We start from the raw sequence: 72089 nt of genomic DNA, 5'->3' as shown, positions 1-72089 counted from the left end.
GCTCTTGCATCCATTACATACCTTCTCATTTTGATATCCACATACTGTACACATTAATCATTTCCTTCCATTCATTCATTTCACCACCCACTCTTCTCATCACTCACCACGTATACCTGTGGATCATTTTGGGCCTGATGAGGGTACTGGCTATCACCAACCCCCTCCCTGCACAAATGTGCACTAGAACACTGATATTCTCTTCCACTTTCGCAGGCACACTCCATTCAGCAACTACTCCATCCACCTTCACATTTCCTACAGAACTTTTCCATTCGTATCCCCAGACCAAAACACTCTCTCATTCCTTTCAAATTTTTCCATGCACGCTTCCACATTTGCCCCAAAGTCTTCTTTCACTCTGCTTGCACGATTCCTACCTTCAGTCTTACCCACACAATCCTTGAACCAATTCATCCATACTCTCTTATATTCTCCATACATCTCCTGCAAACAAACATACCCCCTTTTTTGCCCTTTCATTCTCACGTATTCCCGCGCATATACTCCATCCATTACTCCCACTCTCACCTCTCCATTTAGTCTCGGTTAATCCATACGAGTCCACTTTTGCACCCTAAAGCACCTGGACAATCTCTCACTTCATCATTCGCACCCCTTACATTCCATGTTGTAATCCGTACCATGTCCTTTCTCTGGTCCTTGGTCGTCACCTTTTTATCTATCCTGGTCCGAGGCTTCTTGTTTGTATTTTTAGTTACCGGTAGCTGTTTTCCGGGGAAGGGCACTAACCCTCTAACAACCCACTTGTTGACGCGTAGGAAACATGAGTTGGTTAGTTATAAGGCCGCCACCATGCATATTAAATGATTTCCAGATTTACAGGAAATCATTTGGCTTGTCACTCAATGTACAGCTACCCTGAAATAAAGTACCACTACACTGAGTGAGTGGATGATGGGCGCCCCCACCGAATTAAGAAAATCTGCTACAACGAAATTCCTGCCAGCAACGATAAATTATAGAATAACGAAAAAATATACGTGTATTATGAAAAACTTGCAGTCAAACCTAACACATTCAAGACACTTTAGTTCTAAAGACAGACTTTCTTTGAGGCTAGCCTTAACTTTATCTGATATTAAAGTACGAGAAGGTTCATGAATGTATACATTTATAGTGGTTTTCACTCTTACGTATTGATTTCCTTCCAGAAGAATCAAGGATATTGTAAAAGCCGCAATGTTGAATATTTAGAACCAGCACAGAGGTTGTAATGGTTTCGTGACGTCACACCAACTCTATACCTTTGCAAGCCAAGGCAGCAGTTCTTTCTGACCTATTAGTCAAAATACTATCCTGGTAATGCAGTAGCTGTATACTCAAGATATTAAAATTACCAGCAGTTCTTCAAGGTACCGGTACCATACGGCACATTATAACATGGTCAAGGTCAGAATGAGAACTGCTGGTCACGTACGCTGCGAGAGGTGCCAGTAGGCATAAGGATGATGTTTAGTATGGTCACTTCTGTCGAAGTGTTTCCCTAATAACTGTTAAAGTTTTTACAGCACGACCATCACTGGTTGGTAAAAGAGCAAACCACTGCACTGGAAGCACACATCCTTCTCACAAAACGAAATGGAAAGTGAAAGTAACAACTTGGTTACCAACTGTCCATTCACTACTTTTCGGCACAACCTAAAGATTATGGAAAATAGAATACGTATTCATAAATTTGCATTCCCACTTAAACTGATCAAGAACTCGAGAGCGTTCTGGATAAATCTTAATACATCCAGGAATTCCAATGCTGTTCTTTCTTCTTGCTTTTGCCTCGCCTACTGACCGCTGCCACACGTCCAGTTGATACAGTTCCATCAAAGATAACTTTCTGACACTAATTAACTATCTAAACTTACCGAAACCTTCCTTCCATTCCACATACCAAGCAAGGACAAAAAACTCACGACCACCGTGATTTAGCGCTGCAAGCACGTCCATGGTCAAGAACCTTTGCGTTTATGCCTGCTGCATTGACTTGTAGATTTTCACATTTTAAGTAATAGGAACGGTTTATGTTAATGTCAAAATAAGAGCACCAACCTGTAAAAACGGGGCAGAGACTTCCAAATCAAACTCATGGTGGGGAGAACGGTGTGTTGGGGTTCGACGAACAGCCAGCGGTGAGGATGAGGAGATTTCGGGACAGATGTGGTGACCCGAAGTTGCCGGATACTTTTATTCAACGCTATGTATACTAAAACGGGTATAACGGATCACCATTTTAAGTAAACTTGCAACCTTTGCATGAATTATTTAAGTTGCCGAAATATCGAGCATGATCAGATGTATTGCATTAACTGTACAGCTCAGCAAAGAAAATGTTAATAATTGTACATCAACAAACCTATGAACACCTGCCACCCCTTGACTACTAGCTGCACTAAGAACAGTTGTTTTTATGTACAGTCACATGTAACGAGCACTCATGGAAGACGACTACTATATGCTGTTGCATGTTCGGTTTTCACGAATAAGTTTTATTCGAAAACACAATATAATATATTAAACACGATGTAGTATATATGGCCTACGAACGTTAAGAAACAAAGTGCCTAAAGCTTATTTAAAAAATAAAAAAGTAAAATAGAAAATGGAAAGTCCCGTAGACGAAATGTATTTTGCAGAGCATAGTTCAAGTTGAACTTTACATAAATCGTCCCAGTTCATCCAGTTAAAAAGAGATGTAATTAATAATCCGAGTAATCAGATCCACTTATTTGACGATGAAAAATGAGATTTTATATAGTCTTAAATGTTATGTAGTATTTATAGAATTTGAAGAATGTATTTGCGGGATTAGGGCGTCGGGCTATAGATTATAGAAGTTACTGAAAATCATGAGTACGTGATCTGCATTTTGCCAATGGCTTCTAACATTACCACAGTACCTGTATCCTTGTAGTTGTGGTGGCTTTTGTATTTGTATATACAATATGTGGCTTTAAAGATATATGAATAAATATCTGGTGCGGCAAAGCATATCACTGGATATTCTTGAATGAACTGTATATTGTGGAAACTTATTTACCACAGCTCGTTATAATTTAATAACCACAATATATATAATACAATGTGAATGAAGGAATATTGAAATCAGGATACAGCATGGTGTAGCCAACAGGAAATATTGTTCTCTATGGGACCGAGATTTCCCTCAGCTGAACAGAATTGTTTGGAGGCAGTAAGAGTAAAATGCCAAAATGAAGCCTCAACCCACTTAAAGGCTGAGTACTGGAGAGGCTGCACTGCCCAGCCTAATATTGTCACAATATCACCCAATATGCATAGCTGCTGTATGAGAAAATTTAGTATTTTGAAACCTCTTTAGCTTATAATGACTGCCTGAAACAGGGTATTCCAAATTACTGTACCTGGCATACAAAAATGAACAGAAACATACCTCGAAGATCTAAATTTTAGAAACTAATTGCTAAATGCTACTTCCTTTGCTGAAAATATTGGGATATGTAGCACACAGCGTGAGTACAGCCTATCTGGAAAAAAAAACAAAAAAAAATTGTGGATGTTGTACAAGGCATCTACAGTAAATGCAGTCTACATTAAACCTTGAGAGATGTGCTAGCATTTCCACATCGCTGGTCCCATAAAATGGGTGAAACTGGCAATCAGATTAGTAAGTAACAATGAAATAGGCTTAATGCTCTCAGGCACAAATAACTTATAGCTGAATAAAACTATTTAACATAAACTGGAAGAGAATAGGAGTAGTTTCAAGCATGAGAAGGTTAGTTGTGATGGTACTAAGCCTCTAATGTTTGGGACAACTAGTTCTGTTCCCATTATTGTTAAATGATTTTATTCTACTAAGTCATACTAATCCTGGAAGTGTTAACTGCAAAAATAACTTAATATTAAGAATGTCATCCACATATTTGGCTGAGAAAAAAAAAAAAAAAAAAAAAAAATGCTACTTTCAGTAAGAACTCACTGTTAATGTGATAGGAGTGGGATGGAAACCCATCTGCCCTCTTGGTATTGCCATAAAGATGCTGCAACCTAACTATCTCTGTCTCTATTGTCAGACGCCTTAATCCCGTAAGGGTAGCTCTACACTGACTGGTAAGCCAAATGAGTTCCTGTAAACCAGGAAAGCATTTACAACGCTGGGTGGTAACCTTATAACCAACCAATATGTGTTCCCCATGTGACAACAAGTGGGTTGGCGGAGGGTTAGTGACCCTCCCCGGAAAACATCTGACTAGAAATATGAACAAGCAGCTCGGCAACCTAACTGACCTTTCGTTATTTTACAACATCCTCATCTTTCCTACAGAAGAGTAAGGTGGGGAGAAACTGTGAACGAGGATCAATGTTTAATATTTAATCACCTCGATGTTCTCTTTTCTACTTCCTAATACAGTACTTCTAAGCTAAGAGAAGCTGGCGATGTTTCTCTGCCCAAAGATGATTTCTGTATCTTTGATATGATACAATGCATCAGGAATGAAGTGAAGGACAAGGTCTGAGTATGAAACAGATGCAGTGAAAGAGTAGGTGAACATTTAACCCAGGCTGCACCTTCTTTCTCCTGTGATTCATGTCCCTCCAGAGACCTTAATAAGCTCTGCTCTTGATTCCCCTCTCCACTCAATGTGAATATAATACATGGGGTATAAACAGTGGTAATGTTCTAACTTTGATTAATTCAAGTACAGTGATAAAGTTCTTAAATGCTGACTTTGTGAACTACATCAACATACTACTGCCCTTAGCAACATACAGTATCACAAGAAAAGAACTACAAACCCGCTGAACTGATAAATGTGTAAATATACCCCTCTAAATGTTAAACTATACATTTCCCATGACATGCTACTAATACATCAGTGATAAAGATTATTTAGGATTCAGACAACCCCCATCTTTGGCACAATGGCACAATACTGGCATACATCACATAATGCTCAATATCCAACATTGGTGGTAGGTGATGGTAACCATCATCCACTCACTTGATGTAGTGCTGCCTACTTCTTCCTTCACCTTGTCATACTTTTTCTGTTTGCCCTCCTCTCTTCGTACTTCTCCCATCTTTCCTGTCACTTTTTATTACTCTTCTCTTGCTCATCATCCACTCACTCAATGTCAGGATGCCTTGTCTTTACACAGAGTGACAAGTCAAATGGTTTTCTGTACTGAGAAAACCATTTACTATGCTGGGTGGTAACCATACAACCGGGCTTTTTGACTGGGTTAAGTGTCCCCCAGACTCCTCTATCTAAAATCACTTAATCATGAATCATGGCAAATGTTTCGGAGAGCCTCGGAGGGCCCAATACCTGCCCAGGGCCCCAACCAAATGGGCGGCTTGAATAGTGAATGAATGGAAGTGTGGCCCATTGGATTGGGCAAATCTGGGCAGTATGGATGTTGCAACTCCTCACCCTGCCCTGGGGTGGGAAAGGAGGCCCAGATGACAATGATGATGATGATGACTTTCATTTTCAAGTGGCTTTACACTGAGTGACATGCCTAATGGTCTTCTATAAGCTAGGAAATGATTTACAGCACTGGGTGGGAACCATATTAACCAGCTCATATGTGTTCCCTCTGTGTCAACAAGTGGGTTGGTGAAGGGTTAGTGCCCCTCCCTGTAGAATAACTCGAGGACAAACGGCCACCTTTCATGAGATCATGGCGTCTGGCTATAGATAAATAGACAGGCAAGAAAACTGTCCATCTATCTATTGCCAGACGCCTTAATCCCGTAATGGGTGGCCACAAACAAATCGCCTCCATGTTGCCCTGTTCTTCGCCATTTCATTGACCTGCTCCCAGCTCACACACACCCCTCTCTCATATACCTCTCCACTCCAACCCTCCATCTCATTCTTGGCCTCCCCCTCCCTCTTCCCCCCTCCACCTCACTCACATACACTCTCCTCATTAGTTTCTCACTCTCCATCCTCTCCATATGGCCAAACCACCTCAATGTGTTTCTCCTAACACTTCCTATCACAACCGCGTCCACACCATAATGATCCTTCACCTCCTTATTTGTCAGTCTGTCTCTCCATGTGGCTCCACATGCTCCTCTCAAATAACTCATTTCCACTGCTCTCTCTCTTGACTTCTGTCCCTCCAACAAGGTCCAAGCTTCACTTCCATACTTGGTTTCACAATACTATCATGCAGTAACTTTTTCACTAAAGATCTAAGAATGAATATCTCATCTACACAACCTCTTCCTTTCCTAAAACCTCTCAGTTCCTCTCCAATTAATTCTTCGGTCATTTCCCTAACTCTGTCAATAAGTATCCTACCATATACTTTTCCTATAACACTAAGACAAATGTCCCCCTGATTACCACACACTTTTTTCCCTTTTTACTTTATCTGTCTATCTATCTATAGCCCGACGCCCTAATCCCGCAAAGGGTGGCCGCAGACATAACGCCTCAAGTCGCTCTGTCACCCACCATTTGACTACCCTCCCCCCAACTCACCCCCCCTCCCTCATATACCTCTCAACTCCATCACTCCACCTCATCCTCGGTCTACTTTGTACAGGGGAATAATTATACCTGACTTCCAGTCTTCCGGGATGCTACCTTCCTCCCAGGCCAATCTACACATCTTCCACATCCACTCTACTACTATCTCTCCCCCATGCTTCAGCATTTCGCCACACACTCCATCAATTCCTGGGGCTTTCCCCATTTTAACTTTCTTCATTGCTTCCACAACTTCCGTCCTACTGATTTCTTCCTCTCTTCTCACATCCCACCTTCTCCCAGAAATTCCCCAGCCACTTATACTTGCATTACTTTCATTCTCTATGTTCAACAATTCCCGAAAGTGTTCTCTCCATCCGCTCACTTTTTCTCCCTTCGTCACTAGTAATCTACCATTTTTATCTTTCACTCCTCAGCTAACTTCTTTGGCACCCTGTCTAACTCTCTTTACCTCATTCTAGAACATTTTCTTACATTGCCTCCACTTTACCCTCAAGTTCCTTCCAAATTCCTCATCCACTCTCTTCTTACACTCTCTTACTAATCTTTTCACCTCTCTCTTCTTTTCTACATACAACTCTCTCTTCCGTCTCTCAACTTCTTCCTTGCCCCTGTTTCTCATCCACTCACTATATGCTTTCCTCTTTTGTGCCACAGCCTCTCTCACCTCTTCATTCCACCATGCTGTTCCCTACACCCCTTTTCGTCTTCTCTTCACCCCACACCACCTCACATGCTGCACAGATTTCTTCTGTGAATATCTTGCACACACCTTCCACGTCCCCCGTCTGCTCCAATCCATATTTACCCAATCACTCCTCCACTTCTCTCTTATATTCTGCCTTTTTCCCATCCTCTTGTAACTTTTCCACCCTCCTTGTATGAACTACTTCCTCTTGTCCTTCCCTTCTTCTATTTCTCCATTTCATTTGGACTATCAGAAAGTCCATTTCCCCAACCTCTATATACTCTTGCATCCATTTTACACATCTTCGCATCCTTTCATCCACACACACATAATCAATCATTGCCTTCCTTTCATTCAGTTCACCACCCACCCTTCTCATCACTCGCCATGTATACCTGTGGATCATTTTGTGCCTGAAGAGGGTATTGGCTATCACCAACCCCCTCCCTGCACAAATGTCCACTAATGCACTGCCATTCTCATCTATCTCAGCAGGCACACCCCACTCACCAACTATTCCATCCACCTTCATATTCCCTACTTTACCATTCAAATCACTGATCAAAAACACTCTATCTGTCCTTTCAAACTTTTCCATGCACGCTTCCATACTTGTCCAGAACTCTTCTCTCACTCTGCTTGCACGATCTTGTGTTGGCGCATACACGCACACAATCTCCCACATTTATAGTCCCACTTTCAATCTTACCCACATAATCCCTGAGCCAACTGACATACTCTCTTATATTCTCCTTCCATCTGTTATTGTACTCTCTTATATTCTCCTTCCATCTGTTACTCACAATAACAAACACTCCTTCTTTTTCCCTCTCATTCTCATCTACTCCCGTGCATATACTCAATCTATACTCCCATTCTCTCACACTCTCACCTCTCCATTTAGTTTCAGTTAATCCACATACATCCACTTTCACACCCTCATGCACCTGGACACTCTCTCTCTCTTGCACCTCATCATTTGCACCCCTTACATTCCATGTAGCTATCCATGCCATGTCCTTCATTCAGTCCTTAGTCGTCACCTTGTGGTCGGTCCTGAAAGAAAACTTAAGTGGGAAAAAAGGTTAGGATGATGTGTTTTATGATGATGATGATGATGACAGTAAAAAAAACTTACATGTTTATCTCGGCCACTACCTCACACAGTCTTGAAACTTATCAACATTGTGATAGTATCAAACCACTCATGCTAAAAATTTTAACTTTTAGGTACTAGACTATGGTACGTTTTTTCTGAGTTTACTGATACAGCATTACAAAGTACAGTACAATAATACCTCACTGATGTATGCCAGAGTAGTGAAGTGAAAACTGACTTCAGCAGATGCAAAAATGTGATATAAACAGTGTGATAAAATACAGACTGCTGCAACCTTGTGAGTTTGAGAAACTCAGAAGTAATGCATACCAGTATAGGTATGACAGGTAGCAGTATAATAATATAGTAGATAATACAGAAAGAAATGTGGGTACATGCTCATGGAGTTTAATATACTTACAAAGCCAAAAACAGCATAGCAAAGATTAACAATGCAGCATCCTAGAGATTTACTAGGAGTGTATGCAAGTGAAATAGAGGGAGAGACTGAGGATGGGATGGAGGGATTGGAGGGGGATGAGACATCATGAGACAGGGTGGTGTGAGCTGGGGGAAGGGCAGCCAAAAGGCACAGGACTGGGTGACATGGAGGTAATTTGCTTCTGACGTACCCTTACGAGATTACGGTGTCTGGCTATAGACAAATTACAAGAACAATGGTCATTGTGGACTTTCAGTAATTAATGGTTACAAAGAACTACCTATAATTATACATGTCAGTATAACAGACAGAAGAAAACCAGGTAGATTTAATGTGCAATAAAGGCAAAAGTCCAATATAGTGAATATTAGATTATAAATAATAATATTCCTATTTCCAGATTTAAAATACTAATCTCTCCTCTCATGTTTTTCTTTTTAATTGTACAGAAAGTAATCATATCACTATAAGGCAGTTATCATATAATATATGGGATGTAAAGGAAGCCAGGACAAATAACATAACATTACTGTATATGGCAATACATAGACAGGTGACAGTGTTGATTGCTGCCATTAATGTTGGTATGAAAACATACACTAGTATACAATGTACAGGGCCACCAGTTGAGACCTGGAGGCTCATCCTGACTGGCAACATTCACTGGGGGGGGTTGGCAGAGGCTATCCAGTTCTTGTTGGTATGTAATGATGGATGCTTTTTCTAGAACTGGACTTAATGATGGTTGTCCCATTTGATGAATGTTCAGCGGTGACTGCTTCCTCAAGGAAGGTTGACTTGGATACTTATTTAACTTCTAAAGCAACATAGATGACTTCTCCAGAAAGGAACTTTCATACAGAGACTGCAAGTATTACAGATCACAGAGTGGCCTCAAAGGAACTTTTAATGTTGTTGAGTAACTCTGCTCTGTCTGGCCAAGTACACCCATCAACTGCAGGTAAGGGGGAAGAAGGGGGCTGAGTCAGTAGAAAGGTGGCCTGCAGTCCTAATGGACCCAGGTTCAAATCCTGGCTGGGGCAGGGAACAGTTGAAGGATTTGAAATTCATAAAAGCATACTTTATTGATCTACCAGAAGTCCCACTGACATGTCGTACAAATACCCTCGCTAATACCAAAACACCTGTCCTGTATGAGATAGCCCTAGCATGTATTCAATATGGTTGGTGGACGTTAGTGCCGAAGTTGTGAAAAGTAGAGGTGTATGGTATGTATGAGGACTACTGGGCCCTGGAAGCAGGCTGTGAAGCCTATGTCCAGAATCGGACACATTTAGGTGGGGATGCTCACCATCCACTCACTCAATGTAGCGCTGCTTTGGGTGTCTGCCTTTTCCTCTCTTCCTTCCTTCCTCTTCTCTCTCTCTTTCCTTCATTCTTTCCTCTTCCTTCTGCCTATGGGTGACTGTACACTGAGTGACACACCACATGGTTTCCCGTACACCATTTACTACGCTGGATGGTAACCACATAAACAAATTATGGTGCCTGGTGGTTTAGTGGGTAATTAAGGCGCTCCAGTCAGATTGAGCCACTGTAGGCTTATATCCAAGAGGTGGTTGGGGTTTATTGCTCACGTAAGGCCACTCAGGGATGCATGAGGCTGGTCACTCTCATCTTAAATGTCAGGATCAACATGCTTAGCCCCAGGCTCCTATGCTCCTCATGGGGCAACATAGGTTTGGATGATGGATGGATATACTGTATATACTGACTTATCGGATACGTTTATGTGAAGCTAAAGAATGTGGTGAATGTTTTTGGCGTATTAGATAGAACCAGGATTCCGGGGGGTTTGAATGATGAGTGATAGGCTGTCTGGACGTGCTACTCCTCACCCTGCCCTAGGGAGGGAATGGAGGTCTGGATGATTTATATATATATATATATATATAGGTTAGTACTTGGATGGGTGACCGCCTGGGAACACCAGATGCTGTTGGCATCCCTACATGTCAAGTGGGATTGGTGGAGGATTAGTGCCCCTCCCTATAAAACAATTAACTCTAAGCCATTGGCCACCCCGTCTGGGATACATGGCGTCTGGCAATGAATGAATGAAAAAAAAATATATATATATAAAACTTGTCCCTGCAGAGCCGTCCCATGCAGTGCACCAGCGTTTCCTAGAGGAAAACAGCGCCTTATATAGTGAGGTGCAGGGAATGGTGTGGAGGCTTGGTTCTTGAGTGGTCGTTGCATATGTCTCTCCATCCACAAAATAGGGGTACCATAGTAGGCTCTACATTACCCATTATTAGATTATACAGTTGACACCCAGTATTATAAATGGTTCCCTTAGTTAAAAGAAACCATTGGCTTGTCACTCAGTGCAGAGCCTATTTAAGTGGAAAGAAGAGTAAAAAAAATATAGATGACAGGAAGGATGGGAGAAATAAGAGGAGAGGGCAGACACAAAAAGAATGTTGAAGATGATGGTAGTAGGAGACAGCACTAAAACAAGTGAGAAGATGATGGTTGCCACCATCTACCGTCTTTCAAAGAAGCAAAAAGGACAACAAACAACAACAGATCTAATAGTCTTTTGGGGGCTCTTTGTAACAGAGAAGACTATGATTATGATATCTAATTCTGGGAACTGAAGACAAGGATAACAGAGCAAGAAGGCTCCTACCTACCCACAAAACCCACCACTCAAAACTGGCAGGAAAATATGAGAAGAACCACCATGCAGCATAGAGAAACTACCATGAAAATTTCATTGGAAATATTGAATATATATATATATATATATATATATATATATATATATATATCTATTGCCAGAAGCCTCAATCCCGTTTGGGGGGGCCACAAACAAATTGCCTCCACGTCGCCCTGTCCCCCGCCATTCACTGCCCCGCTCCCAACTCACATCCCCCTCTCTCATATACCTCTCCACCCCATCCCTCCATCTCATCCTCGGCCTCCCCCTCCCTCTTCCCCCCCTCCACCTCACTCACATACACTCTCTTCGTCAGTCTCTCACCCTCCATCCTCTCCACGTGGCCAAACCACCTCAGTGTGTTCCTCATAACGCTTCCTATCACATCCACATCCACACCACAACGCTCCTTTATATTCTCATTCGTCAGCCTGTCTCTCCATGTGACTCCACAGGCTCCTCTTAAATAACTCATTTCCACTGCTCTCACTCTTGACTTGTGTCCTTCCAACAACGTCCAAGCTTCACTTCCATACGTTAGAGTTGGTATCACAATACTGTCATGTAGTAATTTTTTCACCTCCATGCTCACTTCTCTGTTTCTTATCACTGCTTTCAAAGAGCCAGCAACCTTTCCTCCCTACTGTATATATATATATATATTTTTTCATGCATCCGACTCTGGGCAAAGACTTCATGGCCTATATCTCAGAGGCAGTAGCCTATGCCAAGGCCCAGTAGTCCTCCTACACCTCCACATGTCACCACTTCAGCGCTAACACCCAATGTCCATATTGAATACACGTTAGGGCTGTCTCATACAGGACTGGTGTACTGGTATTTGCGGGGGTATTTTTACGACATGTCGGCGGGTCATCTTGTTGATCAGGAACGTCTGCTTTTTGTGATATTCAAATTCTTAAACTGTTCCCTGCCCCAGCCGGGATTCGAACCTGGGTCCATTAGGACTGCAGGCCGCCTCTCTACCGATTCAGCCACCGCCTCCCCCTACATACACACTGTACTGAATTGTTTTTACTTCTCTCATCACTCCATCCATATATATACAGTAACCCCTCCAATATCCGGATCAATAGAGCCATCAGTAGGTTCAGATATTGGTTTCGTCCGGATATTGGGCCCCAGCTTATGGACTTGTACTTATGGACCCTAACTCAGAGAAACACCTATACAACTCCCTCTGGACATGCATAGCACCTATTTAACACCCAAATCACACCAATAAGGCACATAAATGACTGAAATAAATGCAAAAGAAACATAAAATGAGGGTTTAGAAGTATGTTCATACATTAATAAACATTCTGGTACTTATGGACCCCAACCGAACCTAACTCTGAAAAACACATTCCTACTGCACATGCATGAGGTAAGTATAGTATGGAAAAAAGTACAGTATGACACATTCTGGTAAGTATAGTATGGAAAAAAGTACAATATGAAACATTCTGGCTACTTACAGCAAGTCCCTGGCCACCTCGATGAATAACCGCCTCCTCTCGGACTCTGACAGTAAGAACGATTTCCTGAAGCACTTGCAGTACACTCTTCCTGAAGTCTTGCACTGAACTTAGTCAATAACACACAGAAGTCCGTTCTCTTCACAGTGTTCACTTTAGTCCAAATAATGTTCCAGTTAACTTTCGTGTTGCACATAAACTTTTCCCAATCTTTTCAATTTCTAAAGCCAAAACAAAGAAGGTTAGTTACGTTAAATTTTGTTTCCACTGAGTCTTTTCTCTCATTTCGAAAACCTTAACACAACACACCGTTTTTTTCACTGCACAACACTCAAAATTCCCGTGTGGTCTAGTGGATAAGTTCTTGCTGTTTATTCACTGTCAGAGTCCGAGAGTATCACTGGCAGGCGACCAAGGGGTGCATCGGTGGGTCGTGGTGATGGCGTACCGACTACAGAAGACTCTGAAGATAGCCGCAAACTCACATCGAGCGGTGACTCCACTGTAGCTGATGTGCTGGGCTGTGGCTCGGAGCATGAGGGCCTGTCTTGGGGAGGCAACGGAGTGGAACCAGGGCTTGGCACAGCAGGGGTCACGGGCCTGAAAAAACTGTCAATCGTTGACTGACGCAAGGACCGACGATTCTGGTGATTGATGATGCGCTGCCGGAAAGCACGCACTTCCTTCACGAGTCCCAAGGGCCCCATCTCCCTATCGCAGTCCGGGTGTTCCAGGTAGTCTAGGACGAACTCTAGATGTTCCCGGAGTGCGCTCAGCTTGGGGATGGCTGGAATAGTGTCCTGCTGAGAGGAGTCCGCATCATCATCGCCTTCGTCGTCAGAATCTTCAAGTTCGGGACTGACACCAGCAACCGAAGACGCGATCTCGATATCAGACAACGTCTGATACCCAGGATCACCCTCGTCGTCGTCCAACCACTCACGAACATCGTCCACATCAACATCGTCGCCATGTGTACGTAGCCATGCATGGAAGTCATCCACGTCAAACCCTAGAAAATCGTACTCCACATCTGTTCCGAGAATCAGACGAGACCAACCATTTTCAAGAGTTTTCACAGGGACTTCCTTCCATGCACTAGCCCAGTTGTACAGCGCAGACTTGATGTTGTAGCGGCGAAGGTTTTCCAAAGTCCGCTTGCCTCGAGTGTCACGTCCTTCCCTGCGCTCGTCCTCGTCCTCGAGAACAACCATCACCTCGTCCAGGAACTTCCGACGGTACAGGCGCTTTGTTGCCATGATCACTCCTTGGTCCATGGGTTGAATGACAGCAGTCGTATTAGGTGGCAGAAACATGCACCTAATACGGCCATTCTCAGCAACCAAGTCCTTGTCGCATGGGTGGGCAGGTGCATTGCCGAGGAGAAGGAGAGCCTTTACCTGGTCGCGAGGAATTCCCAGTGTCTTCGTCTGGTACTGGATGACCTCCTTGACGAAGTGACGGTGAAACCAGTCTTTGAAAATCACAGCTGTGAACCATGCTTTCAAAGAATGGTACCATACGACAGGAAGGACATCCATCACCCCACAAAGGCACCGAGGCTGCTTTGCACGGCCAGCAATAACGGGCTTAAGCCGGTGCATGCCGTTAGCACTGGCACAACACAAAGCAGATATCCGTTCCTTAGAAAGCTTGCGGCCAGGTACACGCTTCTCCGTCTCATCGGCTAGTGTTCGTTGGCACCGAGCGATAGAATAGGCCAGTTTTGTCTGCGTTATAGACTTGACCGAGAGTGAGGTCCTCCCTGTCGATCAAGCCTTTCACCTTGTGCCGAAACTCATCAACTCCATCCTCGTTAGCGTCCAATGCTTCGTCATGTGCTTTACGGTTAGTAAGGCCATGTCGCAACTTGAACGCGAAGAGCCAACCCTCGGATGCCTTGAAGTCTAGGGCGTCGTGAAGCCTTGCAAACTTCTCAGCAGCAGCCTTCAGCTCCGTTCCACGTACCATCACACCAGCTGCACGTTGCTGTCGGTACCAAATCGACGTGGATCGGTCGATTTCTGCAAACTTGGGGGTAAACATAACCTTCCTTTCCACGTTGCGTTTGCTTCTCGACGAGAAGTCAGCCATGTACTGCATGAGCTTGTCTCGGGAACGCTTGATATCGAACAAAGTCGACCGGGCCAGGTTAAACTCGCGGAGAATGCGTGAAGAAGACCAACCAGCATCAACTTTCTCCAATATCTCCCGTTTCTTCTCCAGAGTCAACACCACTCTCTTCCTTTTCTCAGGAGGCGGGCCCATCATCACACACACTAAGAGGAGGGCAGAGAGCAGCAGGAGGCCTTGCAGCAAGTACGGCACCACCACAAAAGCGAGCACGTGGGCAGCCATGGCGAAGAGCGTAGGTCCAGTCGCGGTGAGAGACAGGCGGGAAGTGGGGAGGATGCAGCGGCGCTCTATTGGACATCGGAGGAATGACGAACCAAAACAATGCTCTCACGCGGCGCGCGCGGCAAGTTCAAATTACGGACGGCAAAAAAAAAAAAAAAAAAAAAAAAAAAAAAAAAAAAAAATTTTTTTTTTTTTTTTTTTTTTTTTTTTTTTTTCCGGACCATTTTGGGAATGTTTGATCCCAGGATGATAAGGTTCGGTTAGTGGGGATGTTCGGTTATTGGGCGTCCGGATATTAGAGTGATTACTGTATTGAACAACCACGGGGTCATCACACACCCTTGTCGCACGGCCAGACCGATTGTGAACCATTCACTTAGATGCCCATTTAACCTTACATATACTTCACTACCATCATAAAAACTCTTGACGACATTTAGCAGCTTACTATCTACACTGTCCATGCACAAAACCTTCCACAATCCTTCGCTGTCTACTTTGACGTATGCTTTTTCCATATCCATGAATTCCATAAACACCTTATTCTCTCTCCCACAAGCATTCTCCACTGTCTGTCTTACAGCAAATATTTGATCTACATATCCTCTGCCACTTCGAAAGCCACCCTGTTCATCACTCACTAGGACTTCTTATATCCCTCTTACTTTCTCCATAATAATTCTTCCATATATAAGGCACTACCCAAAAGTTCCAGTAATTTGAACAGAGGGAGCCAACTGTTTGCAATTTTGCCTTTTGCTGCTAGGAGGAGTCAGCAGCACCCCTTGTGTGTCAGTGTGGCCTCAGCCATGTCTGTGAGCATACATGTTGTTGAGCTATGCTTACTATTGTAACGTGGTGTGTAGGTGGTTTGGCGGTTTTGCAATGGCGGACCTCACGGAACAAAGAACCCGCATCAAGTTCTGCTTCAAGATCAACAAAACGGCTGCAGAAACTCACCAGTTGCTTCAGCAAGCCTTTGGTGACAATGCCACGTCCCAAAGCAGAACATTTTTCTGGTGCAAGCGGTTCAAGGAAGGACGAATGTCTGTCGAAGACGATGACCATTCTGGACGACCGTCAACAGCAACAACACCAGAAAATGTCGGAAATGTTTGTCAGGCTATCCTTGCAGATCACAGATGAACTATCCATGATGTTTGTGACATCGTTGGACTGTCGTACGGGAGCGTGCAATGCATTTTGTCGGTTGTGTTGGGCATGAGACGCATCGCTGCAAAATTTGTGCCAAGACTGCTGAGTGATAAGCAGAAGGTAAATCACATTGCAATTTGCAGGGAGCTCCTCTCAAATAACTCATTTCCACTGCTCTCACTCTTGACTTCTGTCCCTCTAACATGGTCCAAGCTTCACTTCCATACATTAGAGTTGGTATCACAATACTGTCATGTAGTAGCTTTATCATTTCCATGCTCACTTCCCTGTTTCTTATCACTGCTTTCAAGGAACCAGCAACCTTTCTTCCATGTTGTACCCTTTCAAGCACTTCACCCTCTAAACTTCCATCCTTACTCATCGCACTACCCAAGTATAATAATAATCTCTCCCTTGGTGACTCTACACTGAGAGACAAGCCAAATGGTTTCTTGTGGCTCAGGAATCCATTTACTTGGTTGGGCAGTAACCATATAACCAAATGACACCTGGTGGTTTAGTAAGCTAAGGTGCTCCAACCAGGTGCAGCCTTGTTATGAGTCCTATCTGAGGGGTGGCTGGGGTTTATTGCTTGCATATTGTCACTAAGGCAAGTGAGGTGGGACAACATTGCCTTAAATCTCAGGAATCAGTAGCCTAGCCCCGGGTCCTATGCTCCTGTTGTTATGGGGGAAAATGGGACTGATGATGATGATGACAATAATAATAACAGTAATAGTAATAATAAGAATAATTATTTCAAAAATAATGATCATCATTATCATTCAATCCTAGCTTGCTCCTCATAAACAGGAGCATACAGGCTCAAGATAGGCTACTCAGTCCCAGTATTTAAGGCAAGGGTGACCAGCCTCACTCACTAAGTGGCTTTATGTTAACAAGAAACCTCAACCATCTCTGAGATGGACACCCCTACAGGTTCTATTCAGTTGGAATGCTTTAACTCACTAGATCAACAGGCATCATTCAGTTATATGGTTACCGCCCAGCATGATACATGGCCTCCGATGTTAAAGGAAACCATATAGCTCGTCACTCAGTGCGGTCACCCAGAAAGGGAGAGAATGAGAATGGGGGGCGGGGGGCAGCATACCACTAAGTGAGTGGATGATGGGCATTACCACCTACCACAAAATAACAACGATGATGATGATGATGATGATGATGATGATAATAATAATAATAATATTAATAATCATCATCATCATCTAACCCAGTGTTGTCCCATGAGAAGCGTAGGAGCCTGGGGCTAGGCAAGTTGGTCCTGACATTTAAGATGAGAGTGACCAGCCTCACACATCCCTGAGTGGCATTACACGGGCAATAAACCCAACCACCTCTTGGATATAAACTTGCACAGGTTCAATCCAGCTGGGGTGCCTTAATTTCCCACTAAACCACCAGGTGCCATAATCTGGTTATATGAATACCAACCAGCGCAATAAATGGTATCCTGGTGTACAGGAAACCATTTGGCTTATCACTCACTGTAGAGGCACCCATAGGTAGAAGGATGAGGAAAGAATGAAGGAAAGAAAGACAGAAGAGGAAGTGTAAAGTCACCCATAGGCAGAAGGAAGGGAAAAGAATGAAGGAAAGAAAGACAGAAGAGAAAGGATGGAAGAGAGAAAAGGGCAGACCCCTCAAGCAGCACTACATCGAGTGAGTGGATGGTGGGCACCCCCAGCTACCACATAGTGCCCTGGCAAAGTATTTGGCCAAAATTCTCGGCAAACTTTTTTATCACAGGGTTTTCAACCAAATAGCTGTTTCTCAATTAGTTTATGAGATATTTCAATTTCAAATATGCAATTTTTGCACCAAAATGAGTATATGACTTTCAAATTTATATTTATATTTGGCACAAGTACATGGGTTACCCTAGGGTACCTTCTGTATGATATTAAGATCCATTTTTAAAATGTGCAAAGAAAAATAATAATACTGTACTTACGAAAACAACAAACCGCCATTTGTGGTGAAGCTTAATAATAATAATAATAATAATATAGTAAAGATCTGTGGTAGATGAGGGCACCCATCATCTTCTCACTTAATGCAGGGAAGTCTTATGGTCTCTACACTGAGCGACAAGCCAAATGGTTTCCTTCACATATACCCCCCTGCTTTTTTTTTTTTTTTTTTTTTTACCAACTCTGGGCAAAGGCTAAGTCCCAGTAGTCTTCCTACACCTCCACATGCTTTTATGAAATTCAAATCCATAAACTGTTCCCTGCACCAGCTGGGATTCGAACCTGGGTCCATTAGGACTGCAGGCCACCTCTCTACCAATTCAGCCACCACCTCCCCCACCTGTCTGATAGTCAATCCAAATGCTGTCACATTAAAAAGGGGTGCCAAATCCCTGGTCATGTGCTTCTCGACACAAAATTCATCCATTCAGCTCAGTTTCCTGTCAGTCCCTTAGCCTCACCAACTTCCATACCTCTCTTCCTCACACACTCGTCCACCATATCCTCCACTTTCTCCTTGGCCTACCTCGCCTCCTCCCTCCTCTAAATTCGCTCTGATATACCTTTTACACTACTCAATAGTCATCCATTCTCTCCACACAACCAAACCATCTCAGTACACTCTCTTCAATTCTGATGTCCACAGACTTCCTCACTCCGCATCTTTCACGAATCATGCATTGTTCCGTATCCTATCCACTTTTCGTACTCCTGCAGTCAAGACTAAGAGCAGTGGAGATGGGACTGCAATGACAGATTAATGAGAATTTACTGTAGTAATAAAATTGGTCTTTTTCTCAAAAGCATCTGTTCTTGCAGAGGAATTCATTAGTGCTGTCTGCCACAGGGGAACATCGGTTCACTGCGTGAGATGGCTGTTGCGTGCCTGCAGTGGATGGATATGCATGACCAGACAGACTGAGGTTATGCAACAACAACAACAACAATAACTAGTGGCAGTCAGAAATGAGGTAATAATGGTTATAAGAGGGAGACCAAAGATAAGCCTTGCTGCCCTTTGTAATACACTGAACCTTCTTTGACAGATTATTTGATACAAATCCATAACACATTGCTGTTATCAGCATGAGATGAAATCACTGCATGAACCAATATTAACCCCTAAAAGATGGGTGTCTGCATTTGCTGTCCAAGGGTACTAGGGTCAAAAAGATCAGAGTCTGCATATGCAGTCATGTCCCCCCAACCCCCCTATCCCCCTACTGCCACACCCACACACTACCCCCCACCCTCCCTGCCCCCCCACAGCCCCCACACCCACACCCCCAAACCTCCATAGCTCCCAAACTCCCTCCAGAGCCCCCTAACCCCCACATCACCCCCTACCACCCCTAACCCCGACCCTCCGCACACCCAACTCCCCATTCCCCCCACCACCCACCCCCCATTACTACCCATCCCCCAACAACCCTCCACTCCATCACAATCCCCCCCCTACTGCTACCCTCTACCCCCCCACCCCCAATCCCCCATCATCAACCCCCACCACCCCAACCCCTACCCTTTACTTCTCACCCCCACCCCCCAATCCATCCCATCCCTACAACCCCCACTGCCACCCCCACCCCCTATCCACCCCCACACCCCTCTACCCACAACATCATACCTCCACTCATCACCCCCATCCTATCCCCCCACCTCCTCCAACCACACCACTCCACAACCTCCCCACCACCCCTCCCATGCCCCACCATATTGCACCCGCCAATTATGCTTGTCCTGGGCATGTGTCAAAACATTCCAATGCCCATCTTTTAGGGTTAATAAGAGGTGGTGTCTATTCAGAAACTTTTTCATTGAGAAGAGGTTTTTGATGTGCATGGTAGAGCTACATACAACCTAATTACTGTGTTCCTTGGAATTTAATGTTAAAATATACACCCAAGTTTCTAACAAACCTCACTGGACAAAACTAACTAGTCAGTAACAAGACTCATAATATTCTCAGTGTCATCACCCACATCTTTCTTGCTTGTCAGTCTTCATTGTACTGTACTGGCTGATCATTCCTGTCCTGATAACACTGCAGATAGTAATGTTACTGTGGTACTTAGTACGAGACAGGACTGGAGGGTAGGAGAGATACCTTGTGACGTGATCATGGAGTACCGAGGATCACCTCACTGATATCTGGTACACAGAAAGCACAAACAACAGGAGACCTATTGGTCCATAATAAGGCTGTCTGTTACTGAGGGGAGGGAGCTAATTGTACTAATATCTAACTAATGTGTATGACAAAAGGCTAGATGAGGAAGGTTCTCCCCCACCCACCACAACATCCAGCAGAAACTGTCAAGAAAAGAAAGAAAAACACAATTCCTGTAAAAAGAACAAGCATGAGAAATTTATCTTACCTGGTGGAAGCAGTGTTGTCTCTTCATAGGGGAGGATGAAGTGACTGAATCTGTGTGGTGGTGAGGTGTTACTTCTTGGTTTTGGTGAGCTAGCAGCTCTGCTTCAGCACCCAAGATAGATAGCTGGTTCATAAGGATGAATCTGAAGGTATTCACCAGTGTTAAAGTTTGATGTACATCATGGTAGATTGGGCATTAGCAATTTGTGAGAAGAGGGTAGAAGGGACAAAGTCCCTTGTAATAACGAGTTTTTTCACTGTTTTATAATGTTATGCATTTTAAACAGTGGGGTATATATGGCCATAAGAATTAGGTACAGTAATTTATTACTGAAAAAATATTAGTACAACTGACGAAGCACACTCACTGGTTACAAAATGGCGTAGAAGCCTTTCCACTTCTTCTTGAGGCATTACATATCAATATGAATGATTTCTCTCCTCTTACACAGTATTTACTGAGTCAAGACCCAACATTAAAAAAAAAAAAAAAAAAAAAAAAAAAAAAAATTGCATTCTGGGTAACAAAAGTTCATGATATGTGTATCACAAATGTAAGTGATGTTAATAAAAAATCTAGTAAATATAGTACATCTACTTGCAAAATAAAGAGCAATAATTTTGGTCAAATGAGACCAACTTGCATGTACATTATTAGATTAATTACTCATTCTTCACAAAGTATAGTAGAGTAACTCCTCCCTTTACATGGTTAACACAGCCAGACCATGTTCTGCATATCAGGAGACTGTGTATATAACCGGTACCATAAGAACCAATGTCTTACAGCTTATGTGCTCCCCAAATTCTGAGGCTGACCCCACCCCCCTATACAGCACAAACCCCCTCCCCCTCAAGAACAGTTATGTTGCATAAAAACGTACAACATAATAAACATACTGGTAATAAAATTTCATCAGCCACTGTCAATCATCTGGTCCATGATTACTCTGCACTCTTACACATGCCAATTTCTGCAAATATAGGTTCACTACTACCACTTTTTGCACAGTCCTATCCCACAATGACAAGCAGATGACAACAGAACATTTCTGGATTACAGGAAGTGATAAAAAAAAAAAAAAAAAAAAAAAAAAGGGGGGGGGGGAGCACTACATGTACTGGTACAGCACCGTACTGTAATTAACAGGGAACCACATAACATCTCTGTGCGGGTTGTGTGAGATGTTGCTCTCGGGCTCGATTTCCTTGTTATCAATATATCAATTCATGCAAACTGCATGTTTTCCATATATGCCACGGGCAGGTCACAGATGAAGTTGCTGCATAAAGTACTGTATAGTCATGCAAAATACGAATGCACAAAGTGAGGAGTTAGTGTACTGAAAAAGGAATTACTAACCATTAACAATCTGTGCTAACTTAGCAAGACTAATAATTAGAGAGAGCAAAATAAGCTTTCTAAAAGCAAAATTCTGCTTACGAGATCATTATAGATTCAAGCACAAGACTATCCCTCAAGTCCCAGTTTGTTTTGCCTCCAAGCATAATTCTACTATCACTTTTGTTCCTTCAAAACAGCAGCAGCTCAATGCTATAACACTCAGTATAAAAAAATACTGTATATGCAATATACCATACTTCTCTTACCTTCCCATTTATAGCAAAAACTCCTTTACTGAATTTCTTTCACCACTGAACTGGCTCTAATCGGAATGCTGCAAAGCCCTTACTCTATTTCTTTCCATTTTCATTCTAACTCACATATTTGTAACGAGTTTCATCTTTGTGTAATTTTCCATTTCTCACAGACATATTACACTTTCACACTTCTCTCCCCCCTTGAAGTACCACTGTTTGCTATACATCCTCTTTCCAAATAACTCCCTTTTCTCTAGTTCTCTGCACTGTTTAATAATTTCAGCCTTGTCTTTCTCCCATTCTCAGATTTGTAGTAGCTGACTATCCTGCCTTTGGTCATCCTTTTCTGACACTGTATGTATAATATAAGGCTTTTTTTTTTTCTCTCTCTCTCTCTCTCTATCTTTTAACATTTCAGATGATTCGTGCATTCTCAACTTTCTTATCTTCTCTTCAACTTGGTTGTAGATTATATCCTCCTCTCTTCAAGCCTTCATCTAACCACAATACCTCATCAGTTTTCCTATTCCTTCTCACATTTCTGCATCATCAAACTGTCCTGTTTCCATTGCTTCTTCCTCTTCTTCCTCATCTCCTCCAGTTGAATCTTGGTTTGCAGGTCCTCGAACCCCAACTCGGGCATCCTCCATATCCTCTGTCAGGTAAAAAGGGGTATATACAGTATTTCTGAAGCACTACAACTCAAAACTATTGTCATTACACTAAGTTTGTGGAGATCTGTATATGCAAGTGAAAATAATGCATTTCCAGTCCCTTCTTAAAAGTTCACAGTAGGCCGTATGAGTGGTGTGAAATGGCATCTCAGTCTAAAACATTTTCAAAAGACTACTTTATGATTTGATACACAGCTATACACAGCCAGCACCACCAAATTACATGGTCTGAAACTGGAAATACTCTACCGGAAGCTGGAAAATATATATATATATATATATATATATATATATATCATCATCATCCAGACCTCCTTTCCCACCCTAGGGCAGGGTGAGGAGTAGCTATGTCCAGACAGCCCCAATTTGCTCACTCAAATGGGCCACACTTCCATTCACTCATCATTCAAGCCCCCGGAATCCTGGCTCTATCTGACATGCTAGTAACATTCACGATATCTGTAGCTTCACATAAAGGTATCTGATAGTCGATCCGGACGCTGTCACATTAAAAAGGGGTGCCAAACCCCTGATCATGCGCTTCTCCTCACAATATTCATCCAGCCAGCTTGATCTCTTGTCAGTCCCCTAGCCTCACCGACTTCCAAACCTCCCTTCCTCATACACTCATCCACCATATCCCTCCACCTTCTCCTTGGCCTATCTCACCTTCTCCCTCCTTCAAACTCACAAACATATACCTTTTTCACCACTCTACTGTTATCCATTCTCTCCTCATGACCAAACCATCTCTGTACATTCTCTTCGATTCTGGAGTCCACAGACTTCCTCACTCCACATCTTTCAAGAATCACATTATTTTGTATCTTATACACTCTCTGTATTCCACATATATGCCTCAGCAGTCCCATCTCCACTTCTCTCACTCTTGACTTCTCATTTTCATGCCACACCAGTCTCACATGCACATTACAGCTATATTAGTACTATTTTGTATTGTAAGGCACTAATTAAAATACTGTATATGTTATTTCCACCTTCAAACCATTTTATTCTGTGAAGATGGCAGAAATATGCAAACATTACATACTGTGCATGACAGCCAGGGTATCCCTGATTGGGAATAAAGAATAAACCTACATATGCCGAGCATGAGAGCCAGGGTATCCCTGACTGGGAATAAAGAATAAACCTACATATGCTGTGCATGTTAAAAAAGGCAACTATGTTAAGACAGCAGGGGTTGTAGGACATGGAATTCCTCTGTCCCACATGGTCTACTAAGACAGGTACAGAAGTACAGTGCAGACTAACAGAAGTAGGACCATCAAGGCCCTAATATGAGGCTTTGCTAAAATCTATGGGTGTGAAGCATCATAAGCCTGAGAACCTTAATTAGGGAGTGACTGACAAACAGCACCACTCTTACAGATGCCCCACATTTAAAAAGAATAAAAGAATCTCTAAACTGAGTCCTACACCTGCCTTGGGCAGGTTTCAATTGTTGTGTTAAATGAGATGTTCTGATGAAAAAAATTAATATCGATAAGAGCACTGAATGTATTTATGGAAGGAAGGTGGTGGCGACCATCATGCCCTCACTTAATGGCAGGTAATGCTGCCTACTTCTTCCTTCACCTTTATCATTCTTCTTCTGTGTCTGCCCTCCTCTCTTCCTGTTTTTCCCAACTTACCTGTCACTTTTTATTACACTTCTTTCCTGTAAGCCAGGACAACATTTATAACACTGGGTGGTAACCATATAACCAAATCATATATGTCCCCTATGTGTTAACAAGTGGGTTGGCGGAAGGTTAGTGCCCTCCCCATAACACGACTTATTCAGTGACAAATGACCACCTCTTATGGGATTATGGCATCTGGCTACAGACACACAGATAGATAGAAGATAAACGATGGTATTCCAAGAAACGTGAAAGAAAGGGAGTGAAGTGGATGACTAAAAAAGTGTGAGATATTAATTGGGAGCAGGACTTTTGGATAATAAAATGAGTACTGTACAAGCATTAGCAAACTATGCTGATTAGCTTGAATTTCATGCATGCAAATTGTGTTTCATATGACGATAGCTCGAATAACGGTCCATGTGTCTTGTTATGAAATAAATATGGAAGAGACAGGATGGTTTGGAAATCAACAAGGTAGAGTGAAAGAAGACGTGCCAAAAAGTTACTGTCTTCAGGCCGGGTTTACTGAAAAGATGGATCTGTATGGATCTTGTGAAATGTGAACCGGAGAATTCTGATATGCCTAAGGCCAATGAACTCAAACACACCATGAAAGATGTCAAAAAAAAAAATAATAATAATAATAAATAAATAGTCCATCCATCCATAATCCAATCCTACACTGCTCCAAGAGAAGCGTAGGAGCCTGGGCCTAGGTAGTTGGTCCCGACATTTAAGACGAGAGTGACCAGCCTCACTCATCCCTGAGTGGCATTACATGAGCAATCAACCCCAACCACCCTTTGGATATAAACCTTCACCGGCTCAATCCGATTGGAGCGCAATAATTACCCACTAAACCACCAGGCGCCAAAATTTGGTTATATGGTTACCACCCAGCGTAGTACAGTAAATGGTTTCCTGGTGCACAAGAAACCACTTGGCTTGTCACTCAGTGTAGTCACCCACAGGCTGAAGGAAGTGGAAAGAATGAAGGAAAGAAAGACAGAAGAGAGAGTGTAAAGTCACCCATTGGCAGATGGACAAGGAAAGAATGAAGGAAAGAAAGACAGAAGAGAATGGAAGGAAAGAAAGATGGAGAGGAAAGGGCAGACACCCGAGAGCAGCACTACATCAAGTGAGTGGATGGTGAGTGCCCCCACCTACCACAAATAAATAAATAAATAAATAAATAATAAAAAAATAAAAAAATAAATCATAAGGTATTTTAAATAAAAATAAATGGATGAAAGTCTTGTATGGATATATATACCAATACAGATGCAGTGGTCCAATACACATGCAATGGGGAAAAAATACCACACACATGCACATATACATACATACACTCAAGCATGCATGCACCCACACATGCACACACCAAGATGGTCCCCAGTTTGGAAGATCTATCATACAGAGAGAGGCTGAGAGAGACTGGAAAAGTTGGATTTGCCTTCCTTAGAGGAAAGGAGAAAGAGGGGAGACATGATTGCAGTGTTCAAGACCATGGTGGGAGTAGATAAAATTGACCGAGAAGATCTGTTTTCATGGGATAAGAGAGCAACAAGAGGACACGGAATGAAATTGAAAAAGTCAAGCTGCTTGAAGGATATCAAGAAATATAGCTTTCCTTACAGAAGTATAGACTTATGAAACTGCTTGGACAAAGAGATCATCCAGTCTAAAAACTTAAACGAGTTCAAAGCTAAATTTGCCTTACTGAGAAACAGCGACGAGAACCCACGAGCATAGCACATTTCGTGTATATCACAATTAGGTATATTAGGTAAATACATAAGTATTTGGAACGACTTAGACGAAAAGGTGGTGCAGGAGAAAAACATTCATGTGTGTAAAGGTAGACTAGATAAATGTGGATATGGAGACAGGACAACACGAGCATTGCTCAATTCCTGTATACTACAAATAGGTAAATTCAAATAGGTTAATACACACACACACACACACACACACACACACAAAAGTGCTAAGCCTACAGTATAACAGTTGGATATTTTGACTTTGCCCTGTGACCTTGATATTCTACTGGTTAAAAAAAAAATGAATTACCTGTACTTTATTGCTTTCTGACTCAATACCCTTCCACTAAGTTTGGTCCAAATCAGATCAAAACTGTTAGATTTGACTTTGCTCTGTGACCTACTGTTCTCAAAACTGAATCCCTTCATCACTGGCTGACAATAAATCCGTCAACCCTGTTTGGTCCAAAATGAGTAAACTCTCCAGTCACATGGCTGCACATTTGACCTTTACCTTTGATGGACTGTTCTCAATAATTAAATGCCTTCATCCTTGATTGACCTTGAAACCATCTTGGTATAAACTAGATGAAATTGTTGAAGCTGACATTGATTTCTGATCTTTCTTCTAAAAAAGAATAGGTCAACCTCTCGGCTGACTCTCAACCTTGTCACCTATTATGGTTAAAATAAGATCAAAACTGTTTCAGTTATTCTGTTAACACACGGATATACACAGGTCAAACACTGACCTTGCCCTGTGACACTCACTGTTGTATGGGCATTCTTAAAACTGCATGTCTTCTTTATCTTACCTTCAAACCCTCCACTAAATTTAATCTAAACTGGAAAAAAACAGTAATAATAATAATAATAATAATAATAATAATTCAAGCATACCCCAGTTTAACAATGTAATTGGTCAGGTAAAACCCCATTGTTAGGTGGGGTATCGAATATCAGGGAACGTTTAACATGTAAAGCAATGTGGAACGTTTACCAGCTTTGGATTTCCATCCAAACCAGGCCCAAAACCCACCCAAATGAACCCAAAAACAAGTTTAAGGCCAATCTAAATGGCCTAAAAGCTGTCAAGGAAGCTAATCTAAGCCTAACACCTGTAAAGAACTCACTAAAACCAACAAATAAAATCTGAAAATCGTCATTTATAAGTCTGGAAAAAATCAAGCTTAGTAAACCGTACCCACAAATGACAATGTTTACCCCATCTATGGCTAAAATACAGTAAGTCTAAAAACAGTTTATAAATCAACCTAAACATTCAATTTTAGACTAAAATATCATCAAAACTAGTCAAAAAAATCAAATCTCATTGTTACACCTGGGTTTGGCCATCGTTAGGTAGGGTATGGTGGTATTTCTACCCCCACTGTTAAGCCAGTGTATCGCATCTAGGAGTATCATATATCGAGGTATTGCTGTAATAATAATAATAATAATAATAATAATAATGCAGTAATAGTAAGCTCTCAATTATCTGTCATCACAGGATCTGGAACAACTATCTTAACGGATGTATGATATGTTAGGCCGCTTGGTGGCAGTATGGGAAAGCGGGGCCCTACTCGCTCCTGCCAGAAAGTATCGAGAGACGAGTAAAGGAAGGCTGGGCATCAGGTGTTTCCCTGAACCCCCTCTTACATGGTGCAGTGATTGGTCCAATCTGTATGTCTGCCATTGTTACCCGGCGCTCAAGCCTGCCCACTTCCACTCCCAGGTCCAGCTGTCAACCTGTGGTGCCTCTCAGGTTGTTATATCAGGCCCAAGCGGCCATCTCCACATTGCAGCAGAGCTTGGCGCCACTAATGTCCTGGCAGCAACCTCCACCTAGGATTCCTGCACCTGATGCCCTGGACAAGGGTGAGGCGGAGATGTCGACAGCAGCCTTTAGTTTGTGGAGATGATCCATCGGGTGCTGGTTGAAACTCAATGGTTGGCCACTGTCAGACGCGGTCCTGCACGTACGTCTGTGTTGCACGCCAGCCCTCCAGTGCTCCCTAGACGCCGTGATCTCCCTAGTGCAGTGGAGATCCTTATTGTCGTTGGAGGCGGATGCCATCAAAAGGATTATGCTCCATGCAATGAACCAGGCAGTTAATTGGTGCAATTTTTTTAGTGGAAATCAGTTACCCAGTGAATCTATCAGTAGTTATCTTGTGAGATCCACCCAGAGTGCTACTAAGTTTCAGTGCCCCCACTGCAACGGTGATCTATCGGAGTACATGCTTTTGCAAAAGTTGATTGTGGGGTTGCATAATTCAGTGCTTAAAAGAGAGGTGTTTCAGTTGTGAGAAAACTTCTGTGATGAGGATACTTTGTGTAAATATTGCTCTATATTTGAGGCAGCCCACAAGGACGCCAGTGTTGGTAGGCTTTTTGGGCAAGAAAGTGTGGCGGCAGGTGCTGCGCCTCTTGCCAGACGCACTCCAGAGAGACCAGACTCTAAGCATGACAGGAACTAGCAAGCCAGCTCCTGTGCCTGCTCCGTCCTCAAGTCCCAGGGCCCACCAGTCCCAACTGCGGCACTCCCACCCACCAAGGTCGTCATGCCCTGTGGGGTCCCTAGCATGCCACCAGTGTGGTAAAACTGGCCACTTCAAGAAGTTGTGTAGATGCAATGGTAGGCCGCCAGGTGCCAGACCACAGGCATTAGCCGGCAATAACCAGGAGGTTTCCTGGGGTTGTGGTGGTCGCTGGCACCAACTAATCGGTCCAGCCTATGCTTTGGGTAACCGTTAGCCACTGGTGTGGCAAGAAGTCCTGCCAAGTCCAAGCTGTTGCTGAAACCAGGGCACATGTGTGTGTGGCTGGCTTGGCATTCCTAGAGTCGCTGTTGCAGCATCAGGATGGCTTAAGGGATGTGGCAAACATGCTTCTCAAGCCAATGGGATCTACCATGTGTGACATACATTACGCCAGTTGCCCGACTACCCAGGAGGTCTACTTTGTCGAGTCAGCTTGACAGTGCTGCCTCTAGTTGCCAGGGAATTGAGTCTGGTACACCCGACTTCCCGCACCAGTTCCCACTGGTTGCATCAACTGCCATAGGTGGCGGAAGCTTCCCAGACCCAGCAGACAACCTGCCGCAGAAGCCTGACACCATGCCCCCGCTGCCGTTGAAGGAAAGCGTCCCACAGTTGGAAGCGTGAGTCCTCCGGCACTTTCGGCATCCAACTTCAATACTGACAGGTGCCCCCTCCCAGTCATGTCAGATGAGCCACACAGGATACACCTGCTTCCTGATGTACGCCTGCCACACTCCCGCACCTGTGCCACGACACTGAGTCAAGAACCAGCTGGACAAGTACGTACGAAAGGACATGATTGAGCCGGTGTCAACAGGGGAGGCAACTGAGTGATGCGCATGGATGGTGGTAGTGGCCAAAAAGTCGGGCGACCCAACGCCCACTGTCGAATTCCAGAAACACAATGCTGACTGCCATAGAAAGACACACCACACCCCTATGCCCTTCGATATGGTTTCCAGCATCCCTTGCCACACCTACAAGATGACCGCTGACGGAGAGTGGGGTTTCCAACAGGTGGTGCTTGAGGAGTTGAGCAAGAAGCTCACGATATTTATCATCCCTTGGGGTTGCTACAGGTACCGCAGGACCCCCGTGGGACATTGTGAATACACCAAGAGGTACGACGACGCCATCATGGACGTGTCACGAAAACTCAAATGCATCGATGACACACTACCGTACGACGCCTGAATTGGGGATGCATTTTGGCACACCTACAACTTCTTAGAGACGTGCAACAATGATGGCACAACCCTCAAGCCTGGGAAATTCAAATTTGGTAGAAGGAAAGTAGAGTTTGTCGGCTTCCACATAGGCTGGGACTTGTACAAGCCCACAAAAGAGAGGCTGGCTGCCATCAGGAACTTCAGCATGCCAGCCAAACCCTCCTTAACAGACATCCAGTCCTGGCATGGATTTGTTAACCACTTGGCACCATTTTTGCCAAAGTCCCCAACATGAAGCTCTTTAGGCTGCTGCTGCGCAAACACCGGGGTAGGCATGTGTACTGGCATGATGGCTTTCAGGAAAAGCAGGCCTCACTTTTTATGACAAAGACAGACCCACAATTACCATGATTGACTGGAACAAGGAAGGCATAGGATTTGTGGTTCTTCAGTAGTACTGCACTTGCCTGTCGACAGAGGCTCCCTTTTGCTGCAAGAGCAGGTGGCGTCTTGCGCTCTGTGGCAGTCGACACAAGACGCCAGCCAAAGAGGGTTATGGACCTGTGGAGGGTGAGGCATCAGCGGTCATCTGGTGCCTCTGCAAAGCCCGCCTCTTTCTACTTGGATGCCCCAACTTAGTCCTAGTCACTGATCATCGCCCCTTTGTCAAGCTCTTAGGAGACAAAGCATTGAAGGACATTGTCAACCCAAGGTTGTTCACCTTGAAGGAAAAAACGTTGTAGTACAGGTTCCAAGTGAAATATCTTCCAGGAAAACGGAACTGTGCAGCCAACCTCCTGTCCCACTACCCTGCCCTCCGGGAGCAACCAGACACCACAGACGACGATTTGGCTGATGTCCTGGACATGGCCATGGCTCAGCCCACCGTTGCTGCATTCAGCCAGGACAAGCGTATCACCCTGGATGAAGAGGCGGTCCTCCACGCCGCGGGCCAATGATCCCGTTTACCAATTACTCCTGGCCAAAGTGTTGGCAGGTGACTGGCACGCGCAGAAATCACAGGAGACTCCTGCGTCAGTTCTACGGTGTCAGGAACAGGCTGGCAGTGTCGCATGGACTCATGACACACATTTGACCACAGGTCCGTCTGCCTGGTTATTCCTGAGGCCCTTCATCACCAGCTGACGCCCAGACCTCCACGCTGGCCACCAAGGGCTCGACACCATGCTAAGAAGAGCAAGGCAGACAGTGTATTGGCCAGGTATGAAGGGTGGCCTTCAGTACTACAGAGATTCGTGTGCCGCCTGCAACCCCCATGCCCCGTCCCGGGCAGCTGAACCACTTATCCTTACACCAGCACTGGAATAACCCTTCCAACACACAGTGGCGAATCTGCCACAGCCTGATGATCGAGTGTACCTGGCATACACCAACAGATTCAGGGGTGGCTGGAGATTGCCCATTTCCCAAGCGGCACCACCTCCAACAAGCTCATGGCCCAGCTTTGAAAGTACTTCACATGGTGGGGAGCACCCAAGAGGATCTCCACTGATGGCGGGACCAACCTTGTTGGTGATGACGTGCGCCTTCTTCAGAAGGTGTGGGATGGAGAGACATACCTCCTCTGCCCACTATCCACAGTCCAATGGCAGAGCAGAGGCTGCCATAAAGTCTGCCAAGAGGCAGTTACGGATAAACACAGGCGACGGGGGCAGTCTCGACAACGACAAAATGTCAGCGGCTCTCCTGCCACACCTGGCTCACCACACCCGGTGGATGATATGTTCACACCTGGATCGTCATGTCCTACACGTTGGCCTTTGCCATCTACCCAATGTCCTAAAAGAGTGTGTATGCAGCCTAGGTGGCTCTCTGACTATGTGTAACATTTACCACTCACTGTTCTTATTTTTTTGGTAAAGTTATGTTGATGTACCAGTGAAGAGTCCCACATTTTTTTTCTTGATATGAATGCTGTTACCAACATTGCCAACATAGCCTGTACTTATGCCATTTCTGTAATTTCATATGTATTTACCCAATTCTTATTCAGTGTAAGATATACAACTATTGTGTGTGTGTGGCGGGGGGGGAATGCAAGGGCTGTATGTTGGGCCACTCGGCAGCAGTATGGGAAAACGGGACCCTACCCACTCCCGCCAGAATGTATCAAGAGACGAGTAAAGGAATGTTGGGCATAGGTGTTTCCCTGAACCCCCTCTTACACCATTAAAGCAGTATCAGGCAAAATTATGCAACATCTGGTACTGTAAAGGAATGTAACCACCAGTCCAATGCAATATCTGGCATTGAGGCATCTCAACCAGACCAGTGCTAGGGTAAATCCTGGAACTTACGAGCCAATGAAAATTCCTGCTACGTGCCAGCCACTTAGAATCTGTCATGGGCGCGGCTAACCTGACGCACCAAGAATACCGCTACACCCTCATTCTTGCCTGTGGATGTCACAGAGTGAAGACGTGCCTGTGCGCTCCAATCTTCTGACCATGCAGTCACAAAACCCTGGTGCTGTAACTAACTCTGTGGCGTACTATGGTCCTATGTTCATTGTTAGGGCAAAGCTAATGGTCTGTCGGTGCTTATGACCTAATGCTCTACTGTAATTGCGAAAAATGTATTGTGTACTGTACTGCTCATGAGTACAAACCTCCCAGTGCTGTTTCCCCTTCCCACATGCCTTTGTGCTTGCTACTGTATTCGACGCTAGTTGTGCGTGATGGCTGAGTTTGTTGCTTTTGTGGTGATGCCCTCCTGCTGGCCTTGTGTATTGTCCTGGTCATTGACTCCACAGTGCCTTCACCACCTGCTAAGAGGCACTGTATAATTTTCTCCATGGAGAAGATGGGGATAATCGAGAAGATGGAGCTAGGCTAGACCATCATAAGGCTAATGGAGTATTGCGACATTCTCCAGATTATGTTGCATGATTTGCAGAACAAGCATTCTATTAAGAAGTTCTTCCAAGGTCAACATGGTGTGACTGCAATGTCATAAAAGATTGAAAGTAAGTTGATGGTCATGCCATGCTTTGGTGAATTCAACCACGCCTGTCTGAAGTGGTTTCAACAAGTGTGGCAGTGGTGTGATTATGTGTCCCATTGAGCTGAGGGCTGCAGCCATCAAGTATGCTGAGCATCTGGAGACTGCGGATTTCAAGATGTCGGAAGGTTGGCTGACTCGGTTTCAACCTCGACATGGGCTGTCCAACAAGATAAATATGGTGAAGTGTTGGATGCAGACACGGAAGGAGTTGACGAGTTTTGCACCAAGCTTAAAAACCTGATTGATGAAGAAGGGTTATGCTTCAATGCTGATGAAACTGTTCTTCAGGTCAGTCCCAACTAATACCTTGGCTGAAGAGAAGTCATTACCTGGTCATAAGGTGAGCAAACAGTGAGTCTCTGTTTTGTTTTGTCAATGCAACAGGCTCCCATCATCTGAAACTTGTTGTAGTGGGGTGTGCCAAACAGCCACACTGTCTCTGGGGGGTTAGTGGACAGTCTCCCAGTGATTTATTTCCACTCTCTGAAGACTTGGTTTACAGCCAAGATTTTCAGGCTGGTTCTAAAATCATGCTGTGAAGGAGATTATCCGTTATCAAACAGAGAATCTTGGCCTTGCCCACGACCAAGTGAAGACTCTGCTGTTCCTCAACAACGCTCCAGCTAATCCTTCTGAGATGGAGTTGGTTGGAGATGGAGGTTGTATTTGGGTCATGTTCTTGCCCCCCTAGTTTGACCTCATTCTTAAAATCCATGGACCAGGGTATTATTGTGGCAACAAAGCAGCTGTAACAGAAAAGGTTTATGGAAGACATGATGGTTGTGATCGAGGACGAGGAGGAGGCAGCCCAAGGCATGGTCAGTAGGGGGGAGAAGACCTTGGCCAACCTCACATCCTTAACTGGATGCATGCTCATGCGTGAGCATGGTTGGAATAAGCTTCTGAAGGGTGAGGAAACCATTGCTGACTTTACCGGCTTTCACTGAAGCTCAGGACTTCATCCAGCATATGGAGGCAGCAGGAGAACAGGTAACTGAGAATACGATCTACGATTGGCTAGAAGTGGATGAGTAAGACCTCGGGCACCAGACTCTGTCCAAGGAGAAATTATGGAGTCCGTGACTTCAGGGGTCACTAAGGATGAAGGGGAAGGGGAAGAGGAAGACAATGATGATGATTAAGTGGCAGAAATCCCAAGGCTCTAGCAGGTTCATGATGCAATGGATGTCTTTCTTGACTACTGCAAGCATCCTAATCCGCAGCCCATCTTTATTGATGCCATGGCCATTTACCTGCCATGAGAAAGTGATAAAGCTGCTGTTAAGAAAGATCCCCAGGCAGTCCTCCATCACACCCTTTTTCCATCCCGTGACACCTTCCACTCCATCGCGACAGCACTCGACCTCCTCACATCGTCCTCTGTTGCCCCAGCCTTTGACCTCCTTGGACTGGCCTCTATCACCCGAGCCCTCTACTTCCTCACACTGACACTGTTTACCCCAGCGAGGCACCACCACAGCAACTTCTTCTTCACTTCAGCCAGGCACCCTGGACATGACACCACCATAAGCCCCACCGACTATGGTGTCTCCACCTGATACCCTCTGCCAGTCCATCCCCACAACCTACTTCTGTACCCTTGGCTGAGATCAAAGCCACATGTGGTGGAACTGGAGTAATCACTGGGGGTGCTGTCTGCCACTAAACCACATGAGATTATGTGTACCGTACAGGACAGTGTGGTACTGTATTGCATGGTGTACAACTCTACCCTCCATTGTTGCCAACACTTGATGAGTACATACAATAGTACACTACCTACTGTATTACTACACTGTATCATTACTGTATTGTTTTTATGTGCTTAGTTTTCATCTTTTACTCGTGGTAAAGTTTTTCAGATACGAGGCTCGAGACAGACAGAATCAAAACATCTCGCTAAGAGCCGATGCTGAGCTGAATATGTAATATCTGGCATTTCACTTTATTCAGCTTAGAGCTTAGCTGAATTAAAACGGATAATTGAGAGTTTACTGTACTGTACTACAGTAATAATAGTAATAATAAATATTAATAATAATTATCATCATCATCTAATCCTGCGCTGTCCCATGAGGAGCGTAGGAGTCCTGGGCTAGGCAAGTTGGTCCTGACATTTAAGATGAAAGTGACCAGCCTCACTCATCCCTGAGTGACATTGTGTGAGCAATAAACCCCAATCACCCCTTGGAGATAAACCTGCACAGGCCCAATTTGACTGGAGTGCCTTAATTACCCACTAAACCACCAGGTGCCATAATTTGGTTATACGGTTACCACCCAGCGTAGTAAATGGTTTCCTGGTGTACAAGAAATCATTTGGCTTGTTACTCAGTGTAGAGTCACCCATAGATAGAAGGAAGAGGGAAGAATGAATGAAAAAAAAGAAAAGAGAGGGAGTGTTGAGTTGCATAATAATAATAAAAATAATAAATAATTCCTTTCAGACCCTGGACACCCCAAGTCCCTGACATTTTGGGCCTGGGTCCACTAGTCCAAGTCTAGGATTATTCCCTAAGATATCCGGACATCTGGGAGAAAAAAACAAAAAGAAGAAGAAGAAGAAGAAGAACAAGTACAAGAAGAAGCCTGTATGTGTTCATCCCTACTCAAAATTTGCCGCGCAGTGATGAACAGCTGTGTTTTGATGCGCAGTTCCGGCAACATCTGCTGGAGCGTCCCTGCATCCTCCCCATTTCCCGCCTACCTACCATTGTGACTGCACGCTCATTGCCATGGCTGCCCATGTGCTCGCTTTTGTGGTGGTGCCCTACTTGCTGCAGGCTCTGACAGTGAATAAACTGCAATACCTTGCCACTAGACCACATGGGAATTTACAGTGTTGTGCATTGTTAAGAAACTGGAATTCAGAGTGTAAAGGACTAAGTGCAGAGTGCAACACTAGCTTGTTGCAACTGGTGTGGTGCAAGTAAGAACAGAATGTGCAGTGTTATGCAATTATAATTCACAGTGCAAAAGAATTAAGTGCAGCGCACACTGGATTACTGTACATGCTTCAAGTGCACCTTCACCACTGTTAGAGCCACTGAGGAGACAGGTTAACCCGTGGATTGCAAGCCACAGCTCAGGCTTGGTAGCGTCGAGCTACAAGCCACAGCTCAGGCTTGGTAGCGTCGAGCTACAAGCCACAGCTCAGGCTGTGCTGGCCATGCATCACCGCTGATTACTCCACCCCTAGGCAAACTTACACATGGAGCTACACAAAGATGGAGAGAGTTTTTCTTTTCACCAGATGATGTCTGGATGTTTATCTTCAAGTTTACACACACACACACACACACACACACACACACACAAAATTTCTTCATTTTTTGCACACCACGGGGTGGCATAAAAAAAAAAAAAAAAAAGTAATTGCACAATTCACAGGTTAATCTTTGCGATGGTCACAGACGTGTCTTAAGTACCCTGTACACTGGTAAATATTTTCCTTACTCACTTCTGATTTCTCATTCTCTGGTTCCTTTTCATTTATTTCATGGTTTTTGTCCCTCATTTGTGTGAACAGGGTCTTAATTAGGTGATGTGCATGTCCAGTACGGTGTTATTCACGTGGCTTTCAAAGTTATGTTGCGTTGGGGTCTATAAGTGCCTGTTCAGGGGCATTTTTCCCAAGTCCCAGACAAGACCAAGTCCCAGGCGTTGCTTGGGCTCTATTACATCGGATCTTGGAGGGATTACGGTAATAATAAAAATAATAATAATGATACCGGTAATTATAAAATATTCAAAATAACAATAAGAAGAGGTATGGCACCCGCTGAATGCTTGCACGAAGGAGGTTTAGTGCGTACTCTAACATACGGGTATGAAACTGTGGTGTGACACAGGAACGAATGGTTGACAGTGCAAGCACTGGAGATGGGACTGCGGGGTGCTAGGAGTGGACAGGATAAGGAAGAATGTGATTCACGAGGGATGCAGAGTGGGGAAGGCACCGAGCTGAAGGCCACTCCTGAGAAGTAGAGATGTACCGATACCAAAATTTTGACTGATACCAATACCACAAAATTGGACCAATACCGATACTACTACCAATACCGATACCAATACCAGTGAGGGAGGGTGGTGCCTGCCGTCTGAGGGCTGTGGCAGGACCCTGAGCCGCTGATGCGAGGCTATCAACCTGTCTCATACATGTCCATGGCGGCAGATGTGTCTCATTACCAATGAATGTACTGTATTACTACCATACACGCCATGTACTCAAAGAACAGTAATATGATACTAAGTAATTGGATATTACCAGGATTCCGGTGGCTTGAATGATGAGTGAACGGAAGCGTGGCCCATTGGATTGGGCAAGTTTGGGCTGTCTAGACATTGCTACTCCTCACCCTGCCCTAGGGTGGGAAAGGAGGTCCGGATGATGATGATGATGATGATGACCAATAATTTCTTTTTCATCCCTATAAAATATCCAAATTCCATTTAACAATAACTTCCAGCGATTAATATGCTATGCACAAAATTCCTTCTAGGTATTGGTAGTATCAGCAGAAAATCAGCTGATACTGATTCCGATACTCTAAAAATGGGCCAATAGCACTGATACCGATAAATCAGTACATCTCTACTAAGAAGTTTGCCCGCCTTCACAATGTCCCTGATTTCATGGCATTTGAAGGTTGGTTGTTCAGGTTCAAGCTTCAACGTGGCCTTATAAATTGTAAGACCCATGGCGGAGCTCTGGATGCTAATGAGGAGGGAGTGGAAGAATTTCATCAGAAATTGTTAGGCCTGACTGAGAAGGAGGGCCTCACTCTCAGTCAAGTCTATAATGCTGACAAAACTGGCCTCTTCAACCGCTCAGTGCTCACAAACACCGTGGCAGATGAGAAGTGTGTGCCAGGCCACAAATTACCTAGGCAATGGGGATCTGCTTTGTGCTGTGCCAATGCTAATGAGTCGCACTGACTGAAGCCCGTTATTGTTGGTTGGGCAAAGTAGCCCCATTGCCTTCGTGAACTAATGGATGTCCTTCCTGTTGTGTGGGTCCATTCTGTGAAGGCTAGGTTTACTTTCAAGATCCTCTCAGCTTGGTTCCACTGAAATTTTGTCAAGAAGGCCATCCATTATCAAATGGAGGAACTTAGAATCTCTAGTGACCAGGTAAAGGCTCTTCTCCTGGACAATGTCCTTGTGCATCCATCCGAGAAGGAATTGGTTACAGATAAAGGTCACTTTAGGTGCTTGCTTTTGCCACCTAATACCACTGCTCTGATTCAACCAATGGACTAGGGTGTTATTGTAGCCAAGAAAAGACTATACTGACAGAAGTTCCTGGATGAAGTGATGGCTGTTCTCGTGGATGAGGGCAAGCAGAGTCAGCGGCTGGACACACGAGGGCAGAGAACACTGGAAAACCTGCGATGCTACAACCTTAAGTCTGCAGTGTACAACTAGGCGAGTGCATGGAAGGAAGTCTCTGCGAAAACCCTCGAAAGTAGTTGGTCTCGTCTCCTTCAGGGACACAAGCGCAGACACGACTTTCTGGGCTTTGACGTGGAAGGCTTCCACACTCGCCTTCATAACGCAGGCAAGGCTGTGGATGTCGATGACGTGTGGGAGTGGTTAGATGACGATGGGGGCGATCCAGCTTTCAGGTTAAGTTTGACGTCAACATTGCCGCTTTTGCTGCTGATGCCTGGCCAGAAGAGAGAAACAAGGATGACACAGACGACCCGGAGAACTGCAGGACTCCAGCCATCCCCTGCCTGAGTACATTCTGGACAAATCTCGAGCAGGTGCTTGAGTATGCCAAACACCCAGATTGTGACAAAGAGATGGTGCCTCTTCATCTCGTGGAGGATCTGCATTCTGTGTGGCAAAGTGTCATCCAACACCTGAATCGTCGCTCCTATTGCCAGTCCAAGATACAGTAGACTCCTTTTTCAGGCCTCTGACCCCCGCCGAGCCCACCTCTTCTCGGCCATCATCACAGCGTCAAACTATGCCTTCAATGACAGAACCACAAACTAGCATGTCGTCAGCCATTGTGCGTCCCCTGGAGGTGAGTTTGTGGCTGAGTCACCTCAAGTGGGCAGTCCACCTCCAAGTTCCACAGCCGCTCCCCTGGGCCGACTGACAGACTTCCTCCTTGACTCTGACTCCAACTAAGCTCATCAGGGTATGCCACTAGACCATACGGAATGTACTGTGCAGCGCAACAGCTTCGCCAGCTGCAGTGCAACAGTCAAGGAGCTAGCAGATTATTCAGCACAATGCCCTGCAAGGAACTGTGAGTGTTCATCTTAATTTTATTTTAGTTTACTGTACTGTACCATGATTTTATTATATTTTACCATGATTTGTAAGAAGAAGTGCAAGCTCAGGGATTTGGGACCCCCTTTTAATATGACAGCATCTGGATTGACTCTATTGAATACGTTTATGTGATGCTACAGAATGTGGTGCATGTTTTTTGGCATATCAGATATAGCCAGGATTCCAGGGGTTTGAGTAATGAGTGGATGGAAGCGAGCCCCACTGCAATGGTCAAACTTGAGCTGACTGGATGTTGCTACTCCTCACCCTGCCCTAGGGTGGGAAAGGAAGTCCAGATGATGATGATGACCATGACTTTATTCCATTTTACCATTATGTTTTGTGTTTCCACTGCATTTCTCTTGCATAGCCATTTTTTTCATGTTTTTTCATGTCTGCTTGTCTGTGGTTGATGGGTCTGCTTGACCATGGTAATTGCTTGGCTGTGGTTTATAGGTCTGCTTGACCAGACAATATACTGTTAAAAAAAAAAAAACAGGATCATGTGTTGTACGAATTACTGTAGTAGCCTTTTACAAAGGCTATCAAAGTTAGGTTACGTATGAAGGGGAGCCAGGGGAGAAGTCCATAATCAGGACGGATCCATTTTCCGGACATGCCTTTGGCTTTACAGTAATTCCTCGATTATCCAGACGTCCATTATCCAGTCAATCCATTGTCCAGACACTGTGATCTGGCTGTTTGAAGCCATTGTTCATACATTTTTCCATTTTATCTGGACAAAATGCTTGCATCCGGGTGGAAATTTTGGCTGTGCAAACATTTTCGTCCAGCAAGGCTATTTTTTTTTTTTCTGTCACTACAGGTATGGTCCTGCAGTGGTGACTGATTGTCTGTGGTTCATGGGTCTGCCTGACCAAGGTAACTGCTCGGCTGTTGTTTAGTGACTGATTGCCTGACCATGGTAACTGCTTGGTTGTTGTTTATAGGTCTACTTGACCAGAAAAAGTACTGTAAAACACCAGGAATAAGTGTCGTATGGTGTACTGTAGTGGCCTTTTACAATGGTCAGGGTATGTACAAAGGGAGGCCTTGTGAGAAGTCCATTATCCAGACAGATCCACTATCCAGACATGCCTTTGGCTCTATTACGTTGGATAATCGAGGGATTACTGTATTATGTTGGATAAATTGAGAATCGCTGTATTTTTTTTTTCCAGTTTGCCCTTTTTTTTTTAACATGTAATGAACAGTTCTCTGGGCAGTCTGAATCACTAAGATACATACTGGAACATACAAAACAGTGCCACATCAATTTGGTGGTAGGTGATGGTGACCTTCATCCACTCACGATGTAGTGCTGCCTACTTTTTCCTTCACCTTTATCATTCACTTCCAGTGTCTGCCCTCCTCTCTTCCTATTTCTCCCATCCTTCCCGTCACTTTTTATTACCCTTCTTTCCTTTTCAGGTGGCTTTGCATTGAGTGACAATCCACATGGTTTCCTGTAAGCCAGGAAACCATTTACAATGCTGGGTGGTAACCATATAACCAACCCATGTGTTCCGTATGTCAACAAATGGGTTGGCGGAAGATTAGTGCCCCTCCCTGTAAAAACAAATAACTCAAAGACAAACAGCCACCCCTTACAGGATTATTGCATCTGACTTTAGACGGACAGATATAGATAGCCACACTGATTGTAGTAAGAGTACTGCAGTAATAAATATCTATCTATCTATCTATATACCTAGGCTGCTTCCCCCAAGGAAAGGGAGGTAGCCGAGACAGGACGACTCACTCTCCATTTACTCATCCATTCAAACACATTTATTCGCATCTTAGCCCCAAAGGGGAGAACGGACAGATCCTCACTGCATCACACCGCACAAGGGTCAACTGCGCAATGCAATCAGTGACATCCACAGCAGGGCCCGACAGCAGAACTGGTTTACCCCTGCCACATCATAACAGACCCATCCCCTTACCCGCACCTGACCTGACTAGCTGATCAGACCAAAAGCGGGAGAATATCCCCTCAGGGCTGCGTCATCACTTATTCATTCACAATTTCTCTCCATTTATTTCTGTCACGCACAGCCACTCTTCCTTGCTCAACAGACATCCCTCTCGCATCCAGCGCTCTCTTCACACTGTCCATCCATCCTATTCGTGGTCTTCCTCTCAGTCTTACACCTCTCACATCAGATCTAGTTATCTTTTTCACCAATCGCTCATTATCCATTCTCTCCATATGCCCAAACCATTGCAACACCCTCTGCTCAACTCTACCAGCCATCTCCCGAACAACTCCAGTTCTCCTTCGCACTTCATCATTTCGCACTCGATCCATACGCGTCACTCCACACATACTCCTCAGACATCTCATCTCCATTACATTCAAACTTTTCCTCTCTGCTACACCCATATTCCATGTTTCAGCCCCATATAATGCAGTCGGTACCACAACACCCTCATACAGCCTTCTCTTTACATCCATTCTAAGCGAACGACATTTAAACACTTTTTTCATTCCTCCCAGCACCTTTCCTACTTCATTTATTCTAAACTTCACTTCTGCATCTATATAAATATACTGTCTTTTAAACAGAAATTAACATTACTACAATATTTGATGATGATGGTACCTTACTTAGAATTATTTATCAAAAACAATAATATGGGGTTTCTCCTTACCGTCCATGCTGTCATGAGTATCGGGGAGGTGGTGTCCATTTTGGCTCACCGCATACTGACCCTCATCATCATCATCTGTAAGTAGTTTTCCTCGTTAATATTACCGAATACTGGTGACAGAAGAAGAGGACCAAAGGCCAATGGAAGTATGAGAAATAAAACAAGAAAAAAAATCATTATTACCATCATAAACCTACTCCCCACTACTACACAGGTTGAGAGAGATCCAGAATAAAGACAGGAAAAAATAAAAGCAAATCACCAACGGAGCACCTAGACCAAACATCCAACTCCCTCATTATTGAATCTTTATGTAGTTTCAGCTTCGCCATTTAAAATATATATATATATATATATATATATATATATATATATAATAGTGCATGTGGAATAGAGACCAAAACACAAAAAACTCATTTGCTTTTTCAACCAACCATTCATGAACTTCCATGTCTTGCTTATTCACACATTCACTTACCATACCAATCTACTTTCTTCCTGTCTTCAGCAAATCCTAACGTTTTACCACTCTATTAACCCTTTGGCCGCATTAGGCAACTGTGGTCCCCCTACTAGTTACCGGTACTTACTTCATACACGGGTTTTATTTGCCTCTGTGTAGGGTCCAACTCACATTTGTGGGGAAGTTCCCCACACAAAGCTCTTCTTAACAAGGTGGAGTCAAAAGCTTTTTGTCTCAATAACTCTCCTTCTCTTACTGGTTCCCTTCAAGCTCTGTCTCTTCACTGCACTGTTGCATCTTTATCTCATTTCTCTTGCCATTTCAATGGTCACTGCTCCTCTAAACTGTCTGCTTGCATCCCTCCACCACTGCAAGAGGCACGAAGCACCCGTCTACCAGCAAACTCGTCCCTTTTCAGTCCAACTCTCTAATGCAAGATTTAGCTGTTACTCCCAGTCCTTCATGTATGCAACAGGTTGACTCTGGAACTGTCTTCCTCAGTCTGTATTTTCTACTGCCCATTACCTCCAGTTATGCAATGTGTCCAGGAATCTCCAAATGAATGGATTTTGAATTTGGCTTTCTACTATCTTACTTTTTCTTTGAGAGAACAGTCTTTGCAGGCTTGTAGCCTTTGGTCCCTTCCTGACCTTACTTGCATAAAACAAAAAAGTTATGTTTATGCAGCACTTCAGGCTGTGTGCATCTAGCGTAGAACAGTGTTGTAGGTGCAGCGATTATGTGCAGGAGCTGAGTTGTGGCGGCAGTGGTAGTGTTAGCATGGGGAGTTGGTGGATGGGGTAAGGGGAATTATATTTGAGTGCACCTGTCACATACCCATATGCTGTGGTGTTGTCTGGTATTGTACTGCATGTGGTCTGGATCCATTCTTTGCAAGAATTACATCATCCACACATTCATCTGGTGTCTGCAATAGGTAAAGAGCAAACTGGGCAAATGTATCGTGTTTGAGGACCAAGCTTGCTCTCATTGTCTCTGGCAAGTGTTGGGTGAGAGGAAATGACCAGTCATTTTCTTCCGTGCACAAAAAATATAATTAGGGGTAGCTGTCCTCACACAGGAGATTTGGAGAGTGAAATGGTTAAATTTTCCACCTGTTCCAGAAAAAACTTTCAATATTTATCACATAATGAAGAAAATACACACAGTATAAATTGAATATCAAGTAAGGTATTACAAAAAGCAAACAAGACAGCGCCAGATGTCAGAGGCTAATATGTAATAGGAGAGGTGGAGGTACAATTTGAATGGATGTGTGCTGTAGGAAGAAAACAATGTCAATCTACTGGTAGTTCCCTAGTTGCATTAACCTTCGTAACCTGGAAATCAAGTTAAGAACATGAATTGGATGGGATATTTTGGCAAGCCAGGTAACATAATGAATCCATCCATCCATGCATCATCCAATCCTATGTTGCCCCATGAGGAGCATAGGAGCTTGGGGCTAGGCAAGTTGGTCCTGACATTTAAGATGAGAGTGACCAACCTCACTCAACTGTGAATGACATTATGTGAGCAATAAACCCCTACCACTCCTTGGACATAAACCTATACAGGCTCAATCCGATTGAAAGCACCTTAATTACCCACTAAACCACCAGATGCCATAATTTGGTTATATGGTTACCACCCAGCGTAGTAAATGGTTTCCTGGTGTACAGGAAACCATTTGGCTTGTCACTCAGTGTAGAGTACTACCTTTAAAATCATAATGTACAAGTGTGTGTGTTTCTCTTATATACCAGAAACAGAGAATCAAAGTCCTGGGAATAGAAGTCCAGGAGTGGAATGAGAGAATTAGGAAGGATCTCTTATGTATTTCTTTCCTTCTTTCTTTCCTCTTCCTTCTGCCTACGGGTGACTACACTGAATAACAAGCCAAATGGTTTTCTGTACACCAGGAAAAAAACATTTACTATGCTGGGTGGTAACCACATAACCAAACTATGGCACCTGGTGGTTTAGTGGATAATTAAGGCATTCCAACTAGATTAAGCCTGTGCTGGTTTATATCCATGGGATGGTTGGGGTTTATTGCTCACATAACACCACTCAGGGATGAGTGAGGCTGGTCACTCTCATCATAAATGTTAAGACCAACTTGCCTAGCCCTGGGTGCCTATGCTCTTGATGGGGCAAAACAGGATTAGATGATATATATATGTCCATATGTAATACTACTGTTCAAAAAGGGACATGTGCAGGTCAAGGACTGGGAGGAAGAGGCACATAATGAAATGAAAGGAGGAGTGATGAAATTCTCATATGTCAGCCTTGGATGGAAATGACTATTAACTGTCAGAGATGATAAGGATGAGGAAAGCTTCCAACCTGCACACGACTACTTCAGGCTGATAATGATGATGACTCATGGCCCAGCCCGCCACTTACCTGCAGGCCAATCTTCATCAGAGGGCTGGTCTTCTGGGTCTGGGTGGAGAGCTTGGCAGTCATTGAGTGCCTTGTACATAGGCTCCAGTGACAAGGCATCTGCTGGAACAAACCTCACTTCTGTCATACCCTCTTCATCATCATCATCAGAGTCCGAATCAGAATCATCATCGCCATTCATAGTGTCCACTGGTGAGATGAAAGGTAAATTAATACTTGCTTTAGTAATTCCACTCTAAAAATACACTACTGTACAATACTCTTTCTTGGCTTACTAGTCTGGTGTGAATCACAGAGAATGAAAGGGTAGCAGAGGAAATATTCTGGATATGGAGAGACAGAATGGGGTACTGGGGTTTGAGAGCAAATGTCGATAAAACATGTGATAATATCCAGGAGAAGTGGCAGTAATTATAGCAGAATGAATATGGCTACACTCAGATTGCCACAAGGGTGTGGGAAATAATTTCATTTTGTGCAGTGTCTGTGATAACTGGATGCATAAAATGTAATGGTATCAGAGGTAGGCTGCAGAAAAATGTTGATTTTGTGTGTGCTGAATGTACACGAGACCATACAGAAGCAGAAGGGTGGAAAAAGGATAAATCTTGCTGGAGAGTCTTTTGAGTCTGTGGATGAGTTTTGTTATTTGGGGTACATGATAAGTTCACTCTCATCTTAAATGTCAGGACCAACTGCCTAGCCCCGGGCTCCTACGCTCCTCATGGGGCAATGTAGGACTGGATGATGGATGGATAAGTTCTGGAAGTGGGACCTGAACTACCTTGGTAGTGGGGGACAAGTAGTGGTTGGAAGAAGTTCGGGAAGTTGTTGTCCCTTCTAACATTGAGAAGTCTATCCCTTCAGGCTAAGGGGTCCTTGTATGCAGCATGTGTTAGGAGTGGTTAGGAGTGTAATGCTGTACCGTTGCAAGAGGTATTAAAAAAAAGAGGGGGCAGGGGGGGTCCCTTTAATGACAGGCCATGGGGGTTAGGATTGCATTTGAAGAGTTGAGAAGAAAGATGGGACTTGAATGTATTAGTGATGACAACTGGGTGCGAGGGGTGAGGCGTGAACATTGGAGGTAGAGTTGCATGGGGAAAAAAAAAAAAAAAAAAAAAAAAAAAAAAAAAAAAAAATGGAGTGTGACCTCTGGGAAAAGGGCTTGAAGAGAGAGGCTGCTAGAGATAGAGGGCCACCAATGGGTGACCAAGGCCAATGCAAGCAAGCATGGTGGAGCCTTTATAAATGAAAATGAAAACTATGTCATTTTCATACTGATAAATTTACTTTCTTCCATACAAATTTCACACACTGCCTTGTATATGATGGCAAGGTCAATGGTTAATAAGCAGGAATATAAATGTATATGCACTCATTAATTTACACATGATAATATCTGCTGAATAACATACAATGCCTTGACTTGATGCAATTAAGATCTGTAGGGAAACAAAAGCACATGCCCTTGTTGTTAAGCTACCTACTGAAAGAGCTATGGTAAGACAGATGCCAGTGCAGCAATGAGGTCATGTTTTGGTTCTGATGCTATATACAACATATCTGAATTAAAAAAAACAAATGCTGTCAAAGTTGACAATGACTGGCCTCTCACTCTGATATAATTCTATTCATTCTGAATAAGAACAACAAACTTACAATGCTCATCGATACTGATTGCACTCACAACCTTCTCTTCCCAAGAACAAAGAATGATACTAAAATTGCTGTCTTAAAGATCTCTCCTGATGCATACTCCTCCACTCTAGAACAGGGCAATTACATCTATGTAGGCCTTAAACACGCTGCATCACTGACAGATTCTGGATTACTCAGCATCATCACTGTTTGAGGTTTGGTCATGCATCTGAGAAGTGTAATGTACTAGAGAATGATGAACCCAAATGTATTTTTTGTGCCAAAGATCATACATCCAAAGATTGTAGTAGTAATGACTCTTGCGAATGCATAAACTGCTCTTCCGTACGGCACTGAAAAAATTATTTCGATTTTCAGCTGGTGACTCATTCTGTGTAGTTGAGATTGTCCACGTATGATTTCCCATATGAATAGATCAACTGAAAACAGCAACGTCTATCTGAAATGAGGTAGACTATATTAGCTACATTAAATCAGCATAAGCTTAAAATTTTGTGTGACTGAAGCTTGGTTGTATGAATTTGATATCGTTTGCAGAACTGTACTTGAGACACATTCTAATATAAGTATTCCCAAATCTGCTCCAAACCATCCAGGAGGTGTAGCTTTCACCTATTCCAAAGCACTCGTAAATGCTTCTTAAATTCTGACTTTGTTTTGTCTTTCAATTTATGGAAGTACAGGTATTAATAAACTTCCATCAGTAAACTACTGAAGCTCCAACTGCTTATTGACCCAGACCATCCAGGCAATGATTGAAATTTTATGGAGGATCTTGGTTAATTTCTTAAAGCATTTTATCTTAAATCTGGTGGACTGCTTGCTTGCGGTGAATTCTATTAACCAAAATTCACCGAACTGATTGACTTGAATAATTTTTTAAATCACACATGTCACTCAACTCGCATCTCAAGGCCATGTCCTTGATTTCATCTTATCCCTTGCTGGCTGCAGTCGCATATTGGCTGTGGAGTTTGATTTAATTGACCCCATCATCTGTCACCATGTTTTGATCATTTTTGGTTTTGAAATCCCCAAATCCCCTACTTACAAAAACTTTATCAGGTTTTATTGAATGTGGTAGGGATGGTATATGGAAGAATTATTATACAGAAAGCAAGAGAGATATCAGAAGTCCCAGTGAATGACAAAAAGGGTGGCTTTAGGAGTGGCAGAGAATGTGTGGATCAAATATTTGCAGTAAGACAGATAGTGGAGAAGGCTTGTGAGAAGGACTATAAGGTGTTTACGGCATTCATGGATCTGGAAAATGCATACGACAAAGTAAACAGAGCAGGATTGTCGAAGGTTCTGAGCATGTACAGTGTAGATGGTAAGCTGCCAGATGCCATCAGGAGTTTTTATGATGGCAGTGAGGCATGTGTAATGGTAAATGGACATCTAAATGAATGGTTCATGAACAGTGTGGGCGTGTGGCAAGGTTGCATGATGTCCCCATGGTTGTTTAATAAATATATGGATGGGGTGATGAGAGAAGTAAAAACACATGTAATGGAGAGAGGGATGGCATTGGTAATAAATGGTGATGGATGGAATATCTCAAATTAGTTGTATGGGAGTATGGATGGGGTATATGTGCAGGAGTAGGTGAGAATGAGAGGGCAAAGGAAGGAGTGTGTATAGTTGTGAGTAAAAGATGGAAGAGGAGCATAAGACAGTATGGATCAGTTGGGTCAAGGATTGTGTGGGTAAAGTTGAAAGTTGGAATACAAATGTGGGCGATTGTGTGTGTGTATGCGCCAACGCAAGATCGTGCTAGAAGAGTGAGAGAAGAGTTCTGGACAAATGTGGAAGTGTGCATGGAAAAGTTTGGAAGGAATGAGAGAGTGCTTTTGATTGGTGATATGAATGGTAAAGTTGGTAATGTGAAGGTGGATGGAATAGTTGGTGAGTGGGGTGTGCCTGCTGAGATAGATGAGAATGGGAGTGCGTTAGTGGACATTTGTGCTGGGAGGGGGTTGGTGATAGCTAATACCCTCTTCAGGCATAAAATGATCCACAGGTATACATGGCGAGTGATGAGAAGGGTGGGTGGTGAACTGAATGAAAGGAAGGCAATGATTGATTATGTGTGTGTGGATGAAAGGATGCGAAGATGTGTAATGGATGCAAGAGTGTATAGAGGTTGGGGGAGTGGACTTTCTGACCACTACTTGGTGGTGGCCAGAATTAGGATGCAAGTAAGATGGAGGAATAGAAGAAGGGAAAGACGAGAGGAAGGAGTAGTTGCAAGGAGAGTGGAAAGGTTACAAGAGGATGAGAAAAAGGCAGAGTATAAGAGAGAAGTGGAGGAACGATTGGGCAAATATGAATTGGAGCAGATGGGAGATGTGGAACGTATGTGTAAGATATTTACAGAAGAAATATGTGCAGCATGTGATGTGGTGTGTGGAAGGAAGAGAAGACGGAGGGGGGTGCAAGGAACAGCGTGGTGGACTGAAGAGGTGAAACAGGCTGTGGCACAAAAGAAGAAAGCATACAATGAATGGATGAGAAATAGGGGCGTGGAAGAAGTTGAGAGGCGGAAGAGAGAGTTATATGTGGAAAGGAAGAGAGAGGTGAAAAGATTAGTAAGAGAGAGTAAGAAGAGAGTGGATGAGGAATTTGGAAGGAATCTGAGTGTAAAGTGGAGGGACTGTAAGAAAATGTTCTGGAGAGAAGTGAAAAGAGTAAGACAGGGTGGAAGTGAAGTAGCAGGGGAGTGAAAGATAAAAATGGTAGATTACTAGTGGAGAAGGGAGAAAAAGTGAGCAGATGGAGAGAACACTTTAAGGAATTGTTGAACGTAGAGGATGGAAGTAATGCGAGTATAAGTGGCTGGGGAATGGCTGGGAGAAGGAGGGAGGTGAGAAGACAGGAAGAAATCAGTAGGATAGAAGTTGTGGAAGCAATGAAGAAAGTTAAATCGGGGAAAGCCCCAGGAATTGATGGAGTGTGTGGTGAAATGCTGAAGCATGGGGGAGAGATAGTAGTAGAATGGATGTGGAAGATGTGCAGATTGGCCTGGGAGGAAGGTAGAGTCCCGGAGGATTGGAAGTCAGGTATAATTATTCCCTTGTACAAAGGAAAAGGGGAAAAAGAAGTGTGTGGTAATCATAGGGGCATTTGTCTTCTTAGTATAATAGGAAAAGTGTATGGTAGGATACTTATAGACAGAGTTAGAGAAAGAACAGAGAAATTAGTTGGAGAAGAACAGGGAGGCTTTAGGAAGGGAAGAGGTTGTGTAGATCAGATATTCATTCTTAGATCTTTAGTGGAAAAGTTTCTAGAGAAGGGAAAGAAGTTGTATGCGGCTTTCATGGATTTGGAGAAAGCATATGACAGGGTGGATAGACAAGGATTGTGGAAAGTGTTAAGAATATATGGAGTAGATGGGAAGTTGTTGAATGCTGTGAAGAGTATGTACGATGGTGCGAAGGCTGCAGTGCGTGTGGATGGTGAACTAAGTGAATTTTTCTCTTTGAAAGTTGGTTTGAAACAGGGATGTGTCATGTCTCCATGGTTGTTCAATCTGTACATGGATGGGGTAATAAAAGAGGTACAAGGTAGGGTAGTGGATGTTGGAGTGGCCCTGGTGAGAGAGGATAGTGTTTGGAAACTCCCTGTACTGTTGTTTGCAGATGATACTGTGTTGTTGAGTGAAGACGAAGGGGAGCTGCAAGGCTTGGTGGATGAGTTTGAGAGAGTGTGTAAGAAACGGAACCTAAAGGTGAATGTAGGGAAGAGTAAAGTGATGGTCTTTGAGAGAGGTGAAGTTAGTGAATGTACAGCGAGGTTGGATGGTGAGGAATTGGAAAATGTGAGTACGTTTAAGTATTTGGGTAGTGTGATGAGTAAGGATGGAGGTTTGGAGGGTGAAGTGCTTGAAAGGGTACAGCAGGGAAGAAAGGTTGCTGGTTCCTTGAAAGCAGTGATAAGAAACAGGGAAGTGAGCATGGAAGTGAAAAAGTTACTACATGACAGTATTGTGATAACAACTCTAACGTACGGAAGTGAAGCTTGGACATTGTTGGAAGGACACAAGTCAAGAGTGAGAGCAGTGGAAATGAGTTATTTAAGAGGAGCCTGTGGAGTCACGTGGAGAGACAGGCTGACGAATGAGGATATAAAGGAGCATTGTGGTGTGGATGTGGATGTGATAGGAAGTGTTATGAGGAACACACTGAGGTGGTTTGGCCATGTGGAGAGGATGGAGGGTGAAAGACTGACGAAGAGAGTGTATGTGAGTGAGGTGGAGGGGGGAAGAGGGAGGGGGAGGCCGAGGATGAGATGGAGGGATGGGGTGGAGAGGTATATGAGAGAGGGGGGTGTGAGTTGGGAGCAGGGCAGTGAAATGGCGGGGGACAGGGCGACTTGGAGGCGATTTGTTTGTGGCCACCCCAAACGGGATTGAGGCGTCTGGCAATAGATAGATAGTTGTATGCTGATGATGCAGTACTACAGTACTTGCAAATAACGGACAAAAACTTGGTAGACTAGTGCAGAGTTTTGCAGATGTCTGTGAGCATCGTGCCCTTGAGAGTAAATGTTGAAAAGAGTAAAATGATGGTTACTGAGAGACAAGGTGACTCCCACTGAGATGTTACAGTAAATGGAGAAAGACTGGAATTGATGAGAGAGTTCAAATAACTGGGTACAGTGATACAAAATAGATAAAAATGTGCAAAAGAAATGGAAGGTAGAGTGACACAAGGAAGAAATGTAACTGTTGCTATGAAGGCCTTGATGAGAAACAGAGGCTTAGTGTTGCAGCTGCACTAGGCTTAAATGAAGGAGTGTTAGTGCCAACTTTAACATATGGACATGTGACTATGGTGTGGCACGAAAATGAAAAGTCAGGAGTGACAGCAGTGGAGATGGGACTGCTCAGGAATGTAAGTGGAGTACAGAGAGTGGATAGGATATGAAATAATGCGATTTGTGAAAAATGCGGAGTCTGTGGACACCAGAATCGAAGAGAGCACAGTGAGATGGTATGGTCATGTGGAGAGAATAGACAAGAACAGAGTGCTGAAAAGGTATATCTGAGCAAATCTGAAAGGGGGAGGAGGCGAGGTAGGCCAAGGAGAAGGTGGGGGGATATGGTGGATGAGTGTGTGAGGAAGAGAGGTATGGAAGTTGGTGGGGGTAGGGGACTGACAAGAGATTGAGCTGGCTGGATGAATGCTGTGAGCAGACATGCATGATCAGGGATTTGGCACCTCTTTTAACGTGACAGTGTCCGGACTGACCCTATCGAATACATTTAGGTGAAGCTACAGAATGTGGTGAATGTTTTTGGAGTATCAGACACAGCCATGATTCTGGGGGCTTGAATGATGAGTGAATGGAAGCATGGTCCATCAGATTGGGCAAACTTGGGCTGTCTGGATGTTGCTACTCCTCACCCTGCCCTAGGGTGGGGGAAAGGAGGTGTGGATGATGATGATGATGATGATGATGATGATGATGATGATGATGGTGATGATGATAAATAACAGTATTTTTTTCTTTTTAATGCGAGGAAGAAGGAACCAAAGGCCATCAGCCCGCAATAACAGTTCCCTCCAAGAGAAAAACAAAATACAAGAGAGAGCCAAATCAAGATCCATTCATTTCGAGATGCCTGGACACACTGCGTTTGAAAGACTGGAGATCATAGGCAGCAGGAAATACAGACAGAGGGAGACAGTTCCAGAGTGGACCTGTTGCATAAATGAAGGACTGGGAGTAACGGTTAACTCTTGCATTAGAGAGTTGGACAGAAAAGGGATGAGAATTTGCTGCTAGACGGGTGCTACGCGCCCGTCGTAGAGGTGGAGGAATGCATGCAGACAGTTCAGAGGAGCAGTGACCATTAAAGTAGCGACAGAAAAGAGATAAAGATGCAACAGTGCGACGAAGAGACAGAGGTTGAAGGGAGTCAGTAAGAGGAGGAGAGTTAATGAGACGAAAAGCCTTTGACTCCACCTTGTTGAGAAGAGCTGTATGTGGGGAGCCTCCCCACACATGAGAGTTGTACTCCACACAGGGGAGGATAAAACCCCTGTATAGAGACAACAGTTGTACAGGGGTAAAGAAAGAACGGAGTCGGCTTAGCACACCCAATCTCTCGAAAGCAGATTTTACAAGAGATGTAATATGATCTTTCCAAGATAAGTCCCGAGTAAATGAAACCTCAAGCATGTTCAAGGATGATGCAGGATTAAGCTGAATATTATTAAACATTAGTGGGTATACCTGTGGAAGATTTTGACGGGTTGATAGGTGTAAGAACCGAGTCTTAGATGCATTAAAAACAACAAGATTATTTTTACCCCAGTCAGAGATACGAACCAAGTCAGACATTAGGTGTGCCACAGCCTCATCTCTTGTTTGTTGAAGTAACTGCTGAGATGGGTGTTGCGGGAACCGAATGGAAAGGTGAAGGGTGGAGTCATCAGCGTATGAATGGACAGGGTTAGATGTACAGCTTAGAAGGTCACTGATAAATAAAAGGAAGAGAGTTGGTGATAGGACAGAGCCCTGAGGAACACCACTGTTGATAGATCTACAAGAAGAACAATGGCCGTCTACAACTGCAGCTATAGAACGACCAGAAAGGAAACTAGCAACAAAGGCACAGATAGAAGGATAGAAACCGTAAGAGGGCAGTTTGGAAATTAAAGATTTATGTCAGACTCGATCGAAAGCCTTTGAGATGTCAAGTGCAATGGCAAAGCTTATGCCAAAGTCCCGAAAGGAGGAAGACCAGGAGTCTGAATGGTAGGTGAGAAGATCGCCAGTGGAGCGTCCCTGACAGAACCCGTACTGATGATCAGAAAGAAGGTTGTGATAGGAAAGATGCCTTAAAATTTTTCTATTGAGAATTGACTCGAAAACTTTTGAAATACAGGACGTTAAAGCAATTGGACGATAGTTGGAGGGTTGGGAGTGGTCACCCTTCTTTGGGACTGGCTGAATGAGAGCAAACTTCCAGCAAGAAGGAAAGGTACAAGCTGACAGACAAAGGTGAAAGAGTTTGCCTAGGCAGGGTGTAAGCACAGAAGCACAGTTCTTGAGACCAACAGGAGGGACTCCATCAGGCCCATATGCCTTGTTAGTATTGAGGCCAGTGATGGCAGAAATTATATCAGCTGAAGAAATTTTAATGTCAGCCATGAGGAAGTCAGAGGCGGGAAGTGATGGAGGAACAGCACCGAAATCGTCTAAGGTGGAATTGGAGGAGAAAGTCTGTGCGAAGAGATCTGCTTTATCAGTTGAAGAAATAGCTACAGAACCATCAGAGTAGAAAAGAGGAGGGAAGGATGATGAGGTAAAGTTGTTAGAAAGGTTTTTGGCAAGGTGCCAGAAGGAGCGGGAAGAATTTGAGTTGGAGAGTTGAGAGCATTTAGTACGGATGAAATTATTTTTAGCAGCGCAAAGAACAGACTTAGCGTTATTCCGGGCAGAAACGTGAAGATGATGTGATTCAGGGATGGGTTGGCTCCGGTACATTTTGTAGGCCCTCTCCTTGTTGCGGACAGCATTAGAACAAGCGTGATTAAACCAAGGCTGATATATTGTGAAGCTGACCAGTGTTAAAACTGCATTGATTCCTCTTTTCTTCTGAATATTTAGTGTATACCATATACATATATGGTATAATAATAAGCCTAGGTCTATTTCTGACTGCCACTGTCCTGAAGTAGAATGACAATCATTGTACAATATTTACGAAAGAGGAGGCTGTAGCACCGACCAAACAAGGTGGTACAGTACTCCCAAGGTGAATGGGAATGCCAATGATAGGGAGAGCTGGAGCTCCTGTTTCACTTGCCACCTAACCATCCCCCTTGCTGAACTTTTCAATGTGACACTAACATGGAGAGTACACCAGCATACTCTCCCAAACGTTTCCTTCAACTATCTTATGCACTCCATCACAAGCATTTTATGCATCACACAACATACCCCACTATGTTACAAGGGTTGATGCCAGCAAGGGAATGCAGCCAGAAAACTTTGGCCCCACTACCTAGTGGCGGACTTTTGGGGGGAGGCGTGATGGGGGTTCCACTGGCACAGATCATGGGTTCGGGGCGAGATGGGGCTCGCACCTGCTAGAGGGTACAGGGCATTGGGTCCCCAGGCTGCCACTTCCACCCAATAGAGAGGGGTCCAAACCTGGGGGTAATGCCCCAGGAGGCTGCCCTATCAGAAGGTGCATAATGGGGAGGCAGTTACAGTGCCAAGGTACACTTGGAGGGTGTCACTGTAGCTGTCCTGGCAAGGTGCCCCAAGGTCACTACCACAATTACTGATAAGGCTGGTGGCCTAGGCATCCCAGATACACTGTCTGGACCTGGGACTGTGCAGGGAGTGGGGCCTGTGGCTTATCACCTTCCCCTTTATTATTACTGACCATGACCAAGTACAAGAATGAGTTTCAAGGCCAGCCTGAGGACATTAAATCAGTCACCCAGGGAAATGAAAATGAGTTCTTGGGATTTAGGAAGTTGAAGGGGTAGAGCAGGGGAAATGGCCGAGGCATTCAGTAGGTGGGGGGTGGATGTGGGATGTTTGCAGGACGTCCGGTACATGGATGGATCAGCCAGAAAGATTGCTGGGAAGGATTGCTATTATAAGCTGTTTTGGCAGGAGTGGACAGATGGATATGGGGGTGCGGGGGTATTTATTGCAGAGAAATGGGTGGAATATGTTATCAATGTTATGAAAGTAAGTGATAGGATAGTAGTAGTGGAAATATTGTTTGGTGGAATGACGCTCAATCGGTAGAGAGGTGGCCTGCAGTCCTACCGGACCCAGGTTCAAATCCACGCTGAGGCAGGGAACAGTTTAAGGATTTGAATTTCATGAAATCAAACTTTACTGATCTACCAGAAGACCCCCCAGCATGTTGTAAAAATACCCCAGCTAATGCCAATACACCTGTATGAGACAGCCCTAGCATATATTCAATATGGACAGTGGGTGTTAGTGCTAAAGTGGTGATATGTAGAGGTGTATGGTAAGTAGGAGGACTACTGGGCCTTGAGAGCAGGCTGTGAAGCCTATGCCCAGAATATATATATATATATATATATATAAAAAAAAAAAAAAAAAAAAAAAAAAATCCACAGGCAGGCTTGGATGAGGTAGAGAGGGATAGATTTTGGGATGACTTAATACATGTAGTAGGTGATATGGAGGATGATGAGATAATTGTTTTGGGAGGGGACTTAAATGGTCATGTAGATGAAGCAAATCAAAGATATGAAGGAGTACATGAGGGATGTGCATATGGTTCAAGAAATGAGGAAGGGGAAAGGATATGAGAGTTTGGGGAGGCAATGAACATGAATGTGTGCAACACACATTTTAGGAAAGAGAGAGTGGGTTGACTACATCCGAGTCATTTTTTTTTTTTTAATGTGTCCGACTCTGGGCATAGGCTTCACAGCCTGGTCCCAAAGCCCAGTAGTCCTCCTACATACAATACACCTCTAAATGTCACCACTTCGGCACTAACACCTGCTGTCCATATTGAATACATGCTAGGGCTGTCTCATACAGGACTGGTGTACTGGTGTTAGCAGGGGTATTTTTACGACATGTTGGCAGGTCTTCTGGTAGATCAGTAAAGTCTGATTTTATGAAATTCAAATCCTTAAACTGTTCCCTGCCCCAGCAGGGATTTGAACTTGGGTCTGGTAGGACTGCAGGTCACCTCTCTACCAACTGAGTCAGATAAATTATTTCCTGGTCAGGAGGGTTGATAGGAGGTTAGTGAGGGATGTTAATGTTTTAGGAAGTGAGGTGTACAGCAGCACAAATTATTGATATGTAACACGGTACTCAAACAGCGAGTGATGAAAAAAAAGACTTATTCACCTTGGAAGAGAATATGGAAGCCGGAAAACCAAGCAGTAAGGGATGCTGCTCCGAGATTTATTTCATTCTTCAAACTAAGATATCTCACATACAAGATAAATGAGATAACACTCTTTTCAGTGAAGAACTCTTAGTTGAATTCCAAACGTGGTGTCCATGAGGTTATGTATTTTCATCATTTCATCCACAGGATGTATACACTGTTATTTATTATATCTAAGATCTTAAAAAAACATAATGTCCACAATCCATTTCATCTGTCACAGTAGCCAGATGTGTATGAATATGAACCAGACTTTAGTTGTAAAATAATAAACAGATGCTTCTTGGGAAGTAACTCTGTGCAGTCCGAGAAATGCACCTTGCTCTGGCCCTCATTTAAAATGCCAGGTCTCAATGCTGATAGCATGTTAACTATCATTCTGTCTCTAACTTGTCTTTCTTAAGATTACTACATGGGTCATCCTTGATCAACTACTACTACCAGGAATGAACCAAAGTTGTCCCTCCCTTTCAGTCAACATCAGAGAAATTCCAGTCAACTGAATTGCATTAACAGATATAATGACAACAAGCTGCAAACACCTGCGGTGGAATGTCCTCTCTCTTGATTCTGTAAAATTTATCAGCAGTATTTGACACCATAAATCATGAACTACTGTTAAATGATCTGTATTTTTATGGTGCCTGTGATGATGCCCTTTTGCTCCTTTATTCATATCTGTCAGATAAATCTGAGAGCAGTATGGACCACACTACTCGTACTCAGTTTCCCATTTTGTTGTACTATTGGCCACAAGTATTCTTACACATCTCAGATTTGCCTCTCCCAGACTTCATTTGGTAACACCGACTCCACGTCCAGACGTACGATATCCTATATTTCCTACCTCATTTTCCCCTCACATACTTCTAGCTATTTACTTACCTTGGGGCGATATTCGATGAATATTGTTCTTAATACCTCCATTCAGCCAAAGTTTATTGACTTACTCTGACATTACTTTGAAGTGTGAAGGAAACTGGTCTCTCCTTCTCCTCCTCCTTCTATCTCCCTCCCTCTCTCTTTCCCTCTCCTACTCCCTCCCCCCCCTCTCTTTCCCCATTCCCTCTCTCCTTATCCCCCCCTCCCTCTCTCTCGTTCTCCCACCCTCGTTCCCCTTATTCTCTCTCCCCATCCCCCCTTCTCTATGTCTGTCAATCTCATATGGTAAGTCTGTTAACCCATTGACTGCTGCTATATCATATATGATATCTGAGTCCAAATGGCTCTGACTGCGGCTGTATCATATATGATTTCCTGCTTTCAAAAATTCCGCCATCCGGAATGGCACGAAATAAAGCAGCTAGCAACTCATGGCACCCTAAAGAATATTGCCATACATAAATTATGCATTTTTACGAGGTGCAGATCTCAGCTCAGTTACCTACAAAGTGCCGCAGGTAAAGGTACGAAATCTTCTCCATGCTGCTGCTAGCAGTAGCTCAAGCAAATATTGAATGAAATCTCTGGATGAGTGTAGTAATGATAGTGATATGTTGTTAGATGATGACAATAATGGTTCAGATGCTGATTTACACCTTATCTGATCGCAAGATTGACACAGAGAACACAGTGCAACCATAACACATCGTTCGCCTGGCACCACCACACAGGGAATATTTATTACTTCACAGACCTGTATCAGAGGTGATTTTTTTGTCTGCATCATTGTGTTATATACCATTGAACTCGGGACTGTTTTCTCTATTTATGACAATGTTATTTTTTTTCTAATATTTTTTTCTAAATATTTGAAAACTGTCACACACAGGATGTACATGTAAACAAACACTGATGCTGTGAATGGGTTAAATACACAGGCGGCAGTGCTAGGTTTCTTACTACAAATATTTCTCCCACTCTTACAGAAAGTTTTTTTCCTTGTATATCAGAGTCATTTCATGGCAAACTCTTAAAACTATTCTTCCAGTACTCTTCCATATTCCCTATAAAGCTGGAGTGCAGCTGATATTACCCATGGTACACATCTGTGTACAGGATATGGAGATTAAAAAGCTATTAAGGGTGTGATTATTTTAACAATTGAATATCATTTCCATAAAATATTATGGAAATACAGTATTACTACATAAATGAACCGGTAACAGCCCTCTAGCATAATGATGTGTTTCTACATAACCTAATAGCCAAATTGTGTTTAATCGAAACCTATAAATTACCACACAGTCTGTGCAGAGAAAAGTTGTACTATTAACAGGAAGCCAGGGTCGCATGCGGGTCACAGACCATAGGTTGCCTATGTAGAGAGGCGTTCGTCTGAGCGGCGACACTCTTTAAAAACACTTGGAGAAGTGATGAAGAGGGGTGGGAAGAGAGAGTGATATGGGGAGGAGAGACCAGCTGTTGATCTTTTAAATACTGTATTATATTTCATGTGGTGGGTGGAGGTGCTCACCATCCACTCACTTGATGTCGTGCTGCTTTTGAGTGTTTGCCCTTTCCTCCATCCTTTCCTTTCTTCCTCCTCAGTTTTTCTATGCTTCATTCTTTCCTCATCCTTCCGCCTACTGGTGACTTTACACTCCCTCTATTGTCTTTCTTTCCTTCATTCTTTCCTGTTCCTTCTGCCTATGGGTGACTCTACACTGAGTGACAAGCCAAATGGTATCCTGTGCACCAGGAAACCATTTACTACGCTGGGTGGTAACCATATAACCAAATCATGGCACCTGGTGGTTTGGTGGGTAATTACAGCAATCCAATCGGATTGAGCCGGTGAAGGTTTATATCCAAGGGATGGTTGGGGTTATTGCTCATGTAATGCCAGAAGTGTATGAAGGGAAAATGAAGTGGGGAACATAGGACATCGCATATCTGGACATGGAGTCAGTGTTACCAGAGGAAATCTGGCAGATGCAAATCTGAGGTGTGTAAGAATACTTGTGGCCAATAGTACCCCCAAAGAATTATTACCGTACTGGGTCTAGTTCTATTTATAATTTATATGAGTAGTTTATCATGTGTCCTCATCATTTTGATACTGGCGACATTCAGCTTTATGTTAGAATGACAGATATTACCAATACCAAGAGTGAAGTGGAATCCCTGATGATGGATATCAAAATCAGGATGGCAAAAGGAGACTTAGGCTGAACAATGACAAAACAAAAATCATCGTTATTCAAGGAAACATACAGGGTGGCAATGCTGATAATCCCGACTCTTAAAACTGGCACGTCACAATTTAATCTTGCTATTTCTGTTTGAACTTGGTTGTACTGGTACCTTCCAATTCAAAATTAAATTACAAAGAATATATTCATAAACTTGTCAAAGGTTGTAATATGCACATAAGAAACCTGTACTCATGTGAGACAGTTTCTGGATTGATGTTAACTCTTAATAATTGGTTCAGGCATTGGTTTTGTCTCATGTCGATTATTGTAATTTGTCATGGATTGGCCTTCCAAATACTGTCATCAACTCTACAAGGTTCAGTTTATGTTCAATACAGCATCAAGACTTGTCTTTGGCCTCTCCTCTCAAGAATCCTGACCACTTCATTTCTAATCAAGTTGCACTGGTTGCCAGTAATGGCTCGAACAGTATTTAAACTGTCTTACTATATTCAAGATTCTTAAGTTTGGCAAATCAAAGTATACTGAATTATTAAAACTTTTGCCACCATGCTCAGTTATCATGTTGCAATCCTTGTGTCTTGTTGAGCCTGGAGCAGATCATTAGCAATCTTTCTCTGATCAATCTGTTCAGTGCTCTAGGTTATTCAATAAACTGACAATATCCATAAGGCAAGTGACTTTACTGAATCTTTTACAAGGCAGCTCAGAATCTTTCCCTTTTCAAGAAGCTATGATCTAGGCAGAGGTGTCATATGGGATGATTATAGGGTTTAATTGGTGCAACTTGTGATGATGAAGTCTGTATTGTATATGAATGATGTCACAATTCTTGTACAATTCTTGTAAATGTGAGTGAAAACACGCATTGAGCACTAGTGAATTCTTTAAAAGAAGACTAGACTATTATTATTATTATTATCGCTAGTAATAACATTAATAGCAGTCGTAGTACTGTAGTAGCAGTATCATAATAAGAGTAGTAGTAGCTGTAATTGCAGGAGTATGGTTTACGAAACTTGAGTAAAAAAGTCTCCAATGGTTATCTATCTATATCTGTCTATATTTATCTATCTATCTATCTACATACTATCTATCTATCTATATAAAGAGGGGGGTAATTATTACAAGAACTTACCATAAAACACAAATACTTAATCAATGCAAAAAATGTTAGCAGCATGAAAATATGACCAATTTTACCTACCCTCTGGGTGACTGAGCACAGCATCAATCATAAGGTAGAGGCAGGGGTGGGGGAAGGTGGTGTGATCCCGGCTAACTGCATGGATAGCAATGTGGGGGTATTCCAAAGACAGACCGTTAGATTCCCCATCCTTTGCCCAGGACACTCGGCTGGGAGAAAAATGTTTGTCAGGGAATTTAGCTAAGAGAAATAGTTGATCTCTATCTATCTATCTATTGCCAGACGCCACAATCCCGCAAGGGATGGTCATTTGGCTTTGAGTTATTTGTTTTACGGGGAGGGGCACTAACCCTCCACCAACCCACTTGTTGACACGTAGGGAGCACGCAGGGTTTGGTTATATGGTTACCACCCAGCACTGTAAATGGTTTCTTGGCTTACAGGAAACCATTTGGCTTGTCTCTCAATGTAAAGCCACCTGTAAAGGAAAGACAACCAATAATAAGTGACAGGAAAGATGGGAGAAATAGGAAGACAGGAGGGTAGGCACAGAAAAAGAATGATAAAGGCTAAGGAAGAAGTAGGTAGCACTACATCAAGTGAGTGGATGATGGTCGCCACCACCTACCACAATATCCCATCGTTAGGTGGAGTATCGTATATCAGGGTACTTTTACCATGTATTTCAATGTGGACCGTTTACTAGCCTTGGGTTTCCCCCCAACCAAGTCCAAAACCCACCCAGATGAGCTCCAAAACAAGTTTAAAGGCAATAAAAATGGCCTGACAGCTGTCAAGGAAGCTAACCTAAGCCTAACACCTGTAAATAACTCACCGAAAGACAAGAGGGGGTGCAAGGAGCAGCATGGTGGAATGAAGAGGTGAGACAAGCTGTGGTGCAAAAGAAGAAAGCATAGCTATGGTGAGTAGATAAGGACCAGAGACATGGAGGACGTTGAGAGATGGAAGAGAGAGTTATATGCAGAGAGGAGGAAAGGTGAAAAGATTAGTAAGAGACAGTAAGAAGAGAGTGAATGAGGAACTATGAAGGAATTTGAGTGTAAAGTGGAGGGAATGAAAGAAAATGTTCTAGAAGGATGTAAAGAGAGTCAGACAGGGTGATAAAAGGGTTAGCAGGGGAGTGAAGATAAAAATGGTAGATTACTATTGGAGATGGGAGAAAAAGTGAGCAGATGGAGAGGCCAATTTAAGGAAATGTTGAACATAAAGAGTGAAAGTAATGTGAGTGTAAGTGGCTGGGGCATGGCTGGGAGAAGGAGGGAGACAAGAAGGGAAGATGAGATCTGTAAAATGGAAGCAGTGGAGGCAATGAATGAAGTCAAAATGGGGAATGCCCCAGGAATTGATGAAGTGCGTGGTGAAATGATGAAGCATGGGGGAAACTAGTAGAATGGATATGGAAGATGTGCAGATTGGCCTGGGAGGATGGTAGAGTCCCAGAGGACTGGATGTCAAGTATAATTATTCCTCTGTACAAAGGAAAAGAGGAAAAAGAAGTGTGTGATAATCATAGGTGCTTTTGTCTTCTTAGTGTAATAAGAAAAGTATATCGTAGGATACTTATTGAGAGAGATAGGGAAATAACAGAGAAATTAGCTGGAGAAGAACAGGGAGGGTTTAGGAAGGGAAGAGGTTGTGTAGATCAGATATTCATCCTTATGTTTTTGAGAAGGAAAAGAAGTTGCTTGTGGCCCTTCATGAAGTTGGAGAAATCATATAACAGAGTAGACAGACAAGGAATGTGGAAAATATTAAGAATACTGTGTATACGGAGTAAATGGGAGGCTGCTGAATGCTATGAAGAGTAAGGTATGTATGTGGATGCTAAGGCTGCAATGCGTGTGGATAGTGAACTAAGTGAATTTTTCTATCTGAATGTTGGACTGAAACAGGTATGTCATGTCTCCAAGGTTGTTCAATCTGTATATGGATGTGGTTATGAAAGAGATACAAGTGGATGTTTAGGGCGGCCCTCATGAGAGAGGTCAGTGTTTGGAAACTTCTCGAGTTGTTGTTTGCTGATGATACTGTAAAGTGAAGACGAGGGGGAACTGCAAGTCTTGGCGAGTGAGACTGGGAGAGTACCGTATGTAAGAAACGGAATCTACAGGTGAATGCAGGGAAGGGTAAAATATGGTCTTTCAAAGAAATGACGTCACTGAATATAGAGTGAGGTTGGATGAGGAGGAAATGGAAAATGTGAATGCATTTATGTACCTACTTAGGTAGTGTGAAGAATAAGGATGGAAGTTTGGAGGATGAAATGCTTGAAAGGGTGCAACAATGAAGAAAGGTTGTTGGTACTTTGAAAGCAGTGATAAGAAACAGGGAAGCGGGCATGGGGGGGGGGGGGAAAGCAGTGATAAGAAACAGGGAAGCAGGCATGGGAAAAAAAAAAAAAAAAAAAGTCGCAGCATAATAGTATCGCAATACCAACTCTAACGTATAGAAGTGAAGTTTGGACCTAGTTGGAAGGGCACATGTGAAGAATGAAAGCAGTGGAAATGAGTTACAAGAGGAGCGTGTGGAATTACATGGAGAGACAGCCTGACAAATAAGGAAGTAAAGGAGTGTTGTGTTGTGGATGTGGACGTGAAAGAAAGCATTAAGAGAAATACAATGAGGTGATTTGGCCATGCTGAGAGGATGGAGAGCGAGAGACTAACAAGGAAAGAGTATGCGAGTGAGGTGCAGGGGGCGAGAGGGAGGGGGAGGCCAAGGATGAGATGGAGGGATGGAATGGAAACATATATGAGAGAGGGGTGTGTGTGCTGAGGGGAGGGCAGTGAAATGGCAGGGGACTGGATGGAATGGAGGCGATTTGTCTGTGGCCACCCCTTACGGGATTAAGGCATCCGGCAATGGCTAGACAGATATACATATCACAGACAGATGGCAACTTAGAAAAGTCTTAGAAATTTGTCCTCCAAGGACTGACCTGCTTTGATAGATATCTATGGATGGCCACCATTGGGTGACCAAGGCTGAAACATGCAAGAATATTGGAGAGTTTAAAATGAAACAAAGCAATATGAAATGATTTATATAAATAAAGTCTGAAGGTGAGATATATAAACTATCTATCTATCTATTACCAGAAGCCATAATCCCATAAAGGGTGTTCCTTGGCTGTCTGAAACTCCACACTGGCCTTTAAAAATGCCTCCCAACTAAAAGCTACGTTTGGGGGGATGGGGGGGAGCAAGTCTTGGTATAACTTTAGAAGTAACCAACGTTACCAATTTTCATTATATTACGTCCCTGAACTATTCTAACTAAGACTTACCCTTTAAGCCTAGTTTCAGTTGGGGGAGCAAATTTTGTAGGGATAGTCATATAGTGACTTAGGTTAGGCTGTCGCTCAGTAACGGATGAATGTTGCGCCATATTGGCTGGTGCAGGCGTGTGCATTTGGTCTATGTCAGGCTCTAGATCAGGCCTAGGTTAGGTTAGGTTAGGTTAGTTTGGGTTAGTTTAATGCAAAATAGCGTATATTTAATTAATCTTGATCTTGATTTTGGGGGATAAACCCACTTTTGGAAATCTTACTCAAAATTTAAAAAGGGGGATTTTCCCCCAAAAATGAGGGTCAAAACTAATTAAAGCACAGTATTTTGCACTGGAAACCATAAAAAAAATTATAAAAGAAAACGTTGGTTACTTCTAAAAATTTACCCAAGTCTTCATTCATGACCTCAATGAAGGAGCTGCCACTCATCTCAGTCCCATGACCAAGTAGCTGATTACATCTTTCCTTTGGTACCTGGCCATAATTTAAAGCTGCCAAATATACCCACTGTTCATTATTATCCATAATGAAATCAAATAATTGTTTTTCTCACCCTCTATTTTACACCATAACACTACAAAGTAAAACTTATATGTAAAAGCTAACATGAAGATCAGGAAACTCTCAAGGTCACCTGCAAAAAAACAAGCTGAACATATTTTACCAGAGCAAAAACAATATACCTTTCACTTTACATACTTCTGAATGCTTTCTTCCATTAATATACAAAGCTTAAAAGCTTGATTTCAAATTTGATGCATCTTTTTCTTTGGGGGGGTGGGGCAATTACCATGAGCAAACGTATTAACTAAGAAATTGGTCTACAACAAGCAATCACAGTTTTATATTGGCAGACAGTATGAAATGCGGGATAATGATGATAATTATAAATGATGTAAAAAACAATGGCTACATGTAACGATGGCCTAGAGCATGTTTTACCTCTCGGCAATGTAGAGTGTGCCCGTGCCTATTGACTGGTGGTTGATGAACGCCTGGGTATTTGGCTGTCGGTGGCGGATACCAGCCTCTGGTGGTGGCAGATTCGGCAACAGCATTTTCTTTGCGTGACAAGGGCTAAAAAGCACCTAAATTCCCAATTATGCAGACCACGCGTCCCGTTTGCTGCAGCCTATAGCGTTTGTTATTGTTCTGGAGGGGTGATCATTGTTGCCAGGTCTTCAGGTGATCTACCCGCCCAATTTGCCCAGTGTTATGTTCGGGATGTTGCGCGATACTTCTTAATACCCGTTTTAATGTCCCTTATTAACTTTAGAAGGTCATTATGGAAAGCTCTGGCATAAATTTAAATTTGAAATAAACAATTTCCACCTACGAGCATATGTTAGCCTATCAAATTGTTCAAGATTTTCTTCCTCCTTTAGCTTATAATATTGCTGTATTTGGCTAATTGGGCAAAATGTTCACTTTGCTTCAGTTCAGTTGCTCAGAGAAGGATTTACCTTTGCTTTCGTCCACTGGATAGCAAAACCTTTTTCGCCTTCATATAAAGTAGCCCAATTGGGCGTGAAAATTACAAAATTGGCATAAAGGTAAGATGGAGCGCTTAGGTAAGGCGGGAAATTTCTGACCGTGGCGATGAAAATTTTCTTTACGTTCCTCAAGTTAATCCCATGTAAAATGTGTGACTTACAAAGCATTGCCCCCGAAATGGAAACAGAAGAATACCATAGTGCCCCCGACAACGGGGCAAGCAAGATACAGCCCAGTATGCCCGGGAACGTGCCGACACCCCCACACGGACCCTGCAGGGTAGCCGCCACCAGTCGGAACAACCCCCGGCAACAACGGCATGTGTCAGCCCGGGCCGTGCGCCCCTATGTCACGCAGCCACCACGCCGTCGCCTTCGTAGGAGGACACTACCTTCACGGAGTGGGATTGTTGAACCATCTAGGGGTGGAGTTGTTCTAGTCACTCCAGACGGCGCCCCTCCTCGTGAGACGGCTTATTGTCACTCCGAAAGTGTCCCGGTAGAGACGGCCTATTGTCGCTCCCCTCCTCGTGAGAAGGCCTATTGTCGCTCCGAAAGTCTCCTGGTAGAGACGGCCTATTGTCGCTCCCCTCCTCGTAAGACGGCCTATTGTCGCTCCGAAAGTGTCCCGGTTGAGACGGCCTATTGTCGCTCCCCTCCTCGTGAGAAGGCCTATTGTCGCTCCGAAAGTCTCCTGGTAGAGACGGCCTATTGTCGCTCCCCTCCTCGTAAGACGGCCTATTGTCGCTCCGAAAGTGTCCCGGTTGAGGCGGCCTATTGTCGCTCCCCTCCTCGTGAGACGGCCTATTGTCGCTCCGAAGGTGCCCCGGTAGAGACGGCCTATTGTCGCTCTCCTCCTCGTGAGACGGCCTATTGTCGCTCCGAAGGTGCCCCAGTAGAGACAGCCTATTGTCGCTCCCGCCCTCATGAGACGGCCTATTGTCACTCCGAAAGTGTCCTGGTAGAGATGGCCTATTGTCACTCCCCTCCTTGTGAGACAGCCTATTGTCGCTCCGAAGGTGCCCTGGTAGAGATGGCCTATTGTCGCTTCCCTCCTCGTGAGACGGCCTATTGTCGCTCTGAAGGTGCCCTGGTAGAGACGGCCTATTGTCGCCCCAGTCCTCGTGAGACGGCCCACTGTCGCTCCAAAGGTGCACGGAAGGAGGCAAGGAGGAAGACGTCACCCCAGCAGGAGACAAGAGCCCAGGCCTCCCGTACCAGAGTGGCCCAGACAGGCCTCACAGCCTCCCCTGGCCTCCGCTCCCTACGCCTGGCTCTGGAACAGACGCACCTGACGGGCCCCAGTGTAAGCCGATGCCGCAGCCCTCCCCTGTCGGCGCCCCTAGATGCTGGAGACCGCAGTCCGCAGTCTCTCCCAATCCTCCCCAGGACACCCGGGCGCGATCTCCATACGCCCCCACGACGACGTAAGGCTCCCACCTCCGGCCGAGACTTACACCAGAGGTTCCTGGAGCTATTCGGCCCCAGTCCCAAGGGCCATACCCCTAAGCCCAGCCCGGAAGCCACGGGTAGCCCAGGACGCGAGAGGACGCCCCTACGAGCTGTCCCGTGCCCTCTTGGCACGCCTCCCCTTGGTGGTGCCCCTAGCCCGGCAGGATTGCAGACGGTGTGTTCCCGCCCCTGCCCCCCACGATGAATACGTGTGATGCTGCCCAGAAACAGTGCAAGTGATTTAGGTTAAGTGTGACTTTGCCTAGTGTAGTATCGTGCAGTGACTTAATATAGTGAATATTGGGGCAAGTAAGATCACAGTGAGAGAATAAAGGACGAGTGTGCGAACCAAGATCTGATGAACTATATTTATGAGTGACGTCCCTTATATACAATTAGTAAGACTGTGCCGCCTGGAAATTTCTCCGTAGGAATACACCCCTACTGCTGTGAGCTCTAAAGAAGTAATACGAGAAAGTGTTAGTGATATTCCCCCACTCCCGCTACCCGTAAATCCTGTACGACATTCCCTCGTCCCAGATTCTAGTAGAAGTGTACACCAAGAATAGAATCAATTACCAAAGTCCCTTTGCTATTGGAAAACGTGTAATCCTCATTGTTAATCCTTGTCTCGCTCCAGTATTACCATGACTCCCTCCTAGCCGTCACCCTCAACCCTTTCACTGAATTTCGTCCAGATCGAGCCAAAACTGTTAACGCATCAGGGTCGAACTTTTGACCCTGTCCAGTGACCCTGACCTTCGACTGATTCTCAAAACTGAATAACGTCATCTTCGTCTTACCTTAAACCCTTAAAATCGGATCAAAAATATTCAAGTTGACCTTCCCCTGTGACCTTGACCATTAACCATTTGTTATAAAAAGCAGCAGGTCAACTTTTTGGCTGGCTCTCAACCCTTCCACCAAGTTTGGCTAGTCATAACCAAACAGTTAAACTTTCTTTCTTTCTCTTTCTCTTTCTCTCTCTCTCTCTCTCTCAGACACACACACACACACACACACACACACACACACACACACACACACACACACACACACACACACACCGCTCGCTGGTGCAGTGGTAACGTTTTCGCTTGCCAACTGATGGACGGGAGTTCGCGCCTCGCTCAGGTTGCGAAGAGTTTCACTGACGAAGTGGGTGGTTACTGTCCCACTAGAGCAAGGGGACGGGTGTGTGAGTGTGTGAAGGTCACAGCCTTGCCCTTAGATCGGACTATATGAGCTCCCAGCTCCCTTCCGGGAGGGTAAAAGCTGACAATCACGACCATCAAGTGATCCTGACCGACCCGGTGAATTACACACACACACAAAGACCACACGCATGCCGAGTAAAACTGTACACCCGTCATGTCACTGCGCGCACGGGTGCAAAATATGAAGTTCATGGCACGGATGCCTAATGCTCAGTCATGGGTGCGGCCGAATAGAACCCAGCCAAGCGATGGTAAACATTAATTTCAGCTGCCTGACCGTTGTCACACAAAAATACATTATTCTGCCATATTTTGCTGTGACCTTCATTCCCCCGAGAAAATATATTATCATTTTTGAAAGGTCTGAAAAAAAAAAAGTTACTTGTACCTAACCTAAGCAAGCTTTAGTTTTTGAAGAAAACACACACACACACACACACACACACACACACACACCGCTCGCTGGTGCAGTGGTAACGTTCTCGCTTGCCAACTGGTGGACGGGAGTTCGCGCCTCGCTCAGGTTGCGAAAAGTTTCACTAAGTGGGTGGTTACTGTCCCCCTTGAGCAAGGGGACGGGTGTGTGCGTGTGTGAAGGTCACAGCCTTGCCCTTAGATCGGACTATATGAGCTCTCAGCTCCCTTCCGGGAGGGCAAAAAGCTGACGATCACGACCATCAAGTGATCCTGACCGACCCGGTGAATTACACACACACACACACACACACACGAACTAAACTCATGTGACACCAAAATGAGTCTCCGTGATACTCCGAAAGATGACTGGGAGAAAAAGGTGGTAGGAGTTCAGGAGCTGGTAGGTGGAGAGTCATGGTCATGTTACTCATGTATGCCTGTCTGTGTGTTCGTCTGTCACTCGTACACACACACACACACACACACACACACACATCTATCTATTTATTTATTTATCAATCTATATACGTCTATCTATCTATCTATATCTATCTATCGAGAGACCTTTAGTTGTATACTGGGAAATTGGAAAATAATTACCGTTCCAAGGCTACGTGCAGTTACTAATTGATTTCATTGGTTTATGATGGTGGAGCTTCATTATTCTTGCTGTGATTTTTATGTTCTCCTCCTTTTCCTCCCCCTCCTCTTCCTCTTTCTCATCATCATCATCATCATAATCATCATCACCGTAGTTTTGATGTTCATGCGTATAGATAAGAACTGCGTAAGACTTTTAATTACACAAAACTTTCAACCCTAGTTTTTTATCATACTACAAATATGTGGTTTCAAATCAGATTGGCGTTTTCTTCAGTCCATTGATAGTTTCCTCAATGAATATGCATACTATTGGCTTATATGAAAATCTCCTGGAAATATTTAAGGAGAGGGACAAATAATAACTAATGCTATAATTGGCTTGTTTTCATCTGACACAATTAGGCCACTCTCACAACTCAAATACTAATTGCTGTGACATGGAATTTGATGACTTAGATATTAGGTGGGAATGAGTCTCCTTGATTATTAGACAAATTTACTTTCCAATCTGACTGCACCTAAGCCATCTAAGTTAGAACGGGGTTAGGGATCTTTGTCAGACGAGAATAATCGCACTATGATGGCATCTACTAAGAGCATTCATCGTAACTTACTGCTGATTTATTCATTTAACTCCATGACACACTTCAAATTCTATTCTTGCCACCTTCAGACGATTTCATTTATCTTGGGGAGAGAAAATAGGAAGTGAAGGGCGTATTCTAAGTAGCGTTGGTGGCTTGGAGCACCTTGTTAGCGATTTATTTTACATATTACACGAGCTTTCTCTTGTATGTTATTAAAATAGTTTTAATATCGACATAACTTGCGACAGCAGCATACAAAAAGATTCTGAGGTGCAATGTGCAGCATAAAATCGCCAAGGAAACCACGCAGAACACGAGACATAACTATATAGCAAATTATAATATGAGTAAGAGTCACCTGTTGCCGTGCACACCAAACACACCTTGCCATGCATTCTCAGGGGGTTCCCTAGTAGTTCTTGCTTACCAGTTAATGTAACACGATCATATTGCTGTCCATGATACCCATGCAGATTATGCCAGTGTTAGAAATTACTTATAGAACATGGAAGAGAAAATTAATGTGGCATGGAAAAATGAATTAAGGAAAATGTATCAAAAACCCTCCTAGCCCATGAGAATATGGGCCCTGAACCCTGTTGGCATGGCGCCCTGGCCAAACAGCAGTCCGTACAGTCAGGGGAGAAAAGCTCACATGATATTTCACTTCTGCTTTTCTACTGGCTAATATTCCAAAGCTAAGAGAGGCATTATGTTTCTTTGTTCGTAGAGGATTTCTTAAATATGATGCAACAGGTAAGTGACGGACAAGACCTCAGTGTGAAGCAAACACAGTGGAAAAAGAGAACTTTTGTTCTTGACTGTACCAAGATGGAAGTGAAAATTAACATCCCTTGTACATAAATGTACATCAAAATTTAGCTACATACTCGAATAGGTATCAAATCCCAACTTCTGTGTACAAATGTACACATGTAACCAAGTTGTTCACATAAAGTTACCTGATGGAGGATGTGGGATACTCTGGTTGGCAACATTGATCCGTTTCGTGACGTCGCAGGTGCTGCTCGGACACTTCCAGATCGGTTCAGCTGAGTCCGTCATTAACACGGTGCTCCATCGCATGTGTGTGTGTGGGTGACAGACAAGTCACCCATCCATTAATGAGATCATACCAGTCCTTGATATGTTGTGTTGGGAAAGATTTGTGGACGATGTGTTTCTGTGATGAACAAAATCAGCGAATGCGACAACCTGGGAGAAATCTAATCTATGCCGTACTGTGTCACAAGCTTGATAAACGAAATGATTAGGCGTCAAGAAGAGTGGACTAAATAAGCACTACTTCTAAATAACCAGCTACACCGCATACTAAATACTTCTATGGTAATATGCACGGTGAGTCGGTGACTCTTTCCAATGATAAAACGGCACGCACATACTTCATAATTCGGTGGCTGGCAGTGTAAGAAAGGATAAAACGCAAAAATGTAAACAAACTTCTATAGACAGTAGTACGTATTTATATCCGGGGGGGCAGAAGATGTTACTCATAGGTTATTGTGTTTGTGTGCGTAAACAGTAGGCCTGCAACCATGACCACGGCGCCGGCATACACACGCATAGTTGTGCACATCAGGAGAGATCGCAGTGAGCCCTACAAGCCCGCCAGATTCGATACCTGCCTCCTCGACTACTTCAGCATCAACGACGATTTCGGCCGTGTGGAGTGTCAACTTCAGGATAACATTGTTTATCTCCAGCCCCAAGCCACCCCACGTTTCCGCCACAGCAACAAGAGGGAGGTGAAAGCAGGAAAGTGGGAGACAGCGGAGGGCAGATGGTGGAGGGAGACAGGCAATGGGGAGGAAGCAGGGGAAGGAACGACGGAGGTTAATGGCTGGAAGGAGGCTGAAGATGGTGGGATGGAGACAGAAGACGCGACGCAGGAAAATGGCTGGAGAGAAACAGAAGGTAGGAGGGAGGCAGAGGACAAGAGAGAAGTTGGGAAAAGCAAAATGGAGGAGGATAATAAAGCGGAGACTTGCAGGTTTCAGGTAAGTTAACTAAGGGTCGTCATCTCGCAGGCTTAGAGAATATCAAGCACTAGCTTCTTAGCGACTTACTTTGCATATTACATTCCTTGTATGTTTTTTCATTTTAGATGTTGACACCATGAACACCACGCAAGAAACTGTCAT

At 43.8% G+C, this 72089-nt stretch overlaps 3 protein-coding genes across 3 annotated transcripts in view; 1 reads left to right on the top strand and 2 right to left on the bottom strand.

Moving 5' to 3' along the window:
- The window catches only part of LOC145414245 (phosphoenolpyruvate carboxykinase [GTP], mitochondrial-like), a 108561-nt gene extending 106458 nt beyond the window's left edge, over nt 1-2103 (bottom strand). Inside the window, exon 1 of the mRNA XM_080283829.1 lies at nt 2068-2103. The gene's annotated coding sequence lies outside the window, so the exon portion shown is untranslated. The remainder of the gene's footprint in view (nt 1-2067) is intronic.
- A 20670-nt stretch (nt 2104-22773) lies between these two features.
- icln (chloride nucleotide-sensitive channel icln) lies at nt 22774-65298 on the bottom strand. The gene is made up of 5 exons (XM_080283547.1): nt 65101-65298; nt 60909-61057; nt 45029-45217; nt 42154-42228; nt 22774-23040 (listed from the first exon to the last, which is right to left on the bottom strand). The coding sequence occupies exons 1-5, from the start codon at nt 65214-65216 to the stop codon at nt 22919-22921; spliced, it is 651 nt and encodes a 216-aa protein (XP_080139673.1). The 5' UTR covers nt 65217-65298; the 3' UTR covers nt 22774-22918.
- A 6185-nt stretch (nt 65299-71483) lies between these two features.
- The window catches only part of LOC145414190 (m7GpppN-mRNA hydrolase NUDT17-like), a 13910-nt gene continuing 13304 nt past the window's right edge, over nt 71484-72089 (top strand). Inside the window, exons 1-2 of the mRNA XM_080283765.1 lie at nt 71484-71693; nt 71916-71945. Of these exons, the coding sequence (XP_080139891.1) occupies nt 71484-71693; nt 71916-71945 (240 nt within the window). The remainder of the gene's footprint in view (nt 71694-71915; nt 71946-72089) is intronic.

The sequence above is a fragment of the Coenobita brevimanus genome, chromosome 98 (assembly GCF_032717465.1).
Source record: "Coenobita brevimanus isolate Jiangsu-jjx chromosome 98, ASM3271746v2, whole genome shotgun sequence".
Taxonomy (NCBI): domain Eukaryota; kingdom Metazoa; phylum Arthropoda; class Malacostraca; order Decapoda; family Coenobitidae; genus Coenobita; species Coenobita brevimanus.
Note: the sequence above shows the minus strand (reverse complement) of the source record. Positions and strands in the feature narration are given on the sequence as shown.

Bases quoted from the DNA above. Each gene is read 5' to 3' on its own strand.
- icln (XM_080283547.1), bottom strand. From the start codon at position 65,216: ATGCTGTTGCCGAATCTGCCACCACCAGAGGCTGGTATCCGCCACCGA. The intron at 45,218-60,908 runs GTAGGTAAAATT...TCATCTCACCAG, and splicing joins TGTGCTCAGTCACCCAGAGG to TGGACACTATGAATGGCGAT. The intron at 42,229-45,028 runs GTAAGTGGCGGG...AACTACTTACAG, and splicing joins TGATGAAGATTGGCCTGCAG to ATGATGATGATGAGGGTCAG.